The 72,089-nt window shown below is 38.6% G+C and overlaps 4 protein-coding genes across 7 annotated transcripts; 3 read left to right on the top strand and 1 right to left on the bottom strand.

Annotated features, from left to right (window-relative positions):
• Nucleotides 1-346: 346 nt before the first annotated feature.
• On the bottom strand, nucleotides 347-13,779 carry NUDT17_1 (Nucleoside diphosphate-linked moiety X motif 17). Of its 3 annotated transcripts, XM_012940313.3 has the most exons (8): nucleotides 13,628-13,779; nucleotides 12,254-12,346; nucleotides 12,005-12,218; nucleotides 11,849-11,968; nucleotides 10,917-11,132; nucleotides 9,583-9,791; nucleotides 6,089-6,328; nucleotides 4,697-5,052 (listed from the first exon to the last, which is right to left on the bottom strand). In XM_012940313.3, the coding sequence occupies exons 3-8, from the start codon at nucleotides 12,053-12,055 to the stop codon at nucleotides 4,848-4,850; spliced, it is 1,041 nt and encodes a 346-aa protein (XP_012795767.2). In that variant the 5' UTR covers nucleotides 12,056-12,218; nucleotides 12,254-12,346; nucleotides 13,628-13,779; the 3' UTR covers nucleotides 4,697-4,847. The 3 variants fall into 3 exon arrangements, with proteins under 3 accessions (XP_051072213.1, XP_012795767.2, XP_051072214.1); XM_051212075.1 differs by lacking the exon at nucleotides 10,917-11,132; XM_051212074.1 differs by lacking the exons at nucleotides 11,849-11,968; nucleotides 12,005-12,218 and having other exon boundaries at nucleotides 347-5,052.
• A 28,875-nt stretch (nucleotides 13,780-42,654) lies between these two features.
• MS3_00010465 (uncharacterized protein) lies at nucleotides 42,655-43,156 on the top strand. The gene has a single exon (XM_012940312.2). The coding sequence runs from the start codon at nucleotides 42,668-42,670 to the stop codon at nucleotides 43,076-43,078; it is 411 nt and encodes a 136-aa protein (XP_012795766.2). The 5' UTR covers nucleotides 42,655-42,667; the 3' UTR covers nucleotides 43,079-43,156.
• A 5,993-nt stretch (nucleotides 43,157-49,149) lies between these two features.
• Nucleotides 49,150-49,846, top strand: MS3_00004177 (uncharacterized protein; the record flags this gene model as incomplete). The annotated part of the gene is made up of 1 exon (XM_012940311.3): nucleotides 49,150-49,846. The coding sequence occupies one exon, from the start codon at nucleotides 49,150-49,152 to the stop codon at nucleotides 49,669-49,671; it is 522 nt and encodes a 173-aa protein (XP_012795765.1). The 3' UTR covers nucleotides 49,672-49,846.
• A 12,717-nt stretch (nucleotides 49,847-62,563) lies between these two features.
• MS3_00004178 (uncharacterized protein) lies at nucleotides 62,564-68,280 on the top strand. Of its 2 annotated transcripts, XM_012940310.3 has the most exons (3): nucleotides 62,564-62,681; nucleotides 64,521-64,670; nucleotides 67,296-68,280. In XM_012940310.3, exons 1-3 carry the CDS (start codon nucleotides 62,606-62,608, stop codon nucleotides 67,511-67,513), a joined length of 444 nt encoding a protein of 147 aa, XP_012795764.3. In that variant the 5' UTR covers nucleotides 62,564-62,605; the 3' UTR covers nucleotides 67,514-68,280. The 2 variants fall into 2 exon arrangements, with proteins under 2 accessions (XP_012795764.3, XP_051072215.1); XM_051212078.1 differs by having other exon boundaries at nucleotides 62,564-64,670.
• Nucleotides 68,281-72,089: the final 3,809 nt, after the last annotated feature.

Here is a 72,089-nt window from a genome sequence, read left to right on the forward strand (position 1 = left end):
AAAACACTAAGGTTCGAAGATGTTATTCAAGGAGTATAAACCAGTGAAATAAATTTGGGAAGAGAAAGAAAAAGAGACAAGGAGGAATCAGGAGGTTAGAATTTGGGAGAACACAAAGAGTGTATGCACCTGCGCCATTGCAAACGATTTTGAGCCATGTCATTCAGGATCTCTAACCATCGGTTGCTATCATCTCGCGGTCCCAAACCAGGTAGTCTACACCTAGCGACATGGCTCAGACCACTTGTCAGTGACTTCATGGACTTGTGCCATGTTTTGGTCTGGCCACCCCTTGCTTTCTTCCAACCTACTCCTGTACCAGAAAACATCGCACGTCGGGGCAGTCGGTCGTTGGACATACGTAATACGTGTCCCAGCCATCTCAACTGATGAACTTTCACTACGTCATCAATGGATTTGCCATCCTTACCTAGTACCCGTTTCCTAACAACTGCGTTACTTACTCGATGGTCACAGGATATATATGAGCGACAGTCTTCTATCGAGCCCCTCCATCGGTGGCTGATAGCGATGTGATCTATTTGGGTTCAACGTTGGGACGAATTAGGGGTCGCCATGTTAAAAGATGTTTTTGCTTATGCTTAAAGTTAGTATTTGCAAGGAACAGACGGTTATCTGAGCATAGCTGCAACAGACGGTCGCCATTATCTGTTCTTTGAGCCACGACGCTATAAGATCCACCTAGGTGTCTTTCCCTTTCGCTTAGTTTACCTACTTGAGCATTAAAGTCACCAGCCACCATTACTACATCAGAGCGCCTAGCTTTTAGGAGGAGGTCGGAGGGCTTTCTGTAAAACTCATCTTTTACATCATCTGCGTTGCAGTCAGTGGGAGAATAGGCAGAGACGACGAAGAGGCAACGACGAGTGTCCCTATCTTTCCGAGTCCTTACTGTTCCGTTTAGTCGGACAGCGCACAGACGACTGTCTACTGGGATCCAGTCTAAGAGAGCTAGTTCTGCCCTAAGACTCAATGCTATACCTACGCCAGCGAGTCCACGAAAAGCAGCATCTGGGCTTCCGGATGCACGAAGTGTGAATCGAGTTGGTTCTTTGTTTTGACATGGTGATGTCAAATGAATGACGCTACTCGGATCCTGTATGCGCGTTTCGGAGACGCAGCACACATTGATGGTGCGAGATTCTAAAGTCTTAGCTAAGGAAGCTTGTTGTCCTATTTGGCACAGTGTTCGGACGTTATAAGCTCCAACATGAAGTTTAGAGTGTGGAATAACGTCCCGCGTACTCGAATCGTTTGCCCTAGCGGTGCGAGGTGATAAAGAGACGTGGGAAGGGTTAGTCATGGAGATAAGAGAGGTATTAGGAGATGTAGGAAGGATTTGAATGTGACCAACTTGGTCTCGTGTGCTGTTACGGGTATGAGGGCTGATATCACTTCCCGACTGCCCACACCGTGGAAGGGTATTTCTTGAGGAACCTGAAAAAGAAGTCGGATTAGTGTTGGTCTTAACGACCTGGGAGCGTGACCGCAGAGCCCAAGGGACAACTGCTTGAGGCCGGTCGCGCACGGCCTTTTGTGGAAGGTTTTTGACGTGTTAGCTCCGTTCTTCAAAGAGCCTTACCACCGGAGACGGAAATCCGTGAGGTAAGGTGAGGTGTGACGTTTTTAGGGTCGACCTTTTCTAACCCCTTCCTTCCTTGTGGGAAGGCAGCATCGTTGCAGATGCTGGTTGTTTGAGGGGAACACCTTACTGCTGTCACACCTCTGTACAGTCAGCAGTACGGCTTCGCCCTCAGACCTTGAGTTGCTGCTTTTAGTCTTACCGCTCTCCAATCGACCTGCCTGACATGGTAGAACCTACAGGAACATACGTTCCAGCCAATATAGCTCGGTTGGGTCATCACGATAGGCAAGCCCGACCACCGTAAGATCCACCTAAGTGTTTTTTGGTTTGGTTTATTTTACCTACTTGAGCATCAAAATCACATGTCACTATTGCTGCATCAGAGCGTTTAGTTTTTTGAATGATGTTGAATAGCTTCTTATAAAATTCATCTTTAACTTCATCTGAGCTGCAAGCAGTGGGAGCATAGGGAGAAACGACGAAAAGGTAACAGCGTGTGTGTCTATCTTTTCGAGTGCTTAGGGCCCCGTTTATTTGCACGGAGCACAGGATACTGTCTATTGGAATCCAGTCTAATAGAGTATGTTCTGCTTTTGAACTTAACGCTATACCTACACTAGCAAAGCCACAGGAAGTAGCAATAGGATCTCCAGATGCTCGAAGGGTAGGTAGTTCGGGTTTTTTATATTGACAAGATGAGGCCAAATGAATGACTGTGGTTAGATCCTGTAAGCGCGTTTCAGAGATGAAACATACATCGATGGCGCAGTGTTCAAGAATCCTAGCTAAGGAAGCCTATTATCTTATCTGACACAAGGTTCGAACATTAAATGTTCCAACATGTAATAATAAATGTGTTTTGGTTATGTCCCAATGAGCATAAAAATTGTACTTCTGATGTTTCGTGACTCGGTGTAGGCCATTTCTTCAGAGTAAACAAATGACCCAAATTAAATTAACACAAGCTCAAATAGTGAAAAAGAAACATACTATTTAAACTTCTGTTCATTTAATTTTGCTTGCTATATCTAGATGCTTATATTCTTGATATACCGCGTATAACATGAACACTAGAACGCTAGAACCATCCCAAGTCGCAATGAGAAGACAGAAGACTAGTGAAAGGGAAGTTATTCCAGACAGTGTCAAGTTAGAGTACAAACTGTCAAGTATTTATAGTTTTTAGTAAAAACGAAATCATTATTATAGCTATCCAATCCACACACAAGAGGTTATTAGCATTGTCCAATCGAGAAGCTACATGTAGAGATTCTAGAATATTACTCCAAAAGATGATTGGATGGAACATCTTCAGCTCTTTCTGAGCTTCTTACGGCTTCCTCGAGTTCACCCGTGGACCGCCTTCACACCCCTCCTTTTAAGTCTGTTGTGTAAGACTTTTTTCCCGGATCCACCTGAAACTTGGTTGCCGCATTTCTCTTGCAGTCCACCACTCTAAAAGGTTGCACAGCTTTGCCCTTACGTCGTTTATCTCTTCTATATTCGCGCTCCTGAGGGCTTTTCCGAGATGAATCCACGGGCAATTGAAATGGGAGTCATCTTTGTGGGACAAATATGTTCTGCCGTCTCTTTGGATTTGATTTGTGTCTTGTACATTTTCCGACATTTTCCCGGACTCGGTACAGTATATTTCCGATCCAACGTTCTATGATACCTGGTTCCCACTTCCTATTATCTTGATACGATTTGACAAGTACCCTTTCACCCACCTGGAAGCTATGAGTGACCGTACGATACTTATTCGTGGGTTTATTTGTCGTTCTGCGCGGCAATATACTGCTAAAGACTGTCCAGATTTTCCTTCCGAACATACACTCAGCTGGTGACTTTGCTTCTGGTACTGCTGGACTAGGGGTAACTCTGTAAGACACTAGGAACTTACTGATCACTTGTTCTGGGATACCCTTACCTCCCGCTTTGACCAGAGCTCTTTTTATCGTATCCTCGAATCTTTCTGCTTGGCCATTCGACTGAGGATGGTACGGAGGAGATTGTAGATGCGATATGCCATTTTCCCTGGCAAAAGCGTCTAAAAGCGGATGACATGAACTGAATGCCGTTGTCAGTCACCAAGATCTCCGGAACCCCAAAACAGGCAAACAACCCTGAGAATCTTCAAATTGTACTCTCTGGTGTCGTTTTCAGCATGTCATATACTACTGACCATTTTGTGAAAGCATTGACAACAACCAAGTAATTTCTGCCTTGTATTGGTCCGGCGAAATCAGCGTGTATTGTTTGCCAAGGCCCGTCCGGTTTCGGCCACTCGTGGACTGTCCTCACAGCCTGTTTATTTACTCTGAAGAAGTGGCTTACACTAAGTCACGGAACGTTAGAAATACAATTTTTATGCTCATTGGGATATAACAAAAATACATTTATTATTAACTCTACGCAATGCTCAATTTATTTGAAACAATCAAGTTCAACCTTGGTATTGATGCCGATAAGCTCCAACATGTACTTTAGAGTGTAGTGGAAAAGATGTACAAGGAAGGTTAACCATGAGGATGGAATACTTAATAAGAGGTGAGGGATTCGAGATGATCTCGGGCGCTGATAGAGATATGAAGGCGGTTGTTACTTCCCGGCTGCCCACACTGTGTAAGGATATTTCTTCTTAAGGGACCTGAACAAAAGCTGAATTAGTGGTGGTCTGAGCGACCTGAGAGCGTGATTGTAGAGCTCAAGGGACAACTGCTTAAAGCCGGTCACACACGGCCTCTTTGTGTGAGGGTTTTGATGAGTTAGCTCTGAACTTACCGCCAAGGACGGAAATCCGTGGCGTAAGGTGAGGTGTGACATTTTCAGGGTCAACCTTTTCTGATCTCTTCCTTCCGTTGTGAGAAGGCAGCATCGCTGCAGATGCCGAGAAACACCTTACGGATGTCGCACCTCTCCACAGTTGGCAGTACGACTTTGCCCTCGGACCTTCAGTTGCTGTCTTAACGTTCTTCAAGCTGACATGGTAGGGCCTAAAGGAACGTTTGTTCCAGCCGAGGTAGCTCGGTTGAGTCATCACGATAGGCGATCCCAACCACCACGTCAAGGTAGCAGCTACGGTCGGAATTTTTTAGTTCAAAAAGGGATATATTTAAACATTTACTAAGGTTCCAGACAAGGAATATCGTACAATAATTTGTACCAACCTTCTCAGCGAAGAATGAAAAAAATGAAGGTATACAAGTATTAGTTAGAAAATTAATTGACGAAAACAATTTCAAACGGTACTTCTGGCACTGGTTGATGAAAGCCAATGACTAATAGCATACAATGTCCCCAGTGTTACAGGACTAGGTCCATTACCAACTTCGGATTCGGGTCTGGTATTGTGTGAAACAGTTGGATTGCGACTTGATGTTAGTCCACAGATAAGTTGATTCACGGGTACCGATTGCCAATCAAGAGAGTTTACACCCCAATACCTAAAAATGTAGAAAATCCAGAAAACTTTTTATTCAAAAATGGACGTTTTACTGCCTTGATAAAATATTTCACAATTTATGTGAAAGAAAAATAGAGAGCAGTGGTAAAAGACAGTTGCTTACCAGCAGTGGTCAATTTCCAATTACTGTGACAATACACCTGTTGTTTGATGACTGAAACCCATGGTCATCGTTATTGGAGTACACTCTTTAAGCTCACACAAATGTGAAACAGAAAATTATAAAGTATGGTATAATGTTTGAGTTCGGTTAACTTCTTAATCAAGAAGAATGAAAAAACTTCAGCAATTTTTAGCAAGGTTCGTTTCTGAGAGATGAGGATGCTAAATCCATCCAAAACCCCGCTCCTTTATCCGGGACTGAGACCGGCAGTAACCCTAGAATGGCACCAAGAGGGTGGCATTTCTGTAATTATAGAAACATCTGGAACTTAAAACAACAGTCAGCCAACACAAAAATCAGAACCTTCAATACGAACGTCAAGATAGTTCTATTGTACAGAGTTGAAACTTGGAGAACTACAATCATCATCAGAAAGGTACAGGTGTTTATAAACAGCCGTCTACGAAAGATACTCCATATCCGTTAGTCAGACACCATCAACAACAACATAATATGGCAAAAAACAAAATCCAGCTAAAGAGGAAATAGGATACACATTGCGCAAATCATCAAACTGCGCCACAAAGCCTGCTCTAACTTGGAATCCTCAAGGCAAAAGGAATTGCGAAAGACCAAAGAACACATTGTGTCGAGAGCCGAAGACAGACACTAAAAGAACGGACATCACTTGGGAACAATTAAGAAAGAGAGCCCAGGGCGGAACAGGTTGGAGATGTCTGGTTGGGGGCCTATATTCCACAAGGGGTAACAAGCGTAAGTAAATAGTGATAAAAACTATACTAAAGTGTTCAGCGATTTTCCCCTAAATGATGAAAGACAATTTTTCAGAAAATACTTTTATACAATCAACAAAAACATCTTAATGAAAACAAATAAAAATCATTCAATTTACCAAACTTCTGTTTGATCATTATCAATCTGGAAAGTGGATGGCATCGTTGATAACTCGGGATAAAGATATTCCGAATTACTGATTGTGGACTGATTTTGAAAATGTTTTTCAAATGCCTTCCAATCATCACTTAATTTATTGAGAACAGGTCTCGGGAGCCAAACGGCTGCACATACTTCATTTACTTCAAGGTTAAACTGTGGTAAGTATGAGTGAATATCATCTGAATCTAAAACAGATCTATAAAAAATCAAAAGACAGTATTTAGAAAAAGAATGGAGTTTATGACTACTTATTATGCTTAATACCAAACTGAATATAAGGCCAAGGTATTATGGAGTAAATAAACTGAAAATTTTAAGGAGTGAAATTTTACTCGTCATTTTTGACCTAGAAGATATACAGTACGAAACTATTGAGCGAAATCTGTACTTTCTCCAGTTCGCGGAGAAACTACCTTACGAAAGAATCATAATTGAAAAGAAATGACTACGACTGGAGTTTATGTTAATTTTCACGACCGTAGCTGCTACCTTGACGCGGTGGTCGCGCTTGCCTATCGTGATGACCCAACCGAGCTATATTGGCTGGAACGTATGTTCCTGTTGGTTCTACCATGTCAGGCAGGTCGATTGGAGAGCGGTAAGACTAAAAGCAGCAACTCAAGGTCTGAGGGCGAAGCCGTACTGCTGACTGTACAGAGGTGTGACAGCAGTAAGGTGTTCCCCTCAAACAACCAGCATCTGCAACGATGCTGCCTTCCCACAAGGAAGGAAGGGGTTAGAAAAGGTCGACCCTAAAAACGTCACACCTCACCTTACCTCACGGATTTCCGTCTCCGGTGGTAAGGCTCTTTGAAGAACGGAGCTAACACGTCAAAAACCTTCCACAAAAGGCCGTGCGCGACCGGCCTCAAGCAGTTGTCCCTTGGGCTCTGCGGTCACGCTCCCAGGTCGTTAAGACCAACACTAATCCGACTTCTTTTTCAGGTTCCTCAAGAAATACCCTTCCACGGTGTGGGCAGTCGGGAAGTGATATCAGCCCTCATACCCGTAACAGCACACGAGACCAAGTTGGTCACATTCAAATCCTTCCTACATCTCCTAATACCTCTCTTATCTCCATGACTAACCCTTCCCACGTCTCTTTATCACCTCGCACCGCTAGGGCAAACGATTCGAGTACGCGGGACGTTATTCCACACTCTAAACTTCATGTTGGAGCTTATAACGTCCGAACACTGTGCCAAATAGGACAACAAGCTTCCTTAGCTAAGACTTTAGAATCTCGCACCATCAATGTGTGCTGCGTCTCCGAAACGCGCATACAGGATCCGAGTAGCGTCATTCATTTGACATCACCATGTCAAAACAAAGAACCAACTCGATTCACACTTCGTGCATCCGGAAGCCCAGATGCTGCTTTTCGTGGACTCGCTGGCGTAGGTATAGCATTGAGTCTTAGGGCAGAACTAGCTCTCTTAGACTGGATCCCAGTAGACAGTCGTCTGTGCGCTGTCCGACTAAACGGAACAGTAAGGACTCGGAAAGATAGGGACACTCGTCGTTGCCTCTTCGTCGTCTCTGCCTATTCTCCCACTGACTGCAACGCAGATGATGTAAAAGATGAGTTTTACAGAAAGCCCTCCGACCTCCTCCTAAAAGCTAGGCGCTCTGATGTAGTAATGGTGGCTGGTGACTTTAATGCTCAAGTAGGTAAACTAAGCGAAAGGGAAAGACACCTAGGTGGATCTTATAGCGTCGTGGCTCAAAGAACAGATAATGGCGACCGTCTGTTGCAGCTATGCTCAGATAACCGTCTGTTCCTTGCAAATACTAACTTTAAGCATAAGCAAAAACATCTTTTAACATGGCGACCCCCTAATTCGTCCCAACGTTGAACCCAAATAGATCACATCGCTATCAGCCACCGATGGAGGGGCTCGATAGAAGACTGTCGCTCATATATATCCTGTGACCATCGAGTAAGTAACGCAGTTGTTAGGAAACGGGTACTAGGTAAGGATGGCAAATCCATTGATGACGTAGTGAAAGTTCATCAGTTGAGATGGCTGGGACACGTATTACGTATGTCCAACGACCGACTGCCCCGACGTGCGATGTTTTCTGGTACAGGAGTAGGTTGGAAGAAAGCAAGGGGTGGCCAGACCAAAACATGGCACAAGTCCATGAAGTCACTGACAAGTGGTCTGAGCCATGTCGCTAGGTGTAGACTACCTGGTTTGGGACCGCGAGATGATAGCAACCGATGGTTAGAGATCCTGAATGACATGGCTCAAAATCGTTTGCAATGGCGCAGGTGCATACACTCTTTGTGTTCTCCCAAATTCTAACCTCCTGATTCCTCCTTGTCTCTTTTTCTTTCTCTTCCCAAATTTATTTCACTGGTTTATACTCCTTGAATAACATCTTCGAACCTTAGTGTTTTCGACTACTGCTTATACTCTTACTACCTCTACCACTACGGGATTTGAATCGACAACTGCATCTCTGTGCTAATGTGGTGTGGCGACTCGAACTGATGTACGTACGTACGAAGTTGTACGTTGTTACTGACTGACTGACTTATGTTAATTTTACATTGATCGTGGCTTTTAGTAAAAAACAATCAAGAATACTCCTAATGTAATTGTTAAATAACTCACTGGATAAAAAAAAAACTAGCAAAACAGGCCCGCCAATAATTAAAATTAACGTTAAACATTGAAAATAGGAAGCCATGAAATTTTAGGTCCTATAGGATAACAAATTGACTAACTACCTAAATTGTTGTCGATAAGCGATAAAAAATTCTAAAATTTGATTATCTTCAGTCAGCAAAATTTGTTTGGTCTTAAAATGAAGCCGCAATTAAAATATCAATAAATCAACATTCAAGGATAACAGGAAATATCAAGGCAAATTATTTGGGTGAGGGTGCTGCGCGTCCCAAGGATATTGATTGCCGTGGATGACAGGTTTTTACTTATAAAAAGTCAAGTTCCCCAATTTACACGATTTACCACATTGGATAAATATTTCAATCATCTTAGGTTTGCAAGCAGCAGTTGTTCATCTGATTGTCAACAATTATATGGAGTGAAACGTCAATTTAAAAGATCTTCACAGCACTCCATCATAATGATCAACACTGTATGTAGTCTACTACTCGCGCATTCGATTTATAACAGACCTTTGTGACCAATAACAAAAATGATCCCTTAGATCATTAATATGAGTTATTTTTCGAAGGTTAGTGCTCAGAATTTGGAATTTCGACTAGTATATATCAGAAATTTGACGTCATTTGTTGCTGACAGAGATCGAAAATCTCTAGACCTATGTCAATTATCCAGAATTTTCATGGTATTCCAACACTGTGTAAAAAGGGAAGTATGCACTTTAAAGTTACCTAAAATTTAAAATCACAGTAGGAAAAAACATACGCACGTATCTGAATAGTAAACAAAAAAAGCTGAAAATTATAATTCTTACGTTGAAGAACGAAACCAATTAACAGAGTAATATATAACCATATGATGAGATTTAGGAAAGATAGTAGACTTTCCGATTCCTGTATCTAAACGAGAAGGATAGGAAGCTTCCCATGCACAGAGTGGTTTAATAGTACATTCATTCATTACATTTTCTTTCCCATACGAATGTAATCCTAACTCTTCTGTGAGTTCACGAAATGCGGTGTCCTGTGATTAGTAACACAAATAAAGGATTACGCCATAATTATATCACTATACAATCATCAGCAGCACAGATAACTGGTATTTTTATTCTATCTAAAAATATTTTAGAATACTGTAGATGAGTGATCATTTATACCGACAGGTTATTCGTGGGAATGTTATGTCGTAAAATAGTTCATATTATTTCTTACATTACTCTACTTTCCATAGGTCAACACCAATAAACTCTAGGAAACTAAATATTTGTTGATCAATGAAAGAACTGTATCATCTATCCTGAAGTCACGTATATATTTTAACATTTTTCACTTAAGTGTTTGCACATTTGGTACAAACCAAATGTTAGATAGTCCTGAACAGAGCACTGAAAAGCCTCGTTATTGAAGAATATTTGAGGATCTACTAAATAAACTCCCAGTATTGATTAGAAATGTTTCACATATGCCCATTCAGAAATCCTGTATAATCAGTGTACACACGTTTTGGGATAAAGTGGAAGTTCAAATATTCTGACATAATTTTTGGCATACTTTGATGAGTTTTTAAAGTGAGAAATTCGGTTGAAGTGAGAGGTAACCGCTAAGATGAACTGTAAATTTTTTTTACATCTGCCCAAGTTACCACAGACTGCAATGGGGACGCGAAAGAATGGGTAGGTTCCTTCGATAGATATTATAACGCTACTTAGGAATCTAAATATGTAGGTCAGATATGTAGATACAGAAAACAACTAAATAGACATTCGCAAGTTCAAAAGTGGATGCTTCTAAAAGCAGGGTTGAAGTAAATTATAAATTATTTTCTAATAGCGGTAACACTCCACACAGAGGATGAGAAACAGATAACCAAGAATTCTTCAGGTTACTGAGTCTAAATAAAGAATGATATAATCTCCCGTACGATGTGGACGTACAAATAATATTGGATACAGTCGTGCAGATCCCAACCTCTAATTGGATACTTTTTCCATAATAAACTACTTTTTGTGACTAGTAGAATAAATAAATTGAGATATCTAGAAACCTTGTTTTTTTAAGTACTGCACTGAAACATTAGTACACAGAATTTTATCGAGGCAAAAATATGGTCGTTTCCTAATAAGGACAAAAATCGATTAAAGAAACACACCTGAATAGGTTCTTTAGCTTCACAATGACCTCCAGGTGGAACCCAGACACCTGGATAAGATCGCATATGCCACGGTCTGCGAGTGAGAAACAGACCATCTAGTCCAGACAAATGCAGAAGGCAGCAGCACGCCACAGGAATCCATTTGGGACAAGATTTCCCATATGAGTCTAGGAAGCGTCGGTTAGACATAGCAAAAGGACAAACACGTGGACGCTACAAAAAAATAAAACCCTCTAATCCCATAAAAGGATGTAATTCCCAGAGGATGTAACTTAAATAAATTTGTGATGTTTTGTACACAGATAAAAACTCGATTAATAAATGGACAAAGATATTATGTACTTAGTACAAAATTATACGATTCGCTCACAGAACTATTTTGACATAAATCTCGCGGTTTTGTAAGAAAGTTATTAATTGATTTTATTCAGTATGAATATTTTAGACGTATGAATACTCAGAATTCATAGCTAACGAAACCCTCAGATCAACATAATATTTGCAAAAGCTGATAAAGAAGCCATATAATGCTTGAGACATTCAAAACATAAAATCCCGATAACCATTTCAGCACCATAAAGTGACTGATAACTTCAGTAATAAACTATAATCTACACAAAATCTAGCTACTACATGGCTTTTCGTGTGCATAAAACAGTTTATATGTTGGAGACACCTGAACGTCTTGATTCATCCTTTTCGTTGTAACCAGTCGTGACTGCAACTATTCATCATGATAGCTCCTGGATATTTGTGCTACTGCACATATGTTTACAAAATCCAGCTAAAGATTGTTATCGGCACACTTGCTTAAACTTATTTCTGGGAAGCGATGCAGGAATAAATCTGAGCGGTTTGAAAAAATATCTTGATAATAAATCTCATATACCATATTAAAAGAAAACGTCAATAACGTAAAGTAAACTAACACACAAAGGTATGTCTATCCATTCGAATCCCAAACAATCAGTACCAACAACTAGATTACACGAGTCCTGTCTAATTTTTATGGGTGTTTCATCTTCAAAACCAAGGGCATCCACCACCGACTAGGAATATTAAGGAAATCGATATGTCTCAAATACCTCTTGAAATTCTAACCGTCTTTGTAGCTTTGACGAATAAACGTAAACCATACTACTAAGTTGCCTTTCTTGTGCTGAGACGATTTGGATAAAAAGGATCTTCAAAATACCTCGTTTAATTAAATTCGTAAGTGCTTCGTGAGTAAACACATATGTTTCTACACATATCAAGACAGTTCGAGATATGGTGAAAAAAAGCAGCACAACGCAAAAACTAGAAGTAAAATCATATAAAACATTATAACTTACTAAGACAAATTAGAGGGTTGTCAAGTCCTTGGAATCCGCGTCCTGGTAGCACGAGACCGCTTCTAGTTACGTAAAGACACCTCTGTTATGTTCCTTTTGAAAACAAATGGCAGAAGCAAATAAGTCAATAAGTAGTCAATGAGTAACAACTAGAGTAATCCTCCTTAATACATAGGTACTAAAGCAAACGTCTCTCGATGAAGGACTCAGTAGAAGGTACTATTACCATTACCTTTAGGAGTTCTACAACTTACCAATCCTGACCACGAAGTGTGAATGGATTTCGTGCGAACTAACGCACGTTATCCTGAGTGAATGTTCTTTGAAATGTAATCTAATAACTATTACCTATTAAAATGAAAATTACGAACAATATGATGCACAAAGATAATGTCTCCATGAATTCTCCTACGCAACACATGTCACAAATCTAAAGCTCCCAGGTAAGTTGGGTTCGAGTTATTTTCTAGTTCAAGTACCCCTCCATTACTCTTATTTGAAAACCTTCCAGGAAAGCGACATCTTCAAGGTAGGCGGGACATGATGCAGAAGTACGTTCATGTAAAGTTAAGTCACCACCGAAAACTATAATAATCAAGGAGTCAAGCCGCCTAATATCCTGGAAAAAAACCGATTGAGTATGCCTTATTGGTTGGAGAATGCTAATGGGAATGGACCTTAGAGCTGAAAATAACTCTACATGATGATCTACTTCGGGTAGTACAGTGTGATACTGGATGTATCAACAGCCTTCACCACTAGTACTCTGCATTTATTGGTACTAACGTCTTTGTTGGTCCAGTCGAATGGCCTATAAATTCAAGATGTCAGAAAGTCCTGGTATCTCTCCTCGAATCATTTGTTAACAGCCGAGTTTGAGTCAGAGGTATTAGGTAGGTAAAAATAGCCGACTTCAACGGGAGAAGTCGACATTCCCCATATAAATTGGAAATCAGATAGCTGATGCCAGTCCGTGTGACAACCCTGAATCTAGTGCCTACCCTTGACATTCAGATTTAAAACCTGATCCTAATTCTTCACACCAATCTATAATTCTCCTTTAACTCTAGTAAGCAGGCGAACATCCTTAGGGTCGCTAAATTTAGCGACGCTCAAAGATCGCTCATAAATTTAACTTATTATAGTCTCAATTGGCAACACCAATGGTCTGACATACAGGAAAACGGTAGAACCCTGAATTATTAGGAGTTCTGACACAAGTAATGAATTTTTTAGGGCTAAATATTTATAATTTAGGCTGGGAATCATAGTACTTCAAACCAGTAAGCACCGACACAGGCCTAAATCGCTTAAAACCTAACAACAAAATTCTAAAACTCGGACTCTCAACTCTTAAACTACCGACAGCCATACCATTCAATTATCCCAAACTATGAAATACAAAGGAAATTATGACACCGCGTATCAAGTGCGCGCTAATATTTCAGTCTTCAATAATAAGGATAGGAGGTCTATCGACCTATGTTAATCCTTGCAGTTTTTAACTCTGTGGAGGTTCAATCTCGTTTTGAATGTATCAACAGAAGGTACTGACATTACATGTTCCGGTGGAGAACATAGAACAACATCGTTTTAGAAAGGGTCTATCTTGTACAACGAACCTAATTATAGCAAGACAATATTAGATCACCCCGTATTCTACGGTAAGATAACGAAATAAGTCAAGGTGTATCGGTCTGTCTTCACAAGATAGGCCAGAGAAACCGTTTACAAGTTTATTCTCTCGTCGTCGGACTCGTTTCAGCATATCCACCTCATACTTGAAACAAGGACTCGCTACTTCAAATGGTTCAAATGGTTGTGGACGGAATAGAAGAAAATTTCGCTTAACAGGCTTCCGTGTCTAGTAGCAGGAACCACCAAATCCTCTAGGCAAGTTATAAATGTAGTCTGCGACATGTCGCAGATGGACTACTTTACACTTTGAAGTGTGTAGTGTCAGTCATTATTTTAAGCCCATATACCGTATTCTAGTTTTTGGACAAACCATTCTATTCATTCTACCAGAGTCATATTTTGACCTTGTCAATTATTAGCTTATTAGTCTTGACTGTTTTTATATGAGCGTATATATGTGTGCCCTTCTTATCCCATTAATCATGTCTGTAGCTTTATTTTGTTTGACCATAAATATTGAGTAACGCTTGACTAAAATGGAGTTGGCTTCCTAGCCATCTTCCATGCGTGTCATTTTGCTCTGCTCCGTTTCATTCGCTTCATATACAAAATATATGTATTCTCAAGTCAATTCTCGTTATTCGACTTATTTAATTCTGTTATTGGATAACGTGATTTAAGTCGACGATTATATACGAGAATAGGTGATAACAAACATTTATACGATCATGGAGTTTGACCAATGGGCCACTAAAATGGTGAGCCCTTCAACGAACATCGTCCGATTTAAATGAGGACAAAATCAAATTACGGGCCACCAAAAGTGTTAAAGGTAAGTCCGTTATCGTCTGCCCAACTTTAAAGTCGAGTCAGATCCTCCTGAAGTGCCTGTATATCGTCTTGGTTGCGTACCCCTCTCCAAAGTTTTACGTCGTCGGCAAAAAGCAATAAGTCTGTGTAAGATCCATTTTGAATGTTTTGTGTGTTTGTGAAAATCCCTCCATGTATATACTTGCACTTTGTTCCTATTGATCCCCTTAGTTGTACATTGTTGTCTTCTGATCACATTTGAATTGTTAATATTTGTATTTTATTACAGTTTTATTTTTGTTACGCCTTCACTAAGTTTTCGTGTTTCTTCCCGAACTGCATCAGTGTTGTTTTACTTGACACTTGTTCTTAGCAGTAGCCATATTGATTTGCTCCTCCTTTTGTGTGTGTTCTATCCAGTCAGGATAGAATAACGTTCATTTGTTGTGACTGGTAATTTTCCCTCATCTTTTATCAACTTCTTTATTTATTGTAATTTAGATTTGATTGATTGAACAATTATTGGTTGAATAGCCGGGTGGTAATATTTGTTTAGGTAACGATTTACATATAAATTTATGATGAATTATAGAACCGCTATTAACCCGATTACTTGTTCTGATTTTGACGGGCAAAGGCGCGTGTCTAACGTACCTGGAAGGCTATTCAGAAGTCCAAACCGTAGTTTGGATTTTACAGTCTGACAATACCTGTTGAGGAAAATCATTTATCTAAACCAAGAAGAGAATACGTCCTAGTACTGAGCCCTGGCGGACCCCACTAGGACATTCCATAGCCTGAGATAAAGTGAAATTAACCCTAACCTTAAAATGTCGATTTTTCAGGTATGAAGTGAGCCAATCGATTAGAGGTGGCCTGATACCCAATCGTATGAGCTTATTGACAAGACATGTATGGTTAACCTTATCAAAAGCTTTTGAGAAATCTAGGTAGATGATATCAACCTTCCCTTTGTGATCAAGGATACTTGTCCATCTGTCCACCGCAGTCAGCAGGTTGGTGATACAAGAGTAACCCTTCCTGAAACCATGCTGTTGGGGTGAGAAGAGATTTAAGGACAGTAAATAGTCATTTACACCATCGCATATCAGGGACTCCATGATTTTTGAGGGTATGGAGAGAAGAGCCACCGGTCGGTAACTTGAGGGTTCGCTGCGTCGACCTCCTTTGGAAATCGGTGTGATGTGAGCCAACTTCCAATTTTCCGGTAGTTTTCCTCGACTTAGCGAGTGTGAGAACATCACGCTAAGCGGCGCTGCCAAGATTGAGGCTGCTTCCCTCAGTATGGAGGAATGGACCATGTCCGGGCCAGGAGAAGTGTCTAATCTTAACTGCTGCAGTTTCCGGGACACCAAGTCAGCGCTTAGGTTCACTTTGGAAAGTCCTGTGGAATTGCAAACGAAACTGTCATCAGTAAAGTTAATGTCGGTCGGTTGAAATGTCTGGGAGTAATGTCCAGCCAGAAGGTTAGCGGCGTCACCATCGTTGTTGGTCGGGCCGTTAAGACTTACCAGTTGGGAAACTCCAATTTTGGCTTGACGAAGAGAGGCTGAAAAACGGAATAAGCTTTTAGGATTAGAGGCAAATCTGTCCATAAGCTTTGTCTGGTACTGAAGCCTATCTTCTCTTATAGCCTTCGTGCATATGTTCCTGATATGCTTATATTGCCTGTACGCTCCGTCGTTGTCAGTTCGTCTGTATTCCGCCCAACAGTGCCTTTTGCGGCTTAGCAGGCGAAGGGTACAGTTCTTGATTATTTTAGGTGGCTTGCAGCTTTTGGGAACCGTTTGAGGAACTGAATGGTTTGTAGCACATAAGAGCGTGTGCAGTAAGAAGTCCCAATGACCGTCCACATCGAGTTGGGGGTGAACATCCCAAACCACCTGTTGTAGATTGCCGTGTAGAGCTGGCACATTCAACCGTTTAAAATTCCAACGCAAGTTATTGGTAGGGTATCTTAGCTTAGTTTTGCTGACAAAATTGAAGGCTATGACGGCATGATCGCTTTTTCCCAGGGGAGCCAATATTGAGAGGTTGTCAACTAGAAATGCTTCGTTTGTGAATACACAGTCTAAGCGCGATGGTGTCTGACTGTTTCTCCAAGGAGTTGCCGACCTCACATTTTCGTACAATCCCAAGTCATCGATGAGGTTGAAGAACCGAGCTTCAATTGAGTTGTCGCCTCCAGTATACGTGTGTTCCACGAAGTTGACTCTAGGGAGATTAAAGTCCCCTAGAATCAGGATGTGTGTGAAACCGAGATGAGTACAGCGGGATAGCCCTTCCAGCATACAACTATCGTACTCGGTGTCGGCAGTTGACTTCCTGTAAATGACTCCGACTAGACACCTCGAAGTACTTGACAATCTTACAGAGCACCATATAGATTCCTCAAGATTGTTAAACTCGAGGTTATGAACTTGATGCACCTCCAAGCAAGAGCTTATGTATATGGCTACTCCGCCCCCATATCCTGATTTTCTGTCATTGCGGAACAAAGACATCCCAGGTAATGCTAACTCATGGTCCGAGAACTGAGAAGATACCCAGGTTTCAGATATTCCTATCAGATGGGCCTTACTAGCATTGCTAAGATCACGTAGTTCATCCAGTTTGTTTGGTAGACTCGCGGTGTTCATATATAAGCAGTTTATGCTTTCAATTTGGAACGCGTGAGCTTCGTCCTGTTTGTCTGTATGAGCCTTACGTGAATAGACAGGTAGCCCACCTATATGAGGTTTCCCGAGGTGGTAGGCCCTGTCCTTTACACGTTTTTTATCGTCTCATATTCCAAATGCGGTCTTACAAAAGTAACATATAAAAACCTAAATATTTCATCATGTAAATACTGGAAAGTCCTATGAAAAGACCATAATATTCTATAGCCTTTCGCAGCAGCAGTCTTACAGTGACTAGTGGTTTTGAGATCACTACTTAATATGACTCCTAAATCTTTATAGCTTCTTACTTTGGGTAGAACGAATCCACATATTGTATAGTGATACAATTCGTCATAGTTATTTAATTGCATTACCACACTCTTATTAGGATTTACTTGTAGTGACCACCTGTCCAACCATGCCACCAATGAGCTAAGATCATTCTGTAATACCATCCTATCCGATATACTGTGTATGGGTCTCCAAATTTTTATGTCATCAGCGAATAATAGAGCGGATGATTTTGGTACAGTTGGTAATTCATTTACATAAAGTAAAAAGAGAAGAGGCCAGAGGATTGTGTCATGGAGAACTCGATTTTTTACAGGTCCTCATGATGAGAGAGCTCCATTTACCATTACCCTCTGTCACATGTCATGGAGAATGTTACTTATCCAATCTACGACTGTATAATGGGTTGCAAAACGTTCCAGTTTGAATTTAAGACCAGAGTGGGAGACCTTATCGAACGCCTTACTTAGATTTATGAAGATCACATCCACAGGAATATTTCGACCTTCTGCCGCAGCCTGATGAGAGGAATTGTCGAACTTGATAGGCCTCTCCTAAAACCATGTTGTTCCATGGAGAAAAGATTATGCCCTTCCACACTGTTTATAACAGCTATCTGAGTAATCTTTTCCATCAGTTTTACAACTGCCCTAGCTAGACTAACGGGTCGACAGTTACTAAGTCTCTACTACCCACCTTATATGTCGGATTTATTATGGCTTTTTTCGAGTCTCTGGGCAGTCTGGACTGCCTCAGAAACCTATCAAACATTATGGCTACTGGTTCAGCAACTAAATCAGATTGAGCCTTCATAATCCTAGGATGAATATCATCAGGACGACTGGAATTAGTCTTAGGATAATACCTTTCGCAACGAATTTGGGTTCGTCAACAAGCCGCCACAATCACAGTCAATCGTTCTCCTAACTAATTGTTTTTCACAGGACTGTCTAGTTATACGTATTAACGCTGAACAAGCATTCCTAGTCTTTCAATAACTGGATCTGTACTGTTCTAGGCCAGTAGAGATTAACATATTCCAATACTTTTTCCTACGTCTAAAATGTTTCTTGAATTGATTAGTTATCCTTGGAGGACAGTTATTCGGTCTACGTGGCACTAGGCACGATATAAACGAGGGACGTAGCTGAACTAAACTTGCCTTTGAATACAGGCTATGCTTCTTCAAATGATGATCTAGTATCTACTGACCAGTCTGTTTTAGCAGCGCATTCCTGAATGGCTGATACGTCAGCTTTCCATACATTTGGGCGGGGTATAACCTGATCGTATAACACGTCCCTAGTTCTAAACATGAATGACAAAACAGCGTGATCGCTATTTACTAACAGTGGAAGAATATTTAGGTCAACAATATCCTCAATCTCATGAGTGATTACCAAGTCCAACAAAGGAAAACCTTGGTTTGCACCGAAATGTGTGGGTTTGGATACATTCTGTACTAATGCATGCTCCATTACCGTTATCAGGAGCCCGCTACCAAAGGGGTTTATTGATCCTGTAGTGACCTACTTTTATCAAGAGAACGCGATCGGTGTTATAGAAACAATTATTATTATAACTCATTGTACCAGGGATTGTTTTACCGTACTTGTTTGTTTAACTATACCAAAACACATACATTCTTCCGTGGATTGTGACCTTGCGCGAATTCGGTTACGCTCAGTAAACACACTCGTAACCTGGCACGATCTCGGTATTCTTTCGATACCACGAGGTCGCCAACAAATACATCTCGACTACAGCCATCAATTGCCCTCGGATATTTGGCCTACGGAAGATCTTATTGGTTAACTGGCACATAGTCTTCCTATAGTGGTGATTACGGTCAAGCGCGACTCGACGCCATACCACAATCCTATCCTCAGCCCAACTAATATCAGGTGCATTAAAGTATCCTAATATCAAACATCTGTTTTTGCACTCCATAGCTGCATGTGCTCTAAAATAAAGTTATCAGCTAAGCAGATTGGGCTGCAATATATGACAACGAGTATAAGTGTACTACATCCGATGGCCAACTCACAGCTAATGACTTCACAAGTTCCACTATCATGGGATTCGCAAACAAAGGAGCGGATATTTATATCATTGACCGTATACAGAAGGATACCACCTCCGTTCCTGCATCTTTGTCTATCAATTTTTAGGTAGGGGCATCAGGATAATTCTGTAGTAATGTCAAAGCCATGATCTAACCAAGTTTCTGTCATTGCGACAATGTGTGGCCTTAATTTGTCCATTAATACTCCTAGTTCATAGAATTTATTCCTTCAACGACTCGTTGTCTTCATTTGGATTTATCGCACAAGGTCGTCGGCCAAGTATAATTTAACTTTTGGGTTGTTAATAAATAAGTGTCTGCAAAAAATATCCTTTAGAAGGATAAAAACTGACTACGGTTTTAAGGAATGATAAGAATCAAGTGAAGCCTATACTCGAACTCATCAGACCATAGTTTCATGTTTGCTTAAACCCCTCTCTTTTTCCTAGGCAACCTAGTGTTTGAAATCATTTTACAGTACTTTTTGATTTCTGCAAGAAACAATCATTCGACTCCACACGTAATTGAAAACTACCTCTTTCCTCAGTTTTTAGCAAAACCCAGGTGTACCTCGAAGTACGACCAGTTAACAAGAATAACGGTGTGGTGGGAACGAAAATATTCCAGGGCAATATTTTAGTGTCTTAAATTTTTTGGGTTTCCTTGTAACCTCAAGTCAAAAGACAAATGGCAAAACATGTTATCAGTTTTTGCAATTCTTATTCCAAATAAAACGAGTCCATTTTGCAATGGATCACTAGACTGAACTATCGAATATGTCCCCAAACAGTTAGTATCGTTTCTGCTTACAGTAGTGATGATAGGGATGCATGTGGGATGATCAATGCTATTGTGTGGGTACTCGTTTTTCTGAACAGTTCAGATGTCCCACAATGTTTTTATAGAATCGAAAGGATCAGTCATATATATCACTGAAATAGTCGACAGATTTTATAGATTATGGGTAGCACTACCGTGATCAAGACTTTTGTAATAAGCTGTGGGTACGTCAACAAGCCAATATTATGCTGCGCGAACTTTATTGGTGGCTCTACTTTCTGAATCTAGTAAAATTTATGCGAAACCACACAGAAGGAATATATCTGGATGGATTTATAGGGACCGAGACGACCAGATTAGAATGCCTGTAATACAATTAAAGATGCCACAAGTATTCGGAGTTTGACAACGTCTTTATACGTAACACCCTTATGATCAAAATATATCAACCCAGTTAAATTAGAAGTCAGAAATAAAGGTTTTCGAATATATGTTTCAGGGGCTATCAATATTTCAAGAAGCGTTTGGTCTAAGCTGGCTAAGAGTTGCAGGGTATGTTTAGGATGGCGTTCCCACCTGTGATTTGGTGTGTATGAGTGACCGAGCGACCTCAGCTAGGTGTGTCCAGTAAAACTAACGAGGTCAGCATCGGCGTCAAAGACATACAGAATTGTTTATTTTGGGGATTTATTTGCCACTACACAGTACATTTGTAGAGTTTGTTGACGTCGAGTGCCTTACATTTGGACAGGAAGTGTGTTTGTCTAACTTACGTCGAAATCGCACCTCGTGGTTAGTACTTATTCTGGACTACACTATGGTGTCCAACCAATATGACTTCTTTGTTGAATGTGTAGAATGAATAAAATCTCACAAAAGTATTTTTATACTTTAGACTGATCATGTCAGAGAAATACAGAGTATGGTCACACTACCATACGAGCAAATCATTAGCGTGTATTCATTATTCTGTGTTAGTTTTCCCTGGTTCCAGTGATATTTAGCATATAATTTAACGTTCACTGATCAATCCTTTAGCTTTTAAGTGGATAGTTTGATTAATGATCTAGCTAGGTCTCAATGACATTTTAGGATCACTCACTATCTAGTTCGAAGAAGCGCGTTATAGATCGCAAGAGTGCATCCTGGTTACATAACATTTGTCATTCTGTATTGAACCTGCTCTATGTTCATTGCTTCCAAGAAAATCTGTAGTGGCATTGGGTCCTCATCACAAAATCTTCAGTGCTTAACACGAGACACTTGGGAAAATAGATGTTCAACATTTGACGCGGAGAAAAACCCAACGATGGAGAATGCGGGAACAATAAATAGAGTGAATTCGAATTGATCGGTCGGCTTGGCCCGGCCTTGCAGACGTAGTTACTCTTAAGTGTTGTAACATAATATTTTATTCTTATTAAATATATTGTTTTATCTCTAGCGTAATTTTGTTCTCAACCATATATTGGTGATTGTTACAACGTGATGAGCTGGTGTAGACAATGATGTGACTTGCACGTAAGATCTTATAGATTAGACAGTAACATCATGAAAAATCTTCAATTTTAGGATTAAGTCTATTATTAGAGTAGTACTAATGTAGAAGTGGACTAAAATTCTACAAATCTAATAAGATTTATGTCTTAGTTCCAATAACATTTCGGTCCCTCCATTTGGAATTCTTTCGAGTTCTTTATATTTTTTTCGGTTAGACGGCATGGTGAGTTTTTATTGTGGCTCCACTTAAGTAGCTAGGACATCCAGAACATTTTAAAAACCATCTGACCTAGAGCCTTTCAGAAATACTATTTGGTAGTCTGTACACTTGCAAATAAACCTGATGGTTTGATAGTGTTAAGTAATTGTGAGCGATACATTCTTATCTCATATTTGGCTTACGTAAGCGATAAAACTCAGGTTAAAACAGCACTTTTGTTTGATAGGATCGAACTAATATGACAAAGCATCACATAATTGCCCCCAAATAACTAGCAAGTCGACCCACCAGTCGTGCCTTAAGTTATTCGTACATACGAACCAAAATAATCATTATTCTAAGATGAATGTTATGAACAAATGTCGCACTCCATAAATCTATCCTGCTGTTTGTCTCAGAAATTTGTTGTGATGGTAGCATCAATGAAAGTGATTTCAAGACCATCGAGTGTTATCTAAGCATATCAGGTTATCTCACTTTAACACATACTCGCTAGTTTTAATAAGCGCTTATGTGTTCCACATTTTTCAGTCGTTGCATATTCAGCACGAGAATAAGCAAGCAGTGTGGGAGCTACACAAATCAGTGTACGATCTTTATTAATTTATGGTTTCATAGATATTCATTTTGGTAAAGTTTTTGTCGTTCGATCTGGTTAGCAAGTATTGTTAGGGATTGGTGTTACGATTAAAACAAAGTTTGTGATCAGTCGACCTTGTGTTAAACGTTCGCACCGGCGTTACGCAATTCCTCAACCCCGGTATCTAAAAATAACCTATTCATGAGACCACCAGCAACAAACCACACAGATATCATTCTAAGTTTCAGTTGTTGACCTTCACTAAACTTACTTCGGAAGTCGTTAATTGATATGGTTTCCTTCGGTACTAGTTCAACGGTTTGTTTCTGTTTTTTAAACTTAGTTCACGTACCTGATGGTGACTATTTGTGTTTTGAATAGTGGCTGAAGCCTGTCATTTGAACGGAACTTCAACTTGTGAACGGTTGATTTTTTTGTTTGCCCCCTATACTCGACGATGTTTGGGTAAGCCTTGGCATGCGGATGGATGACTGTGGGTTCACTGAACAACACCAATAACAGTAGTATCATCAAACTGTCCACTGCCTTATCCGGCAAATGTGATGGTGATGTTGTGGAAAATGCACTTAATTGTGATGGGGAATCAGAATTTAATTTACTCGATCAAATGACAAAGAGACCCTGTTGGTCATTGGGGAATTCGATATGTGGTTATCGGACAAATGAATGACAGACCAAACACAATTTATTTTGCTGATGATTCACTGCACCGAATACATTGCTAGTGTAATTCATCACTGAAAATCTTTGTTTCACATAGTTGCCTATCGGGTGACTGAAGTGATGCTTTGTTAAATATTCGGAAAGCAGTCTACTGCAACGTGTGGAACATTTGCAGTTATGGAGGGCATTAGTATGTAGATTTACAATGGCACGCAAAGGAAGCAGATAAAAATCAGTTTAGCTGAAGATCGTCACGGCTGACCAAGTATTTTGGGTACTACAGACTAGGCGAGACTTGGAGCACACCAATCAATGGGTACATTTACTGAGCTAGTCTACAGCAAAATGGGATGCGATAACCTTGAGATGAGTTTGATAGTTTGACCGTTCTACAAGAGTTGGACTATGCAGTAAAGAAACAACTGTATTTCAGCTGCTCGAAATATGTCCGTGAGTGTGTTGTGGCACTGGGCCCTAAACACACAATCCTCAAAGCTGAACACGAAACAACTGGAGAAACAGACGTTCAACATTTAACGCGGAGAACAACCCAACGATGGAAAAGGCTTACTTACTTAAGCCTGTTACTCCCAATGGAGCATAGGCCGCCGACCGGCATTCTCCAACCCACTCTGTCCTGAGCCTTCCTTCCCAGTTCTGTTCAATTGTTGTTCATTCTTCTTATGTCTGTCTCCATTTCTCGGCATAATGTGTTCTTTGGTCTTCCTCTTATCCTTTGGCCTTGAGGATTCCATGTGAGGGCTTGTCTTATGACGCACTTGGGTGCTTTCCTCAATGTGTGTCCTATCCACTTCCAGCGCTTCTTTCTAATTTCTTCCTCCGCTGGGATCTGGTTTGTTCTCTCCTACAGTTGGTTGTTGCTAATAGTGTCCGACCAACGGATCCGAAGTATTTTGCGTAGACAACTGTTAAGAAACACTTTTATCTTCTGAATGATGGCTTTCGCAGTTCTCCAGGTTTCCGCCACATACGGTAGAACTGTCTTGACATTTGTATTGAAAATCCTGACCTTGGTGTTGGTTGACAGTTGTTTCGAATTCCAGATGTCCTTCAGTTGTAGATGTGCCTCTCTTGCTTTGCCAGTCCTCGCCTTCACATTTGCATTAGATCCACCGTGTTCATCAATCATGCTGCCCAAATATGTAAAGGTTTTCACATCTTCCAAATCTTCGCCATCAATTGTCACTGGATTGGTGCATGCTGTGTTGTATCGGAGAATCTTGCTTTTCCGTTTGTGTATGTTGAGACCTACTGCTGCTGAGGCTGCTGCTACACTGGTCGTCTTCTCCTGCATTTGCTGTTGCGTTTGGGATAGGAGTGTCAGATCATCTGCGAAGTCTAGATCGTCCAGCTGCATCCTAGCTGTCCACTGTATACCGTGTTTCTCCTCAAATGTTGACATCATCATGATCCAGTCGATCACTAGAAGAAAGAGAAAGGGTGAAAGTAAGCAACCTCGCCTGACACCGGTCTTTACTTCGAATGAGTTTGTCAACTGTCCTCCATGCACGATTTTGCAGTTTAATCCATCACAGCAATTCCGTATGATATCAAATATCTTCTGAGGCATGCCGTAGTGTCTTTGTTGTGTCATACAGTTGTCTCATGTTTCCTTCTCTTGAAGCCTTTTCCGCCGTCATTGCTAAATCTTCCACATATTTACGTTCGTCGGTTCTGATGCTCCTCTTCACTTGCTTGTTCACTTCTGTGTATTCAGCTTGTGCCTTGGCTTTTTCTGCTCTTGTTCGGCTGGTATTGATTGCTGCTTTCTTGTTCCTCCTTTCTTGAATTTTATCCAGTGTATCAACAGTGATCCATCCCTTGTGATGGTGCTTCTTGTGACCCAGAACCTCGTGGCATGTTGAAGTGATTGCTTCTTTGATCCCCTTCCAGTTGCTCCCCATAGTAGTTCCTTCTCCATTGAGTAGATCATGAAAGGCCTGCAACTTGTTGCTGAGGTCTATCTTGAATTTGTTGAGTTTGTCAGTATCCCGAAAAAAAACGTATTTAACTTTCGTGATGTTGTCCGCCCTATTGTCCGGTGCTTCTTGAGTTTCATTTTATATCTTGGCAAAAAGCAGATGACGATCTGATGCTATATCAGCTCCCCTCTTGGTTCCCGCATCCTCCTGAACTTTTTGTTGATGCAGATATGGTCGATTTGGTTCTGTGTAGTGTGATCCGTGTGGTTTTGTGAACGTGTCTATGTGGGAATATAGTGCCACCTATGACCAGTTTATTGAAGGTACATAGGTTTGCAAATCTCTCACCATTTTCGTTCCTTTCTTCCAGTCCGTGTCGTCCCATGATGTCTTCATATCCGGTGTTGTCCATTCCAACCTTGGCATTTAAATCTCCCATCAGAATGGTCAAGTCCTTTGTTGGGCACTTCTCGACGATTGACTACAGCCTACCTTAGAATTGATCTTTAGCGTCTTCATTGTAATCGTTGGTAGGTGCATAGCATTGGATGATGTTCATTGAAATGCCCTCTTTCTTTGTTTTGAAGGAAGCTGTGATGATCCTTGGTCCATGAGATTCCCATCCTATTAGTGCATTTTGTGCTTGTTTGGACAGCATCAATGCAACTCCTTGTGTATGTGGTGCATTTTCTTCTTCATGGCCGGAGTATAATAGAAGCTCCCCTGAAGCTAGTCGGTGTTGTCCAACTTGCGTCCAATGTGTTTCACTGATCCCAAGCACCCCTAGGTTGTATCTCTTCATTTCTGCAGCAATTTGGAAAACTCTGCCAGTCTCCCACATTGTACGAGCATTCCATGTACCTAAATAAATGATTGTTCTGGTTGTCAGAAGGGGCATCGGCCTCGTGACTTTCGAAGGAAATCGGCTTTCATCATGTGGCATCATAACTCTTCTAAATGAAGACCCCCTGACTCCCAGGGTAAAGTTTGAATGGTTTGAATAATTTTTTTCCGGTTGGCGTTCTTTAGCGAGTTAGTTTCCTACAGAATGGGGTCGCTAACCTCATGCCCAACCCTCCTCCTTCATCCGGGCTTGGGACAGGCATTAACCCATGGAGGGACTCCAGACAGAGTTGATGAAGAAGAGAGGAAGAATTAATTCATCAAGTGGCATGGCTCGGCCCTAGAGGCGTGGTCATACTTATTTAACATCACTTTTATTCATGTTAAATATAATGTTCTATCTCCAGCCTTAAGGTATTCTCTATCATATGCTGGTGATTATTACGATACGATGAGTCGGTGTAAACAACGATGTTACTTTCATGTACGATCTTATAGATTAGGCAGTTACATCACGACAAATCTACGATTTTAGGATTACGTCTATTATTAGATCAGTACTAATAACTAGGCAGACCATAATTCTACAAGTGTAATGATTTCAGGTTGCTCGACAGCAATAATCATATACAAATGAGGATTGGTGATGGAAATCCTAATAAAAATCACCTCAACTATTTGAGAAGTGAAACAGGTATAAGCGGAGTATTTATACGCGTTATTACAGTGAGATTTCAGGGTTCTACACAGCACGAAGAAGCACATGCACTGATGGTTAGGAAATCTGGTTGAGCATCAGTCGGTAGTGAGAACCATAAAAATTAAAGAAGACTTTATGATAATTAGAGGTATTCAAATTGCTGTGCTAACTGAGAAATCCCGAAATAGTGCAAGTTAAGCCAGATTGGACCAGATGGTAATAAATAATATAATACAATATAACATGATATATTTCTGCAAGGGCAGGTACACGCCATTTTTACAGGCATAATCTTCAAATTACAACTTTTATTGGTTCACAGTATGCATGTTAGATAAATATGGTCAGTAAAAGTGAATATCAGTTCATTCCTTTAAAATACTTTCCAAATTGGCATCGCGTCCACGGTACACACCAGACCCATTCTCGGCATAATTGTGTCAGGATTTTGGTCGTGCTGCGTGTTTGTGCAATGTAACTTTTTAAGTTCATAGTTGTTATAAATTAAACTTGTAGAGAGCTTGGTGTGAGCTATGCCCTTGGGAAAACACGTACGTCCAGTTTGTTCCAGATGTCATAAGTTCCATAGCTGTGCCCTCAGAGCAAGATTCTGAAGGAAAGAGAAACCTGGGAGCAAGAAGGCACTTGGATATGAACGATAAACAATACCTGACATTTTGTAGTGGAACAGACAGAGGTATAATAAATTATTAGATTAAATTCATACTAGCTCTTGTTGCTAGAGTGAAATGTTTTCATAGGCTCCAGATGAGAGAATGCAGTATTAAATAACAATGACCTGTGATATTTCCCGAGGTGGAGTGAGTTCAAATGAAAGAAGGAAAGTTAGGGTTGGAATTAAGAAGACTGTCTATTAGAACAGAAAGTGCATATAGAGAGTAAAGTGTTAAGAAAACTGATAGCTACACCTTTTGTTTTCTGATTTTTCTCATCCGATGCCTGCCACATAGTTTTAATGTAAAAGTCCGAGTTAGCATGTTATAGGTTGTCTTAGTAGAATAGCTAATCCAGCATATTATTGGAAACATGAGTCTGAGTGGTGAGCGTAGGAAGACAATCTATATCACAGATTGATTGACTCGTTCTCAAACATAAAGAGCCTGATACAAACAAAGTGTTCTGCCTCACAAACATGGGTGGATTGAAGTCATCGCCCTCATCATCGATGCTTGCTGGCCAGTAACTCTACCTTCCCTCCTTTTGTGATGTCAGGCTCATTTAAGCTTATTTTTTAGATATATACCATACCTCACACAATGCTCTGTTCCACATCCTGTTGGAAAGTACCATTTGTATAAGTACCATTTTACAAGCTTATCGAGCAGTTGCAAATTATGGTGAAGATGCCACAGGTATTTGGAGTTTGAAAACGCTTTAACCAGTAACACCTTCTACTGTTAATCGTACCCACCAAGTGAAATCAGAAGACAGGAGCGAGAATGTTGGAAGATATATCTGATAAGCTATCAATATATCGAGGATCGACTGATTTACTCTTTCTAGCGATTGCAGGGGTTGTTGAGCACGGCGTTGCCATTCATGGCCTGGTGCGGATGCATGACCGAGCGCCTCCAACTAGGTGAGTCCATCAAAACTAATGCGGTCAGCATCTGATGTCGAAAACTTACAGAGCTATTTATTTTGGGGGTTTATTTACCGCCACAATGGAGTGTGGGTAAGGCATCGATGCAATGCTTTATTTGACTATAGTATGAGGAATAGGTTCCCAATCATAGTTTAGGTCTTAAGAAGGGTATATTGTAGGATAGTTGTATTATATATGAAATTTGTAATAAACGCGCAATCAAGTACAAAGGAATCATCAGTTAATCTGTCCGACTGTGTGTTAGGTGTGTATTATGCATGATCTAGAGTGTACTCATTAGTGTTAGAATTAAAAACCGGGGTTGGAACAGACTCGCCTAACTCCTTGTAACGTATTCGGTTGTTGTGACTGGCTCGCGCATAAACCGCAGATTTATTGGCCTGCTTTAACAAACCTTCCGAAAACTGTGATAAGGGAGTTCTTTTACGAGAATACTTTTATTTAAGTAATTTCATCAATGTTTCTTCTATGTACGGTCCAGTAATTATGTACTGAGAAGCTTTATCTGCTCTCCTATTCCGGTCTTTTAAGTGTGCTGCAGTAGCAGAACTGACGTTTGTTTTCAAGGTTTTTAAATGTTCGCATTTACATGAGAATAAGGGGACTTTAGAGTCGTGCGTGATTTTCCGCATTTCTACATCGTAGTTAACAGGTTTCCAAGCACTCCGTAAGAACCATTTTTAGTGGTCAATAGGGGAAGCTGTCTCTGAAATATTCTTCAATTTTCTAGACTTGGTATAGACAGTCAACAAACAGTGATGAGAAATTCACAGTTTATAATTGAAGATTTATCGTCTCTGATTAACAAATCACAACATTCAAGAATAGTTAGTTTATGACGAGTAGTAAACGAAAATTTTGGTAGACTTAACTATAGCATCGGGATTTAATGACTTCGACTTCCAACCGAAACGATGGACTTGATACTACCAGTGACAGGAACAAAATAGTGAAAGGCACCACTGGATAGATGTTATCGTTTATGAATATGAGGTGATCACCACCCAGTGATTCGATTCACTGGGAGTTTTAGGTAAGGATAGTATAAGACTATTAAAATCACCCAAATCAATAGGATCCCAGTCACAACGCCTAGTATAACTTGCGGCAGAGGAACAGTACTGTTCCACCAAAGCATTTACCCCTTTATTTCCCCTTTCTTCGCCTTTATTTCCCCTTTTTGGGTTGCTTGGGGTAGTTTTACAAACTGACTGAATGTGTCCCATTATGCCGGTATGCGTGGCCACGCATAAAGCATTTAGCATGACGAAAAGTACATGAGCTAGGTAAGTGGCATGTACCTCAGGATAAGCATATGCCAAATATTTTCTCACCTCAGTAATCTGCCTTGCAAATCTTTGGCGAATTGTTATCCATGTTTTCACGAGAACGAGGAGTACAATTAATTGAACGCCTACTTGTATGACCTTGAGCACGCACCGGATTAGGATAACTAAATGTAGATCAACAACGTAGATGATCTATGCTGAATGATTGGGGGCCTATTTCAGTTACGCAGGAATGGATTTGTGGTGTGAGCTGCTTATATCCACATAAGTAGTATATAACAATGGTCAGATATAGAATGTAATTCAGTGGAAGATCGAGAGCGGAAGAACGGGAAAGGAGAGTAATCGGTATGAAAAGGCATGAACAATGAAATCTGAGACGATGGATTGCCATATGCAAAAGAAACAGCCAAGTTCAAGATAATTGACTGATATTTTGCAAATTAACTATTTACTGTATGGTTCTCAAATTTCAGTGAGATGTCCTTTAGTTTTGTGCTCAAATACATTCGGCTGTCTCCACTAATGTTCTTGTTTACTGCAGTATGACCAAAAGCTAACTTCGAAGTCACACCTCGCAGTCAGCACCTAACTTGGTTTACCCCTTCGACGTATCAAGGTACTATGGTTGCTTTGACGGCTGTATAACACAAAGGACGTTATTATGGAAACATATTAGCAAGAACGAGTATAAAGATGATTTTGAAACCACCACTGCATGGGCCAGCCCATGGCATAAAATTAGCTGATGCGTGCTGGTTGTCCTTAACCTTGACAGATCGATGATCTGTTCGATATTCGGTATCCCAACTACCGGATGATTTGGCCAAGGCTCAGTGACATTTCACTGGCTCTACAATGTAGTAGAATTCTTGATATCCTGGAAGTCGATTTCATGCACTGCTTCATAATTAATATATATAGTTCCAACATTTCGAATGGAGCACTTTGGCATCGGCTTACGCTCTTTTTTCATATTAATATGTTAACCCTTTCAATCAACCTATCACACAACTGCACATGGAGTTCATCACTTCAATTTCACTTGGCAGCTTGTTTCTGGAATTCAAGGATAACGTCTCTAACCATTTGATTATTCTACAAATTATTTTATGATGGTTTGCTGCTTCACAGTGTTCGAAGTTAGTATACTTTACACGACTTAATATTAACTCTTTGGGAGTTGCATAGGGAATTGAAATAGGTTTGTTTGGGAATGCCAACGTTTTAATAGTCTGTAGGCACACTTTCCGATGAATGTGAGGAAATGTGCCATAATTTTATCATCTCCCTAACATCTTTCCTGGCCATACTCCAGATTGCAAACCTTTTCATATAATTTTTGAAAACTTCATAATTTGTATTTATATCCAACTGTTCCATCGTAGGCTCCATCACGACGTCAACATGATGATTAGAAGATTTCACACTGATGTGCTAACTAGGAATCCCAAAGACAGTTCAATTTAAGGCATTTGGAACTAGATGGGCACAAATGAACAGGTTATATTTTGAATCCGTAATCTGCGGGTAATCAAGTTCAAAGGGATGGTTAGTCCTTAAAGATACTACAGTATGATAATAATTTATTCAAAAATAGCAGTCCATTACATGGGGCATGCCAATTTAGCGGCAAGATAATAGACCATAAAGAGTTCAATGACTAACATCTGAGAGAAAATATTTCAGTCAAAAAATTAATACGTCGACAGGAGAGTATTAAGTTGAACAGTGATAAATAAATTAGGGTGGGCATAAAACAGAGGTAATGATATCAGTATCACTTTAGCTACTGATGATTTCATTCAGAAACATCGTAAATTCTCAGCTAAACTTGCCGTGAAAGCGAATCAGACACAGCTAGAAATCTACAAAATAGGTGGAAGTAACTCAGATGTAGAAATTGATTTTTTTTACCATCAAATTCAGCTACAGTGCTAAACTTCACAAAATATGCATATAATGCTGTTATCAAGTAATGGATTTGATAATTTAAGTCAGGTTCTCTGATCATGCATGGACAGATTTCACATTTTCTTAGTGAAAAATGTGATCGCCTGCCTGCGATTTCACATTTATACTGACTAAAATTTCTTATATCTCCTTCAAACATGAAATATATTCTAAAAGGCCAAGGTTTACTCAATTAAACAAGACCAGGTTCTTCGATATAGCGTAAAAAGCTTCTTTGATTCACTCGTGTATCACGATTATATCAAAATACAAAAATTGTGATTAATTTATGCAATCTTAATTGAAAACGAAATCCAGTCAGAAACAAAAATATTTCAGTATAACGGCACCCAGTATACATCTGTAGCGGTAAATAAATCCCCAAAATAAATAGCTCTGTAAGTTTTCGACATTGGATGCTGACCAGATTAGTTTTAGCGGACTCATCTAGCTGAAGGCTCTCGGTCATGCATCCGCACCAGATCACGTATGGTAACGCCGTGCTCAACATCAACCACAATCGCTAGCCATATTAGATCAGAGAATTCCGATATATTGGTCATCGCCAAATATACTCTTCCGATCTCCTCGACTCTGTCTTTTGATTTCTCTGGGTGGGAACGAAATACATTAGAAGGTGTTACTGGTAGAAGCGTTGTCAAACACTGAATACCTGTGACATCATCATTGGTGAGACCGATGTGATCTGGTACACCTTGTTGCAACTGTGAGTCTGTTCCTTTTTGGGATTTTTATATATCATTGCCTTATTTTTTTATTTTTTTGAACATTGTGATTTTTTTTCGTAATTTTTCTTGGATATATATATTTTTTCCCATCGTTCATTATCGTACTTCATATTTCATCATGACTGAACAGACACCTAAAGTACTCAAGCTTAGGACCTTGTCCCCACCTTCGTTTCAACTGATGCCTTTCTGTCCCGACAACATCGAAGCCTGGTTTTGCTACGCAGAAGCCGACTTCTCCGAGCATGGCGTGATCGACACACGTGCACAATTCCTCGCAGTAGTCAAGGCACTACCGCGCGAATTCAACAGGTACGTAACGCCTAGTATGTTTACTAGTGATGTTTCCGATCCTTACGAAATATTAAAACGCTCGATTCTTAAACGAGGAGACCTAACCGATCGACAAAGGTTAGATCAACTCTTCAATAACATCGACCTGCAACACGGTTCTGCGACGGACATGTTGCAACGGATGAGAGAGGTGATAGGCCCAAGAACTTTCGACGAAGGTCTATTCAAACAACTCTCCTTGTCAAAACTTCCCCAACAGGTGCAAGCAGTTCTGGTCTCGTTCCAGAACAACGCCTTAGACGAGCTAGCTGCATCTGCCGACCGCATTCTAGAAATTACGAAACCTTCTACTACCGAGGTATTTTCAGTCAAAGAAAAACCTCAAACGACTCAGAATGACATAACCGAGTTATGTCATACACTCACGCGTTATCTTAATCTTCGTACCGACCGTAAGAGATCGCGCACTCCACGTAGAAACATTTCACGTAAGCGATCTGTCTCTAGACCACGAGAGACAGATAACCCCGACTGGTGCTGGTATCATAACCAGTATGGAAAGTTTTCCAGAAATTGCAGAAAACCCTGCAATTTTCCCAACACGAAACCGAGTGACTCGAAAAACAACTCGGGAAACTTCCAAGCCGGCACGCGTTAACGGCAACCGTAGCCGGCGAACATAGCCGTCTGTTATACGTCACAGATGTGACAACGAGAGTTCGCTACCTCGTCGACGCTGGTGCAGAAGTTAGCGTTCTCCCAGCAAATCCTAACGACCGACTACACGAATCGGCTCTAAACTTACAGGCGGCAAACGGAAAACCGATCGCTACGTATGGCAAAAGGTACGTTTACCTTAACGTGGGTTTACGCAAACCCATCCACTGGATTTTCGTTGTTGCAGATGTTTCTATGCCAATCATTGGTATGGACCTTCTACTACATCACAATCCCATCATCGATACGCGCAAACGGAGGCTAGTAGACGGAAACACTAATTTATCCGTTTGCGTAGCTTCTTTTACTGGTTGCAGAGTATCCCCAGTCACAGTTAAACATATGATAGACCCACTCTATCAACCACTACTCGATAAGTACCCTGGGATACAACAAACTCAACCGAGATTACCGTGTGTAACCAGCAATGCTACACATCACATCACGACTACAGGACCACCTGTATTTTCTAAAGCACGACGACTAGCTCCCGAAAAGCTGAGGTTAGCGAAAAACGAGTTCGACCATATGATAGACTTAGGAATCATACGACCGTCAAGTAGCCCATATGCATCTCCGTTGCACATGGTCCCTAAAAATGACAGCAACGATTGGCGTCCAACTGGCGACTATCGGCGATTGAATGCAAAAACCATTCCCGATCGTTACCCGTTGCCTCACATTCACGATTTGACAGCTACCTTGAAAGGTACAACTGTCTTTTCGAAAGTCGACTTGGTTAAAGCGTATAACCGAATCCCCATGACCACGGACGACATACCGAAAACAGCTATCATAACTCCCTTCGGACTCTATGAATTTTTGCGAATGCCTCTCGGTCTAAGAAATGCTGCTCAACCATTCCAAAGATTCATAGACGACGTTTTTCGAGGTCTCAACTTCGTACACGCGTATGTTGACGACTGTCTAATCGCAAGTCCGGACAGAGAATCACATCTGAAGCATCTGGATCTTGTTTACGAACGATTACAAAAACATAGCATTACTGTAAACGTTCAGAAATGCCAAATCGGAACCGACTCATTAAACTTCCTAGGACACACTATAGATGCTCAAGGCATTCGACCCCTTAGGACCAAAGTGGCGGCAATTCTGGATTACCCAGAACCGACCACCGTCAAGCAATTACGCACGTTTAACGGCCTCGTAAGTTTCTATAGACGTTTCATACCAAAATGCGCATTACTTATGAAACCTCTGACCGACCAACTTCGTGGAAATGCGAAATCCATTAATTTGGACGACACCGCACGAAAAACATTCTCCACAGTTAGGGAACTGATTGCTAAAGCAACAATGCTCGCACATCAGGACACTCAAGCACCCATTAGTATCGCTGTAGACGCATCGGACTCGGCAACCGGTGGCGTCTTACAACAATGGGTTAACAACTCCTGGCAACCCTTGGCATTTTTCTCTAGAAAATTGCTAGACACCGAATCGAGGTACAGCACATTCGGTAGGGAACTCCTAGCTATGTATTGTGCTGTACGGCATTTCCAACACTACATCGAAGGCCGTGAATTCACTCTTTTCACGGACCATAAACCCCTCACTTTCTCGTTAAGCCCTCCTTCAGACAAGTACTCTCCCCGTGAGTCTCGACAAATGGACTACATTTCGCAGTTTACTTCAGATATTCAACACATCTCTGGAGCAAACAATGTAGTCGCAGACGCTTTGTCTCGCATAACTTCCTTGAACAGTTTCCAAGGAATCGACCTTCTTAAACTCGCCCAGCTTCAAAAAAAAGACACTGATATTCAGCACGAGTTCTCGTCTACAACCCTCAAGTTACGTACCAAACAGATGGGAACAGGTAAAGAAACCTTACTTTGTGACACATCTACAGGTAGGGATCGCCCAATCGTTCCGAAACATTATCGACGCAATGTCTTCAATACATTCCACAAACTTTCTCATCCAGGCGTCCGTGCAACCATCAAGCTTATAGCAGAAAGGTTTTGCTGGCCTGGCATGAATAAAGACGTGAGGGAGTGGGCACGCTCCTGTGTAAGCTGCCAAAAATCTAAGGTTATCAGACACAATAAATGTCCCTTAGGCTCATTTAAAACTCCCGATGCTCGTTTCGACCATGTTCATTTGGATTTGGTAGGACCTTTACCAGATTCAAATGGATACTCTTACCTCTTAACCTGCGTAGACCGTTTCACTCGATGGCCAGAAGCAGTACCTATTAAGGACATCACTGCTGAAACAGTGACCTGCAACTTCGTCGAACGATGGGTAGCAAACTTCGGTTGCCCTTCAACCATCACTACAGACCGCGGACGTCAGTTTGAATCTGAACTTTTCCGTCGTCTGACCACACTTTTAGGAATCACTCGCTTCCGAACGACCGCCTACCATCCACAAGCAAACGGGTTGGTAGAACGTTTTCACCGACGACTAAAAGCTTCACTATCAGCTGCAAGCGTTTCACAGTGGACCAACGCTCTTCCACTTGTCTTATTAGGTATTCGCAATGCAGTGAAAGCTGACATTGGATACACTGCGGCTCAACTCGTCTATGGAACGACACTTCGACTTCCAGGAGAATTCGTGGATCCTTCATCCTCTTCAATGAGCATGGATCTAACCTCCTACACGAACAGGCTTACAAACGCAATCCGTTCAGTTAAACCTGCTTCCACTCGACCTCAATCAACTGATGTTTCCGTTCAACCTGACTTACGATATAGTACACACGTTTTCGTTCGTCGAGACTCGCATCGACGACCATTCGAATCAGCATATGAAGGACCCTTCAAAGTTCTTCAACGTGAATCTAAGTACTATATAGTCGATAAGAACGGAACCAACGATAGCATCAGCATCGATCGCTTAAAAGCAGCGTATTTAGAAGGAAATCCTATTCACGTCGACTTCCCTTCGGTACAATCGCACAACGCGACTCCTACACTCATAATTCCTCAACCGACAACCAACACTAGCGATGATACTCCGAATGTATCTGAAAATAAACCTAAAACGACGCGTTCTGGAAGAAGAGTAAGATTTCCAGAACATTTAAACGACTACTGCACGTAAGGCACTACTCGACATTATATATTATCTCGACCTTTCTTTTTAACGATATGTAATTTTTTTTAAAAAAAGACAATTTTATTATGCCTATATATTTATATTTTTATTAAAAAAAAAACAAAACATAAAAAACATTTTTTTAACGCTATTACGTGTGCTTGAGTATATTTTCCATTTTTTCGCCGACATTGTGTTTTTACGCACATACGAGTGTATTTCGACATGCACTTACACTTTCTTTTTTCTTTTCCAGGACGGCTGGAAAAGAACGATGCAGTTTACGAAGAGTCGAAGTTTTCGTTGCAACCTTTTCTTTTTTTACTATGTTTTACCTCGGTCCCATATAGTAAGGAAAAACGACCAGACGCTGCTAAACTTAGTAAGCTATCAGAAGAGTGTTTACCAACGACAAACTCGTTGGGTTTAAACTTCTGGCTGGCCACGTCTTAGGGTCGTCACTGCCCCACTAGGGGGGGAATGATCTGTAGCGGTAAATAAATCCCCAATATAAATAGCTCTGTAAGTTTTCGACATTGGATGCTGACCAGATTAGTTTTAGCGGACTCATCTAGCTGAAGGCGCTCGGTCAGGCATCCGCACCAGATCACGTGTGGTAACACTGTGCTCAACATCAACCGCAATCGCTAGCCATATTAGATCAGAGAATTCCGATATATTGGTCATCGCCAAATATACTCTTCCAATCTCCTCGACTCTGTCTTTTGATTTCTCTTGGTGGGTACGAATTATATTAGGTGTTACTGATAAAAGCGTTGTCAAACACTGAATACCTGTGACATCATCACATCCAAGGGCTACTCTACCGAAAAATCATCTACTTTATGGCAAACAATAGGTTGAAAATATAACTGTTAAGTACCTGAGAGTTAATAGAAACATTCGCAGCAAAGTTGGATCAAATTGCTATCTGTGAGGATCCAGAGATTGACAAAACATTCCCAGTAGACAATCAAAGGACGGCAGTAATAAATATTTCGACACTATAATCTTAAATTACGTCGAACAAAACATTAGACTTAATGTCCTGGGATAATGCATCGAGAAAATATAAAGAAATTGGCAAACCTTGATCAATGTCAAATAAAAAATGTTGGTGAAATTTGAAAGAGAAGTATAAAAACATGGTTTTACCAGTCTTCGATAAAGGCTGAAATAGATGACAAGTGCGTCGCCTGTTACCCGTTGTGGAGGAACAAAATCCACTCAGCATCATTCTCTATCCAACTCTGTCCTGAACAATCCTTTCCAGTTCTTTCCAATTGTTATTCATTCTTTTCATATTTGCGTCCAATTTCGAAAAATACTTAGTTGTTTGAGATGATCTCTTAACTAATCAACTTGAGTTGTTACAGCAACACCAAAAAACTGGAAGAAGAGTTGATGAACGTTGAAAATGCCTACGAGACAACTTCTATCAAAAGAAATTTATTAACAAATACAAAATACCTAAAGAAAACAAGACGGGAGTGACTACAAGCAATGAAGAACTAACATCTGTAAATCCGAATTTCAAAGGTGACGTCATAACCACATTTTCACCAACTGGGCCTAAAAATTTACGTGTACTTGCAAAAGCAGTCTCATTAACCGAATATGATTCAGAGCACATCTTAGCTTTTTAACATGTTCCGAAAAGCCTTAGAGCAAGAGAAAGAACAACTTTAAATGGTGCAACTACTAAACGTCACGTGGATGCAGGGTATCAAGTTGATATCTTGCAATCTTTCAGGCTAACTGATAATCACCCAAGCTCCAGTCTTCTGAAGTTTACTGAAGCCGTTGCTATCAGGCGTCAAAAACCTGATTTATGTGTTTAAAAGGAGATGGTTATTATCTTTCCTCACCTTGATGACAAATATTCCTTAGTTACATAATACAAATGTTGAACTCTTTCTCTTACTCAATCACATCACCACATTTCTTTATTTTGACTGTCTTCTAGATCAGTAATCCTATTTTATTAACTGGGCCTTACTCATCTTATCCTTATCAGCGTTTACTCATCAGGTGATCGCTTGTTTTTGACCCTTTAGACTCTTGGTATACTAAATGTTGTGGGGTGTTTTTTTTACAAAAGCTTAATATTTACAATAGTTATTCAGCCTATTAAACTAATCTACATCCCAGCCACACTGTCCAGACGTATCTTTAAAATTTATTTAAACGAAATGAGTTCATGTTATTCTGATAAAATCTTTGTTCTTGTTCTCCTCAAGATGAAAAAGGAAACTATATGTACGAGACCTAGAATTCATTAATTACAAACAAACATAAGAATATCAACACTCAAGATTATAAAAACTTATTTTCAAGCACCATGTTTCGTGATGCACGCCAGCTGACACGCCAAATCAAACTAATGTAAATGCTACGGGATTTACTTTTATAAGTTACTCAATTATGTTTTAAGTTATGGGGCACATGTGATATAGAAACACGGGATATATTTTCATACATTACAATATTAGTGTCAGTAAGACTCAAACGTTCAATATAGGAGTTGGTGCTTTCTATGGAGGTTGCGGTGCAGCAAAAAATTTGTGGTCGTGAGTGAATGCAAATAAAGCCGAGAGCTGCTCATAATCAGAAGTAGTGCGGTAAATACACAGCCAGTTGGTTAAATACTCCAACTTTAACGTATTATTATGTGCTTTTTGATAGTGATACCATTTAAATTTCGGAGACATAGATAACGAAACCATATGTTCCGCATATGTTATCGGTGATATACCGCGAGAGTACCGAAAGAGAGGGAAGAAGGGAAAGGCGAGGAGCAGAAAAGATTGTGTACATTACCAGTGGAATTCGGTCGTTTGTGATGGAGTAATTAAGATATGACTCCTTTGACTTGTCTCCTTCCACTAGGTCGATTTCTAAGCAGTTATATTTCATCAAATTAACGTAAACAGGGCAAAATATGGCGTTTAATGAAAGATTGTATAGATGGAGATGATTAAAGAGTTGGAAGGATTGTGTATTTTTAAAATTTATTAAGGAAAACATAGTGTTCGCATACCAACTGGCTTTTTTTCTTTGAAATTATTATGACTCAGTTTTATTGTTCTGGCTTTTCGGAGTCATGAGTAGACTTCTATCTAGTGTTATTTTCCATTTTTGCTCGTAACAAGGTTTTCCAGTATGAAGTGAAACCTATGCAAGATTAAAAATATGGATCAAAGAAGTATATGGCACGTGAAATTAGCGTTAGTATCACAGGTTAGTTACATAGTCATAGAGGGCGGTGGATCAACAAAACGTTCTGCTCTGCATACATAGGTGCCATATTGTGCCAAGTGTATATCATCTCGGGATGGATAATAAACAAACGGAAACTAGCTTTTCACATAGCAAGGTCCGTAATCTATATTTTGTGCCTACTTAGGTAGTTTGACTGATGTTCTTAATCCCAAAGAGTTGACTAGAATGGTCAGAATCGCAGACCTACTTAGTCTTACTTTGAGATTTCGTTATATTGACTCCTTACGCTTATTCACTCTAGAGTAATATTCAGGTTTTCCTGTGCATTTCGTTTGACTTAAAACAATTTCTTAGAAATGTGGGTATACTTATAAGTGAAAAATAAATGAACACTAATAGAAGCGGGTAATGACTGTACAGCAATTGATCCAGAATTTTTGCTTTTAATGTTATTATTCATGAGGCAACAATGAACCTAAACGAATGTTCATGTTCTGTCAAAAATAAGCAATTATGAACATTACCACAAAGCATTAACGTGATGACTCAACTTTGGCGTTCTTGTCACTCATGCTACTTGCCTGAAACACAGGCTAGTTTGTCAGATATTAGACTTGGTGGCTAGTAAGTGTGGAGTTTCGAGTCTTGACGTAGCGACAAACCACGTAATACGAATGTACGTTGGACCTATGAAAACCATTTTGAAGACCTGGTACTTCGAATTAACACATGTAGGGAAACCTCGATACGTGAATCACCTCAACTGCTTTAAACGTAGTTCACTTTTAGACGTACCAGTGACTCATCGAGACTTCGTGTCAGTTTATGATAATTTCTTAACACTACACATCATCCTTTCGACCTAACAATCAAGGGGTAATATTGGTGAAATTGTTGAAGTTACTAAAAGTACTCCTTCGAAAAAGTGACCAACAAATATTCAACAACTAAAGTGCTGCTTTCTCATGGCTTTCGTTGTCTGACGCATTTGATTTCGATTTATGTACATATTGCTTGTTTGCAAAACAACTTGATCATCATCAACTCTTGCTTTTGAATTTCAATGGTGATTGACTCAGAAGCACTTTAGAAGAGAGATAAGATCGATCGAATATAGACGTGCTATCAGTTTGAATAGATTTCAAACATTGGTATACTTTTAGTAATAAAGATTTCCAGGTTCAGAACTGGAAGGTAACTGAATAAAACAAGTGAGATGGCTCAGAATTGGGGGTAATGGTCCATCCACACTCACCCCTTATGCCCACCCAGATCATGTGCTTCAATATCATTTGATAATTTTTCCCCTAATCCGCATGTTCCCTTCGGAATATATTCTAAATTTTTGGTCCCTTAATATAACCAGTGCTAGCATCGCTTCAGTTCACTTGCTAATCATCTTGCCGAAATTTTTTCATAGTTCTGGTGCAGTATGGCAGTGAAGATGGCACAGGTATTCAGTGTTTGACAACGCTTTCATCAGTAACACCTAATATAATTCGTACCCACCAAGAGAAATCAAAAGACAGAGTCGAGGTAATCGGAAGAGTATATTTGGCGATGACCAATATATCGGAATTCTCTGATCTAATATGGCTAGCGACTGCGGTTGATGTTGAGCACAGTGTTACCACACGTGATCTGGTGCGGATGCCTGACCGAGCGCCTTCAGCTAGATGAGTCCGCTAAAACTAATCTGGTCAGCATCCAATGTCGAAAACTTACAGAGCTATTTATATTGGGGATTTATTTACCGCTACAGCAGCTCGGACCAGTTAACATTTATTTCAGATCCCACGCCAATTGTGTCTGACTGGTTATCAGTTTATTAGGGCATTAGGAATCAAATATTTTCACGGTGCTACACCGACTTACAAAAAACTGGAAATATCTACTCAAAGGGTCGCACAATTACCGACAATTATCTTGACTACTTTCGGCGTGGTCATGTATACTTGCTCAGTTCTCAATTTCTTGCATATAGCTCCACAACGAAAGATGAGCCATCTCTATATACGACACTCACCAACAAACATCTACAGGGTATTTTGAAGTTTCTAGAAACCTTTGTCCAAGATATGTCAGCCTCGAAGCAATGCAGTAGTTCGAAGCCCTCGTAGTTCATATGTGACTTGTAAAGGGTTCACTGCTTACTATTAATCCTTTGAATCATTTACATTGGTGAAACCATTCTATTAAGTTGCCTCAGTACTCAAAAACCGCCTGCTCTTCATCAAAATGACTAACAAAAACCACAGAAATTGAATAATACATATCAGAAAATTTTCGAGCACACAGATAACAGTGGAAAGCAGATGAATTTTCCATAGACGAAGTCTGGTTTTAGAAAAAAAATTGCTATAGTTCTATGCAAAGAGAAAACATCAGTGAATCCCCCGATGCGATATGACACATTCAGAAGACATGAAACGTAAATTTCCAATCGTTTTGATGAGTTTTGTTTTAAACTGTTGTCAACCAAGATTGCGTTTATGTTCATTAAAACAAAAAATAATTTCTCCTTATTCCTAAATGTATGAAGCGCCTAATTAACTTAAAAATCAACAATACTATGATTTTTAACGCAAAAAGTTTGTTTCATTTAGTATTTGAGGCAGGTATCTCATATATTTCTTCGACCAATTGGCGTTCGTTTAAGTTGGTTCATGGCCTTATAAAAAAAAAAGAGGTCGTCCAATCAGAATTCTGACCATGCTGGTATATAATGCCTGCGGTCATCCCCACTACTGTTGTTCACAGTTATGGCACGAACGAAACAGACAGCTCGCAAGAGTACGGGTGGGAAGGCTCCGCGAAAGCAGTTGGCTACCAAGGCGGCACGTAAAAGTGCGCCAGCGACTGGCGGTGTTAAGAAACCTCATCGTTATCGGCCTGGAACAGTTGCTCTACGTGAGATTCGTCGTTATCAAAAATCAACCGAACTACTGATACGCAAACTGCCTTTTCAGCGATTGGTGCGCGAGATTGCCCAAGACTTCAAGACTGACCTTCGTTTCCAAAGCTCTGCAGTTTCTGCTCTTCAAGAAGCTAGCGAAGCTTACCTTGTTGGACTTTTCGAAGACACTAACTTGTGCGCCATCCATGCCAAACGTGTAACTATTATGCCAAAGGACATCCAGTTGGCTCGTCGAATTCGAGGTGAACGCGCATAAGTCGACCTTTGATATGATTGCTCTGTGAACGCCAAACGGCCCTTTTTAGGGCCACACAACATGATTTTGAGTTCTGTCTACCGGTATTCAATAAATTAGGGAACCAAGAGGGGTTATTCATTGGGTTTATCGCTAAGTACGAAATGACCTAGATATGTCGCGAACTTGTAGGATGTACGGCTACGAACTCAATACGTTAGCAAATTCACGAGCCACAGGCACGATGTAAGTCACTTTGTATGGGTCAGCATTGCATTCACTCATGTCGGTGATTGGCTGTTCGCCCAGTTCACCTTCCCATGTGTCTAATTTGGCACAAATTGGTGTCCTCGGTTTGTTTCCCGACGAGTTTCTATGGTAAATGTGTTCATGCTAGCACTAAGCAACAGTGACCCTTCGAATGCAAAATGTTTTAGAACACACCTGAACTAGGGATAGGAAGTGAAGTAGTCACCACTTGTAAGGGTAAGAGAAGGACTAATATACTGCGCCACTGCCATAACCAGTGGTTGGAGACTCGGTAACATGGGTGGTGTAGGTGTATACACTCTTTGTCTTCCCTTAGATTGTGAGATTAAAATTGCTTTATACCTCTATTTCTACGAACTAATTCTTTCTTTCTGTATTATATCGTCATATGAAATCTTTTGTTACTACCATTGAAGTAACTGCTTTCATGACTTTCTTGTTCATCTTGTGCTAGTGCGGTGTGGTAACTTGGACAGATGCATGTATGTGCCTGATCCTACGTTGTAGCTGAATGAATGACTACGTTGAAGCGCATTTATGATAATCGAGTTTTATACTTAGAAAAAGTCGAGCTCCACGATTTACCATATTGGATAAATATTTCAATCATCTTAGGTTTGCAAGCAACAGTTGTTCATCTGATTGTCAACAATTATATGGAGTGAAACTTCTATTTCAGCGATCTTTACAGCACTCTGTCATAATGATCGACACTGTATGTCTACTCGCACATTCGATTTTTAACAGGCATTTGTGAAGTTTGACGTCATTTGTTGCTACCAGGGATCGAAAATCTCTAGGCCTATGTTAATTATCCAGAATTTGTCTGATATTCCAACACTGTGTAAGCCCAATCAATCAACCAACAAAGGGAAAAATGCGTTGGAAAATAAAAGGGAAATGCGCCAAAACAACTGCTTTTTCGCCTGTCCAGGGGAAATAATCCAAATTATCCTCTTTTTGTCGCCGAACTATGTACTTTTCGCCTAAATATAAGCCGAATAGTCACCTAAATATATGCTGAATTGTGGACTTTCCGCATATCACGCACTTTATAAATAATACCACCACAGTGAATTATGGAAACTAAGCACGTGCGCGATCATAAAAGCAAGGAATTAGCAAGAATTATGCCGCAAATAAACCCTACTGTATTACTCTGGGTTGACATCGTTGTTGTAGAAGCAACAATGAGCCTAATGAAGTTAGAGCTCCACCCGTCGTCAGCCATATCTTAGGGTTTCTCGCAGAATGGATGTACACCATCTCCAGCAAACAGCGTCAACCTACTGGGATGATCACTAATAGGGTTTCTAGCAAGCATCGTAAGTATCGAAGACCAAATGTAAATAGCGTGAATTGAATTGACGCTCTTTTTTTCCGCAACCGTAAAAACGAAAGCGAAGCTGCACTAGATGGTGTGACTGAAAATAAAACCTCCCTATAAGGCTTTACTTATCGACATGCTTCAAGTGGGACATACGTCCTACCCACCGGGGGCCGTTTGTAGGCCGCCTACAGTTCCCTACCAAGCATCGAAGTCAAGAGCGTCCCGACTGAGCTTTGACCAAATGTGTTTAGTACGTCCATCTCGAATGTTATACATTCAAGGAGACCAATTACGCTCCAATACAAATAGAACCAAACTAATGCCAAAGCATTTCATGATCGCAAGGTAACTGAATTCAAAAATAACAAGACCACTCTTTAAATATCACTTTGACTTAGTATTACAGCACATTAAGGATCCCACCATATATGACTACTCATGAAGCTCCTCGTCCCTCTTGCACTTAATCTTCACGCGCGGTGATGACGCCTGTCAAATGACCTCTAAATAGATATGGTCTGATTTTGATGTATAGAATACTAAGAAATTATTGATCTAATTTATCCTCTTTTTCTAACCACTAGATCGGGACATCCCAGATTACATAGCAGGCGCATATAAAAACCAAGAACGAACAAAATGCCCATGGCATATGTCTTCACACTGGGTCATCAATTCGTGGAACCTGTTGCCCGAAGCAGCGGTGTCTGCACCTTCAACTGACTCATTCAAGAGAAGACTAGACACTCAGAGAAGCATACTAGAAAAGGAATAATATAGGCCGTAGGCCTTTTATTCTTACTAAACAAATCTGAATCCGTCTTAACCCCCACATCTCACATTACCGTATTATGACGAAAAAAAACACTCAAAAGAGTCAATGTCTTTACTCTTTATTACGGTTAACACATAATGAAAGACTTTCGTGAAACAAGATTCATACGCCACCATATCGGGTGGTCTTTGCAGCATCGTCAGTCATTCACCATACTATTGCATGTTGTCACATATTTCCAAGATGGGATCTTGTCTCTACTGAACTTGTAGCCATTTATTGTGTGAAATTTCCCCGCCAATCACGACTGTTGAAAGTGTCCACCTAAATTTAAGATTGATTAGAAATTACATATTTGAGGATAACATTTGTGCAACGAAATTAACCATTAAAAGCTAATTTGGATAATACCAAAATATTCTGGTGAATGCATGCATTTCGGGGCACAGTAGGTTTTTAATATTATAATAAGTACAGACAATCATTGAAATTCATAATACATGAAAGCAAGCTTTGTGATCCCACCAAATGGCAACAACTTTAAGTTTTATGTTAGGACTAAGTAGGTGTTTAAGAGATGCCTAGAAGTGTTTAGGATGCTATAGGTCATTAGAAGATCACCTCTAAGACGTCCGTACTCTAATGAGTAAAAGTTTATTGACTGGAGGTTGTGAATCTTCATCGACTGAGATGGTCGGGATAGTGTTACGTAGGCCTGAACACCGATTACCACGTCGTGTAATGATAACGGGTGTTCGGGATGGTTGGAAGAAAGTTAGCGGCGGCCAAACCAAAACGTGGCATCAGTGCTTGAAGTCACTGACTTCTAGTCTGAGCCATGTTGGTAGATGCAGACTACTTGGTTGGGGTCCGCGTGACTACCGTAACCAATGGTTGGAGACTCTGGGTAACATGGCTGAGAATCGATCACAATGGTGTAGGTGTATACACTCTTTGTCTTCCCTTAGACAGTGAGATTTAAATTGCTGTATACCTCTATTTCTACGAACTAATTCTTTCTTCCTGTACTGTATCCTTATTGCAATCTTTCCTTTATATATTACCACCTCTGAATTAACTACTTTAATGAATCCGGTGTCCATTTTGTGTTATTGAGGTATGGCAACTTGGACCAATGCATATATGTGCCTGGTCCTACGTTGTAGCTGACTGACTGACTGAGAAGATCACCTTTAAGACGTCCGTACTCTAATGAGTAAAAGTTTATTGACTGGAGTTCTTTATGAAACTTGAATAATGTTAGTAAACACGACAAAACATGAACAACGTCAGTGATTGAAATTTTATAATCTCAAGGTTTTGTTCAGAAGCCTGGTCTTTGAAAATTTTTTTTGGAAAAGCCAGGTCCACACTACTGAGGAAGACGTAGAAGTTCAATCCAATCAGTAACAACGTAGAACTTCGTACGTACGTACATCAGTTCGAGTTGCCACACCACATTAGCACAGAGATACAGTTGTCGATTCAAATCCCGTAGTGGTAGAGGTAATAAGAGTATAAGCAGTAATCGGGAAGATTAGGGTTTGGAGATGTTATTTAAAGAGTATAATCCAGTGAAATAAATTTGGAAAGAGGAAAAAAGGGACATGAAGAATTCAGAAGATTAGAGTTTGGGAGAACACAGAGAGTGGATGCACCTGCGCCATTCCAAACGATTTTGAGCCATGTCATTCAGGGTCTCTAACCATCGGTTGCTATCATCTCGCGGTCCCCAACCAGGTAGTCTACACCTACCAACATGACAGTTCACTTGTCAAGACGTAGAAGTTAGTCACCATTAACTGCTGGAATATTTAAAAATACAATCCCCTATTTAAGGTTTCCTATATAATCGGAGCTTAAATATTCTGACTATTAGTTCTTACAATACAAATGGCCCCCAAATGCCCTGGTATGGCCGAGAGTGGGATGGGCCCTCCCTCCCTCACACACGGCCACGCGTATACAGCCACTGCCAAGGAAGTCCTACTCACTGCCTTCTCGTTGCGGGGATGTTGTTTACGATAATGAGAGGACGAAAAGCGAATGTCCAGAACTTTAACCGGATCTCAAACCAATGGTGCACATGGGCTCCAGTATCCTGAGGGAACAAATGGCGTATGAACCAATCGTTGATCACCGGATACCATGGGACTGCATCTCCTCATGATGCTCCACTGCTTTGTGGATCAGACCTTTAGGTTAAAGGCTCGGGGTGTGGCCACCTAAGAAAGCCACCTGCTTCGGTCAGGGCACCTGGGCAGTATCACAGCCGACACACAACTATGGTGTGCGCATACATACTTGGCGCCCTCTTGTACCAATATTTATGTGTTCAAATAAATAAATACAATAAAAATGACTCGAAAAAGATGAATCCCCGAAATAAACGGCATGGAACTAAAAATCGATTGGAGGCATACATTATTTAAAGAAACTGCACTACGAGAAATAGTTCTGGTGTTAAAATTTAAGACGATTATCTGTAAGACAATTAAAAGCATACCATCGTTTCTGTAATTGATAAGAACTCATTCATATCAAAAGAATTTGAAAAATACATTCGCGTACGTAGTAACATCATCCATATACTCAGTAAAATCGTTTCTTGTAGGATGTCTTTTTAAGTAAAAAACAACGTTTCAGATTCGAATATTTAACACATGGCACAACTGTTCCATTTATTTTACTGCGTATGGTTTTGTGTTCAAAGCCAAAAAAGTTTGATACAATTGTAGGTCGGAGTATCCCAATTATTAAGTAACCTTCACGGTTGACTAGCGACTGTCACTCAAATGAGACGTTAAATATAATTCTTATGAATCGATTTTGTAGATCGACAAAGCATTATCTTAATTTTGACAATGTTTTGCTAGAACTGCTATTATGAAATCTCTTCAATACAACACTCACAATAATCATCACAAGAAAACACTGGTTCATTTAAAAAACGAAATTGGCAACAGAGGATACTTGTCGAACACACTGGAAAAAAAAACTATCTGACGAAGCCCTAACATAAACCGAGTTTGTAACCTACAATCTTTCCTTCCGTAGACTAAGAATCTCGTCACATTCAACAAGTATACTTGAAAAATATCTAATAGCATAGACTGTCAGGTCCTTCGATTCACAGGGACCAACGCTACAGTTTCGCCTTACATAAAACGTCACCACCAGAGCTTCTAACCCAGCTAAAGCCTACTATAACAACCCAAGCCAGGCAAAATAGTTTAGGAATTAATAGGTCAGTGGATGCTGATGGGCCAAGAGAGCTTGAAGCTCGTTACCAAAGTACATGACAAGAAAAATTTGATGCTTTATCCTTAGCCACCAACATATAAGCACGACACTTCAAGTTGAAAATGATAAAACAAACGCGAGAATGGAAAAGACAGAAGTCCCTCGAAGTCAAAGTGTCCTGAGAAAAAGCCCTAATCAACAGTACTCCTGTTTTCATGAAGAATACCTTATCTGAGGCGAAAATGACAATAGTTTAAGCAACCACATACTCGACACAACGACCTTGTACCAACGATCAACAAAACGATAATCATATGAGCTATTTTGTGATTGGACAATGTTCACACTGGCTTCTAATTGGATAATATGAAAATCATGTAACGTCGTGGTCAAGAAATTATTATAGGGCTCAACTGAGAAGCTAGAACGTCCGTTCTCGTCTCCGTGTGGCAATTTTGGAAAGGAGGTATAGTCATGAGCGCTTCAGTGCCCGTCCCAGTGAAGAAGCCGAAGTCGTCGAAACCTAAAATGCCGGCCAGCCACCCGCCGGTAGTCAACATGATCACGGCAGCAATTTTGGCGGTTAAGGATCGTAAGGGCAGCTCACTCGCTACCATCAAAAAATACATAGCCGCGAATTACAAGTTCGATGTTGAAAAGCAGGCAGCCCATATTCGCCGTGCTATAGTACATGGTGTTGAAAAAGGTGCTTTTATACGAGTTGGGAATAAGGGGAAGGGCGCGTCTGGCAGCTTCAAAGTAGCTGAAAAGAAAATTGTTGATGCCAAACCCAAAGTTGCTAAACCGAAAACCAAAGCTCCTTCCGCTGTTAAACCAAAATCAACTCCAAAGAAGCCTAAAGAAAAGAAGGTCACTAAACCGAAAGTCAAGACACCTAAGAAGCCAAAAGCTGCTGTAACAAAGAAGCCAGCAGCTAAAAAGCCAAAGACTCCTAAGAAGACTGTGGCTAAGAAGGTTGCTCCAAAGAAGAAGTAAAGTGGTTTGATGGTGCCTATATAGGTGCTGCTACTACGGAGAACGTGACAACGGCCCTTTTTAGGGCCAATCACCATTTGGTTTGCAACTTCCTTAGTTTATTTATCAGTACCGCAGAAGGTGTGACGTGGTATGTAATTGTCAGATGTACGGGCAATATATATATTGCTTGTGACTATGGTGTTAGTGCGTAGTTGGTTACTATGACCTAAGTCTTTATTCAACAGCCATACTTAAGCAAGGATTTATCCGTGTGGAAAGGGACTTCCTAACATTATTTACCTGAGTGCGATAAGTGCGGTTCTCTTGTGTATACAAGTGTAGGTACAGCACTAAGGACGAGGGTAGGATGAGCGATATTACAATGTGTTGCCGTTAGCAGTCGTCCATGAACTGTTCGGCTAAGCGGGACCGTAAGAACTCGAACTGACTGCAGGACGGGTACAGTGTAGGACGAATTCTACTGGTAGGTGCTCAAGAAGTTTGCTTAAACCATAAGGAAGACATTTGGGTGGGTATTTCGATACTCCATCTCATCGAACAGGAAATGATGGTCGTCGGCTAAACGACTCCGTAAGAACGATAAGGACACATCGCCTTTACATCCCTTCTGTCTACGCTCCCAATGACTGCATTCCGGATAAAGTGAAAGATGACTTTTACGGAAGGCTTTCCAAACTTCAGAAAGCTGAACGTTCAGATATTGTACTCGTAGGAGGTGACTTGAATGCCCACGTAGGTCGCTTAATCCAAACAGAAAGACATTTAGTTTGGCATATTAGTATTCCGGCACAACGAACAGATAATGGTGATCGTCCACTGCGACTATGTTCAGGCAACCGTTTAGTTTTAGCATAAAGAGACAGCGCCAAAAGTAGGTACCAGAAACAAATGAGGTCGCACATAGGCATTTCCGCGCACGATACTGACGCGGATGTTTGGAAAAATAAACGAACGGCAGTGTAAAAAGCAATGACATATTTTAGTGCTTTGAACCAAATGGTCACCAAAAGCCAGTGGCTTCCTTTGTTGATATAGCTTTTTGACAAAGTTCTGCACAACCGGCTTTTAAATGAGCTAAGAAATGTCGTAATAGGAGGCGATCTAATGACCCAGATAAAAGACTCCCTAGTTGGGCGCCAACATAGTGTGTGGATGAAGTTATTTGGCTGGGAATCTGTGCTTGGTTAAGTGCCCCAGGATACAATTTTGTAAATGACCTTCCTCGTCTCCTATCATCATCGGTCTTGCTGTGTGCTGACGATATCAAGATATGAAGAACGATGTGATGTAATGGTGATAGCTTAGAACTCCCAAATGACCTGAAGAAATTAACTCGTTGGTCTCGGTTGCCGATAAATACTTCAAAATGAGTCGTGATGCATATCGGTCATCAAGGTACAGATATATATACAATGAATAACCCTGGGCTACCTGTTGCCCAGAGACATAATGACTTAGGAGTCATCGTTAGCCAAGACTACTGCACACTGCCGTGCTATAGCCGCCAAAGGTTTTAGAGCATAATGGTCAATACGTAAGGCTTTTAGTCCTGTCGACTCTAAAACGTTTTGACTTTGTATACAGTGTTCGTACGTCATAAACAAGCGGCTAGCCCAGCTTAAAAAGACTGAGCTTTTGACAATGGTTCAGAGGACCGCAACTAAGCTAAACCCCGGAATAGCGAAGCTTCCGTATGATGCTCAGTAGGCCAAGCTAGACATTCCCGTTGACGTATCGTAGAACTAGGGGCCACTTGATTGCAGTTTTCAAGTTGCTTAGTGATGAATTTGCACCTGACATGCCCTCATTTTTCTTGTCTTCTAAAACAGAATTTACGAGGACACTCCATAAAAGTTCACAAGCCGAAGACAGATTACTTGTCAGCTGGCTATCGATTTTCCCATCGAATCAACAACGAGTGAGATTCATTACCTCAGCACGTGGTTTAGGCACCCTCCGTCGACACAAAAGAAAGCTGGATCAACTGAGAGACCACTATTGCCAGGACTAACACTGGCCATCAAGCCTCCTGTCTTTCCCAAATGGTCACCAAAAAACCAGTGGCTTCTATATCTGTTGATAATATCCAGAGATTTCTGAGGTTGGTGTTCCAGTTTTAACGGTTAGGTTGACTAATATTTTAGCCAATATCTGGGAAGTGGACGTAATCTCATCTGGCTGGTCTCAATCACTGATCGTCCCAATATATATATGAAGGGGTCAAAATCATCCTGTGACAAACATAAAGGAATTAGTTTAACCAATATAATATCTAAAATACTAGCCTCAATGATTATCAGACGCCTAACAAATATCCGTGAGCTGTAAACAAGAGAAAATCAGGCTGGCTTTAGACCTGATCGCCCCTGCATCGACCACATATTCACCGTTCGTCAGACAGGCAGGCTTATTGGCGTCCAAAAATGATAGTTTTTTTAAACTTAGAAGCTTCATTTGACTCTGTAGATCGAGAGGTTATGTGACAGTGTCTATCATTGAAAGGTGTAACTCAGAAGCACCTAGATCTTGTGAATGCTCTTTGCTCGAACACTAGCAACCCAGTCAGAGCATATAGTGAACTTTCACCTGATTTCGCAACCTCAAGTGGTGTCCGACAAGACTGCCCACTTTTTCCATATTTGTTCAACTTCATCATAGACATACTGATGGAAACAACGAACGTGTCGACTGAGTTTCGGGTATCGATTTCTTACCAGGAGGTCAAATTATCGAATTAGAATTCGCAGATGATATAGTCTTGTTTGATAAAGATGCTAATAAAGTGTACTGCGCAACAATGTCAGGATGTTTGGGATGCGTCTCTACCCCTCTAAATGTAAATTGTTGCTTTCGGACTGGCCTGCGTCAACACTTGAACTAAGGATAGGAAGTGAACTAGTTGACATCACTTATTTTGGGAGTTTCATCAGCCCTAATGAGTCGGTGTCTGACGAAATCTCAGCACGGATTCCAAAAGCTCGTCTGGATTTTGCCAACTTACTCGACCTGTGGCGAAGGCAAGATATCCACCTATCAATTAAGGCAAGAGTATACTGCGCAGCATTTCGTTCTGTTTTACTTTGCGGTCACGAAACACGGCTATTAAGGGTAGAAGACACTCGTAAGTTACTGGTATCTGGTCACAGATGTTGCTCGCATCTGCTGAGATCACCGGGTAAGTAATAGTGAGTTTAAACGAAGGGTACTTTGGAATGCTGGTATATCAGTTGATGAGGTTGTGAATCTGCATAGATTGAAACAGTTGGGCCACGTGTCACGTATGCCTGAACACCGATTACCACGTCGTGTAATGCTGACTAGTGTTGGGGATGGTTGGAAGAAAGATAGGGGTGGCTGAATCAAAATGTGGCATCAGTCTGTAAAGTCACTAACTCCTAGTCTGCGCCATGTTGGTAGATGCAGACTACTTGGTTGGGTTCTGCGCCACTATCGTAACCAGTGGTTGGAGACTCTGGATAACATGGCTGAGAATCGATCACAATGGTGTAGGTGTATACACTCTTTGTCTTCCCTTAGACTGTGAGATTAAAATTGCTTTATACCTCTATTTCTACGAACTAATTCTTTCTTTCTGTATTATATCGTCATATGAAATCTTTTGTTACTACCATTGAAGTAACTGCTTTCATGACTTTCTTGTTCATCTTGTTGTGCAACTTGGACAGACGCATGTATGTGCCTGATCCTAAGTTGTAGCTGACTAAAGGACTACGTTGAATCTGACTGAGGGTCGAAGTATTATTCCTTCTCTTTATGCTGTGGGTTGTTTGGAAAATCATGAATATTCCAAATGAGTCGTAACCCTCGGAATTCATAATCGAAATAGGCATCCCAATATGGGGGAAATTTTATCCGTTTTTCGAGAAGCCGCTATGGAAATTTTTGAGGAAATGGCACAAGATGCCCAAAATTTTGGGAAGAACCCCAAAATAGGGAGATTGGGTTTAATTTGAGAAAAAAAATCGATTTATTGCTTTTCATTAAGGTCTGCTCGATTAATCTTATGAACTTAATTTATTGGTAGGCAAACGTACTAAACTGTGTCAGCTCTTCTTAGTAGCATCATCTACTGTACCACATATCAACATGACATCTTTACTGTCAGTCAGTACTTCGCATTTTTATCAATGGTGACCTGGATCAGTGTCTTTGTTACGTCTTTATTGGCTATGAACTATCAAAAAATGTTGCTTCGAAATGTGTCACATCCTCCGGATCCACCAAACCGGTTAAAGCGCAGGACATTCGCTTCTAGTCCTTTCCATTTCGTGAACAACGCCCCCGCCACGAGAATTCACTGATTAGGACTTCCCTGGCAGTGGTTGTATGCACGTAGCCATGTAAGAGCATTTCGAGAGGGAGTGTTGACCCTTCCTGTCAGTAGAGGACTTGAATGTAAGTCTGAGGTATGTGTATCCAATTTTTCTCTCAAAAATGGTACGTGACAGTTTCATGAAAATTTATTTCAAGTTTATGATTGCGGGTCATGGACTTCATATGAATATTCAAACATAACTTCAGATTTAGATACCATATTTAAATTAACGGTATAAGCTTTCTCAATACCGATGGAAAAGAATTTATTCATATAAGATGTATGTGGAATTAAGTGTATGGTAAGTTGTTTTAAAGAAAACTAAGCAAATATATTGTTAATTCCTGACTAGTTTGTCAACAAGTGACATGAATATGTTAATTAAAATTATTTTGCACTGATAATCTTTCAGTTTCATGTGTTTGTTGTCATATTCAATATCCAGTTTTCGGTTAATCGGGTCATAATGAAGTGAAGAATAAGTCATAAAGGACGCCTTTCGATGAGAATAAACACAGTACTGTTCCTTAGCTTTCCAAGAACATATTATAGTAAGTGTAACTTAATCAACTGGTGAAAAGACCATTCCTATTGAGAATGCCACAGGTATAAAAGAAACACATGGGTCAGCAATGGGTGATTACTTCATTCTAATATGTTAACGAGTGATATAAATTTGTAATGGCAAATAGTGTAAGTGTTGATATTTCCAGACTGATCTGTAATCAATGAACTTTAAGTTTAGAAATAACAACTACAAAAATTTAGATCTATAGAGTGCGTTTTAAAGCGCACGATTTTGTTCTCATGTAGTGAAATAAAATAACAGATTGTGTTTATGAGTTTCACTTATTAGTATTCTCACTATTATAAATCTTTTTGAGGTAATTTTCGTTACAAAATGACATTAGAAGGAGAATTATTCAAACTTTTGTGGCACTAAATCTGAGTTGATTTGCATCGAATGAATGATTGCTGTCGAAATATACATGTCGTCAATCCTTGTATTTAATTATCGAGTTAACTTCCGCTAGTGAATAACGGAATTAAATAATTCAGATACGAGAATGGATTTCGAATACGTGTATTTCATAAAATCGTTGATCCAGATAAACGATTGGATTAACGAAGCGAAATTATGTGCATTTGAGAAGGCGTGTGAGCCAACTCCATTTAACCAAGTGTGAATCACTATATATAGTCAGCAAAAATAAGTTACAGACATGTGACGAGTAAGATAGGAAATGTACACACATACGCTCACATAAAAACAGTCAAAGTTAATATGTGACAAGGTCCAAATCTGGCTTTAGGAGAATGATGAGATTAGTCTATTCAGAAACTAGAATAGCCTATGTATGCAGCAGTGTATTTGTGGGTGATAATCAATGGGTCATGCTGTGTGTTCACAAACTGGAACGGAAGGTCAAAGGTTATGTCATTTTGAACGACAATTTTACAGGCGATAATGGTAATTATACAAAATGTAAGAATTGATGGAAAATGCAAAAAGTACCAAGACTAATTACAAAAACGTCTACTTTAATTATCCCCCACGAAACTACGGATTAATCAAGGATTGATTCAATCTAGTTCGGAACTTCGTGTCCGCTCATACTCACTACCACGCTTAGTTAGAGTCGGTGGTCTATGATTTCAATTTCATTCATTTTGTAGCATAAAGGAATTCTCATTTAATGTCACCGGTGTGTTATTACCTCTCGATACGTTAAGACTTAAGGGATTACTGCTTAATATATGAACTTGCTTAAATACATTTGAAAGTTGGTCATTAGTGAGGTGGATTCGTTGTGATACTGTGCTTGGATGGGATTTTCATTTTAAAAAATCTTATCGTTATTATTATAATCCATTCCCTCATTTTGTCTGTAGTCACATATTCATTTCTAGATCTGAATTTTTATTAAGAATACTGAGTCATTTGACCTTTATAAGCATTCATGACCCTAACAAATTGATGCACAGATATCTTTGCTCTGTTTTACACATGTAAAATAAGACCATACTACACGGTTGATGACTCATACTGTTAATGAGCTCTAAACTGTTTCTTTGTTCTTTGTGGTTTGACCGATAGTTGACAACTGATAAACTAACTGACCCAAGTTTTAGACAAGATAATAACAATATACACCAATGTACACTAAATGGTTCAGAGCATGTTCATATGAGCAACAACATAGATTGTAAAAAAAGAAAGACTATTCATTCGTCCAGATTATCAGTTAATATTCAGTTACATGAACATTTTTTGGCCACACCAACGACTAAGAAAAATATTTTGTGTACATCATAGTCATCAAGAGGAAAAATTAGAAAAATTTCAGTTGACTACAGACTCGACGATAATCATAAATTTCAAATAACATGTGTGTTGCTGACTAGAATTAAAAGGAGAATTCAGGGAAAAAAATTTTCTTTTTAACAAAATCACTTACTTAGGCCGTATATTCTCATCTATATTTGTTTTTGATAAACATATTGGTCTTTGGAAAGATAGGACAGATTACACCACTAAGTGATCCGAAATTTTAAAAATAAAAAGAAGGTTGCATTGTGTTATAAATTTGACATTATGTGAATTGTCTGATCGTTGTTTGATCACTGTAACTTGACGTTATGTTTGTTCTGGAAGTACTATTTGTTTGGTTAGCATTAAAATTAGTAAGGAACTAATAGTTTAGTGTTTTATTTACAAATAAGCTAGTCACAACTCACGATGATCTAAGTTGAACTATGGTATGGTATACGATCTCTAAAATACGAGCCGGTAATCAAAAGAATAACAATCTGAATTATACTGTTTTTCACATTCTTTCTTCATTTTTGTCACAGTTTGTTGAAGTAAGTTTAAAATAAGTTGCATCAAAAATATAAAAGGACATGCAAAGAAATTGGATTGATCCATAGGACGGTATTCATTTCTTTTCGAAAACCAGTTAGGTTCTCAACTGACATAGACCTTACCTTTTCCGAACCCAAGCTGTTTCCGTTATAACCAAGGTACATGTGGTAATAGTTTGTTTAACTTGACAGTATTTTACAGTTTAGTATTAATGTTCTATTAACAAAGAAAGAAGGTGTTTTTCCTATTCGTTTATTTAGTATACAGTTTCTGAAATTACTTAAGTTAGTGGGCACAACACAACTTCATGGATAGAATTCAATCAACACGGGAACCACGTAGTTATTTAGTAACTAGTCGATATTCTAAAATTACTATTTTGAACAAATCCCTATGTGATTGAAAAGATGAAATAAATTTCAACTTAGTTTTAAACATGTCGATCTTAATAACTAATCTCTGCCTGAAGACTTGACAACTTCAACTAGTTGCAATAGTACAACATAGTACTGAGAAGTTTGAATTTAGATTCTTGGGTCAATACTTATTTACTGAGTCAAAAGCAATCAACTTTGAAAAGTTCTGAGTTTTTAAATACAGATTGTACGCTGGAATTCAGTCAGATCTTTCCGATTAATTCATTCACTAGTGCTTCCCAGCCAACTGATATTTAACTGCAATACAAAGGTGAGCTCTTACATTTGATTACCTCAGTATGCGTTTATGGGATGCTTGTTCCAGATGGGGTAGAGAAATGAGATGTTCTAAGCGTATTACGTTCAACGGAGTTTATCTAAAAAACTATACGTGATTAAAAATACACATTAGTGATTTTATGGGAGATCGATAATAAAGAATCTTGTGAACATGTTTTTGTCTATTTTACATTGTTGAAGCATTCCCCATAAACACTGAAATACCAACCAGGTGAGCTAAAGAAACTTACTACATTTTTTCTCTTGCTACCGTCGTAGCCCGTAGTTTCGCTAAGCTATTGCCTGTATTTTACCTTTCTTAAACTCTTCCTTTTAACTTGTCGTATCGTTTACAAATTTATCATGTTATTTTATCCAGCCGGCTCATGTTAATTGATTCTAACTAATTGGTATGGTGTTCATAATCCACTTTTTAACAATTTCGTGTTGAGTCTATTTGTTATGTCTGCTTGTTATTATGTTTGATCAGTTGTTATTGGCGAATATTACAGTTTAAGGTTATTTGTCTGAATCGTCCAGTTGTTGACGTTACGAACTACAACTGATCAATCTTGATAATGCAATGAGAAGACGAAGTTTATCAGAATTATGTGATAAATTTGTGCAATAAATTTCGAACAATTTGATCACACATATGCTTGTTAAGACATTTTTTATATGAAAATTAAAAGGTCAACTAGACAGCTTAAAGGTAAGAAATAATGATAATAAAGTACACAAGAACGATGTGATTACCACTCTGGATAGTAAATCAGTATTACCAGGATAGGTATTGCACCAATATACCACATAATTCTGATAAACTTCGTTTTCTCATTGCATTATCGGAATTTGTCAGAGGGACTCCCTACAACTGACCAGTCTCTTTTAACATATTATGATCCTGAACAGATCACCTCGATCTTTTCATAAAGTTACAAGTACTTAAGTAAATATGGATAGCAGGAAGCAGTGGAATCTAGGAGACATATTTCATTCTGTTTAATTCCCGTCAGCTGAATGTATCTGCATCCCAATGTTCACGCTAGGAGTTTAATCCGGTGCCTTTCGCTTCGCACATTTACAGATAAATAATAAAAATCATCCGCGTTTTATAAGTTAGTGGCTATTTTGACTTAGTATCTCAATAGATAGCAAATCCTGTGTTTTAAGTGGAAGTTACTGGATTTAAGTTATGAGCATCAACACTTATATACAGATAGATATGACTGACGACCATAATGTCTAATCCTAAGAGTTTTTGTTATTACGTTGTCGACATTTAGAGCTGAGTTTTGATCTGTGTTTCTTAGCATAGACTCATTGAATTTTGTTCTGAATATCAACAACGGGATAACATAAACCTTTGTGATTAATGAAAGTAGACTGTTCAAGTATGTTGGTCGAAAGGATAGAACAAAGTTATTTAAATATATTGAGTTATTGATGTAGATTCACTTGTAGTGACCTACTTTTATCAAGAGAACGCAATTGGTTTAATGGGAACAATTATTATTATAACCAATTGTACCAGTTATTGTTTTACTGTGCTTGTTTGTTTAACTGTACTAAAGACGTCCATTATTCCCTCATTATTCTTCCGTTTACTGTGGCCTTGTACGCTCGCACGTTTGCCCATTGATTCCGCTTGTATTTCCTTTGGCACGATCTCGGTATACTTTCGATACCACTAGATCGCCAAAGAATAAATCTTGTTACAACCTTCATTCGCCTTCTGATTTTCTGGTACGCGCTCTTCTTGTAGTGGTGTTCATAGTCAAACGCAACTCGATGCTACACTACACACTAACAAGTTTCATCAGTCTGCAAATGGGGACTTACTGTGACCGCGAATCCGTTTTGATCGAATGACCACTACAACTAAAGTAGAAAGCTGTCAAAGGCAGTTACATTCTGTCTTCCTAACATTGTCGAAACACTTACTATACGTTCAGAAAAACCAGAATTATGTATACAAAAGAAACTTGCAAAACCTCTTCTTCTATCGAAGTCTTAATCTCCTGCAGTTTTTTCTTCTCTAACAGTCATCTACTTTCCTTCTATCTTATTCTCCATAGACCTTTTACACCCATCTAATTTGGTTCCATTTCCATGATCCTTCTAATTACAGTTCTTCTCAACCTCAACATGTTTTATCACTCTGGGCCTTCCATTTTAAATCATGATTTCTTTATTTATCTTCATGATGAATATTCAAGCTCCCAACATCATTATTAGTTTCCTTGTTAAAAAAAACGTTTTTGTACTTTCACTTATTTTATCTCATTGTTACCATGTCTAGGGGAATTTTATTATCACAGTTATTGAAATTATTATCATTTTGAAAAATAAGTATATGTTTGCGATTTTATGGCTTTGAAAATAAATTAACTGAAAAGAGAACTTTTCTCTGTACTAATCTTTCTTATTTTTATATCTAAGTGGGTATATTACGTCTACTTAAATGCTTTCTCACACAAAACATATTTGCTTTAAAGAAACCTCATCAAGGGGAAACTCGAGATCACAAAATAATTAGATGTGAGTTGTCAATGAACTTAAAAGATGTCAGGCTACGTTCGAAAATCGCATGGTACGGTCAAAAGGTAAAATGGGACTAATCAATTTTGTTTTACTTGTTATTAAAGTTTTCACACACATATGTGAGACCTTAACTAGTTTAGAGGGTGTTAACCCTCAAGTTAGGGTAGAGTTTAATGAGATCAAATACGATTTAATAAAAAGAGTTGTTTGATTGTAGAACTTTTTAAATAAACAATGTTATCTCTTTTAGCAACCAAACATAACAGTGCTCACCATACGTCATCCATGGACAACCAATAATTCTGAATTCAAAGAGGAGGCGAACTGATAGTATGCAATATTTTATCTTTTGATTTTTTAGGAAATAATTGCCTAACGGAAACATGTTCTCGAAAGACGGCATACATCCGCCATACAGAAGCAGCAGATGAATCATTTTTGAAGTAAAGATACACATATGTAGTAATTTCCTTAACCTATATTAATTTATCTCGTGTGATTCTAATGAGTGCTGGAATATACCACATATATAACCGAGATTTATTCAACAGAGTCATAGACTGACTGAAATAACGTAGATATTAGAGCATATTGCAATGGGATGCATTTAAATATTTATCAGGCAAGACACTTTATTTCCTTGTTTCAGTCCAACAATCCGTTCATGGACAATAGGCAAACAACTGTTCGACCAAACAGGATAAGATCTAGCCAGTGAGAATCAACTACGCATACTACACAACATTTGGACCAGAAGAATAGTTTTTTCTCCAATGACATAGAAATTATTATTTTGGTGGTCGTATAGTGGGAAATCATAATCGTATACTTCTGATTTTACCATTCATCAGATTCATCTTTTAGAGAACTTGATTATTAAGAGTTTACATAAAATTACCGCAGGATTTTTCCATATTTTACATCCTTCTGTGATAACAGGCAGTATGTTTGTTGAATAAATTATTCCTTTCTCATAACAAAAGTAGTTAACACGCATTGATTAACCGTGTACAGATTTATACATATAGAAAACACACCACTTACTAGTGATAAGTAGCACGAAATTCGGGAACAGAGTGACCCGACTATGTTCGTGCCAAAACTGAAATGGGGGAATGGTTCGAACTCATGACCTGTCAGTTGAAAGTGGAACTTCTTAAACAGTCAACCACCGCACTACTGACCTAGTAGGTATTACCCGTGTGTAGGTCTGAAAGCCACATGTTTACAGTGTTACATCAATCACGACCTACTGAGTTTTCATATTTCATTTTCTATTGACATTGAGGTTCTTTGTTTTTCTTATTCCCATTCGGCTCTTACCATGTTGCAACTAACTAAAGCAAGTATACTCATATATGAAGTCCACTTAGTAGTTCGGTTTTTGATGCTCTTTCACGGTCTGATTGATAATTAGTGGCCATTTGTGTTGACATTTCCCATCAAGAAGTATCTAGAATCGAAAAAAACAACTCTTCTTTGCTTAGTATTGAGACCCGAATGGTTTTACAGTCCAAAGTGGATGGCTTACCACATGGATTTTCAATATTCTTTAGATCATTAGTTTGTGCAAGACTACCTAACTAGCTTACCACGGTGTGTACTATTTAAAATCAATCAACTACTACGTTATCCATCATGTAATGACGAATTAAAGTTGTATTTATTGTTCGGAATATCGTAAAACACGGGTAATAATAACAACAATTAAGTGGCTCGTTCAGAAAATTCAAGTTCAATATTGTGAAGTAGGATCTCAGACATCTTTATACAACAGGATAGTCGTCCAACTGATGCCAGTTTGCAAAAAATGTCTTTAGGATGAACTAACGTCTACAGACCACTCAACCAAACATTATAATATCGATCACTTCGGGGATTTATTAATTACTGTTGATAAATGTGATCGTCATTTGTTAAAATAAATCATACCATGGAGGACTTTTGTTATGTATCGGATTTCATTTCATTACAACCATGCATTCTAGGCATATTTAAATATTAATATGATTTGGATACTGTCATAATGGTTCATTTTCACCCTTATTTCGATGATTCAGTTCATCATTCTAACTGAAGTGATATTGTTTCTTCAATCGTTGGTTCTATCTTCTGATACGACCGTCTGCTGTTGTAACTGCATTCACAATATTTAGCCCCAAATGGATATATTTATTTAAATTTTGGGGTTTTACCAACATGATTCGCTAACAAAAACGCTTTGACGCTAATTGCCGTGGTGCGATTAAATCCCGGCCTACGTATTTCAGGTCTAATTAGATTTTTGGGCTGACATTCAAGGTCACTTATTATTCCCTTGGACCTGATTCGTTAATAAGTAGGAGTGTGGTAAAACTCATCCCATTGACAAATCATCAGTTTGGTCAGTTTTACAAGATCGTACAACCTTTGGGAATAAGTTTTTTTGACGTAGTCTTGCCCTGAATACAGGATTTCATTTGGCTACAAGCAGCAATTAATGCTGTGGAAATGACTCACTATTTCGTCAGCCATCTGCCATTGGGAGTAATAGTTGTATTCTTATGTGTTTTACAACAGGAATCAGGTTAGTATTTTATTTCCTAGATGTAGTTTTACGAGTGAAAATAAACATCGCTTTATTGCAAATACACCAATAAGTTTTGTAATAAGTTCCAGCTGTAGTGATCATGGCTTAATAACAAACTGATTTAAGTGTACTGCTTTCTTTCAGTCGTAACGGACTTCCATATTTTCTTAGATTAAATTTTTCAGAATGAAGGGTTATGGCCGCGATATAACAAATAACTCAGATAAAACCCATTCATGTCAATATACTACTAATTTCCGGAGATTCCCACATTACATTTTTAGCTTTGTACCTTTAATTGTCGTGAAATTACATCATAATGTATTCTCAAAGTAATATACAGTAAATATTTTTTGGACTTCAGTCCCTTCTGTAATTGCTGTACACTTTTTCTGAATGTGAATCCGAAAAATATGATGAATTATAAGGCTAGAAACTTTCGTGAAATAAGCAAATTTCGTTTAGTTAATAAAAATATGACATTATTTTAACATAAACTCCAGGGTTCGACAAATTACAGTTGTTAAGACCTATGGTACTAGAACTACTAGAAAAAGAAAGAGGTATTGACGGAATTGCAGTTAACTGAGGACTTCTCAGAACTTTACTTTGGAATTCATATCCTGTTAGAACCTTAGCACACTCTAGTTAAGACACTATTTTAAATTATTCTTATGTAATCAGTGGATAATCATAGTTCATGTATATTACTGTTGGTTTTCTGCATTATTTTAATTTACTTAAATGGTGTTTTATGAGATGTATGTTTTTCTCAGAAAAGCTGATGTTAAATTGAGATAAGTACCTTCATCAGTAATTTTCGTTTTTTTTGTGAATAACAAACGATTGTTCGTCACTGTTGAAAAGATAGGCGATAAACTGGTTCCTGTGAAAGGTTACGACTTCCATCACGTGCGATTTCAAGTGATTTACTAGCTGAAGATTTGTATAAGTGACTTTCTGAAGACTGCATCTTTCGTATCTCCACACAATATACCCTATTTAATGAAAAGTTCTTGATATCAGGTTGAAGTCGGTTCAAACGTACTGCGCAAAAATCCGTATATGTGAGTGATTTAAATTAAATGTAAAGAGGACTAGTAGACCGTTTTTGTGTGTGAATCTTAAAATCCGAAATGCAAACTTTAGAGTACTTCTATGTAATGGTTTTAGTTAGTTCTTTTTGGGACAGAATCACTTCAGATTCGTAATCATTTACAATTACATTACCAGACATTTTACCAATAAGAGTAAATTTTATAATTCAGTGTTTCAATCTTGATCTATTCCCGTATACTTGTTCTTCAAAAGGTAAGTTTCGGTTTAGAAGTGAGTAACCTAGTAACAACTGATTATCACGGTCTTTTCCCAGACCCCATCTAATCTTAGGTGATTGAATTACCGTCACCTTTTAGGTGGTTAGGTGTCACTATTGTCGATATGGTCACATCCTCCATACAACCAGGTGTTTTCATCTAGGTGGAATGGATAATAATGCTGGGGAATTTATTCGATGATAAGTTTGAGGAAAAGAACTTTTCGAAGATTGAGTGTCATCAATTTTAAACTCCCATACTTCTAGATTAACCTATTATTGTTTTACTCATTTACATAAAAGTGTATTATTACAGGATAAACTCTGTTTTGAGGTCTCATACAACCTATTGGTTTACAGTTTAGATGAAAGTCAGTTGAAAATTTCCTGCTAGACTTAACATTTGTCACTAATTACATGCAATATTATTACAGTACAATTACTTAGTTTCAAGTTATTGACTTATGGTAATTTGTGATATGACATAAAACGTTCAAGGTAATAGATGTTTCCTTTTTCAGTCTATGGTATCCAGTGCGTGGTCTGCAATTCCTATCTTGATGGCCAGTTATGTGAACCTTGGGATCAGTTTACATTCATAACAAACTGTTCAAAGTATCCCGGAATTGATGCGTCCAAACCAATAAGCTGTCGTAAAATCGATCAAGTTGGTAAGTGAACTACTCTATGATAGGAACGTAATATCAGTACTTGTAGTATGTCGGTAGTTGATCTGTAATTTACAGTAGTCATCCAACTGGGGTCAGTTCGTGATAAAAATCTGAGTTTTAGTATTATATTTCTTGGTCATTAAATGCAAGAGGATTGACGAATATGTGATAGGAACATTACTAATTTTCTTTATGTATACTTTCCAACCGTTTTATTGGGCTTCAAAAGTTACCTAAAAGCTTGAGTTTGTTTACAATAAGATTTATTGTAAGCCCATATGACAACAATGAAACAACTTCGAGAATGAAATTCAACATTTGTTATAGTTAGCCCAGTCTTATCTCAGCTGTGATTACATAGTATTTTTTCGAAATTTGAGTTTGGTATTATATCAAGAATCAGCCTTTTTTGTTAAACGTCAGAAGAATCAAATTAATAAACCTTCAACCAGACAGTAAAGGGATTTTTAGTACGTGGTGGAAAATTAACTAGTTAGGAATAATATCCCCGCATGAAGTTTTTGGCTAATCGAAACATTTAAATTTATGCCAAGAAATGTTGATCAATTGATATCTCGTTTGAATATACGGTGTACTGTAGTTATGTGACTTGTGATGTAGATCATTGGGTTTTTGCGGATAGTCAAACAGAAATATTGAAAGTTGAGTACCATGCAGCAGTTGTTTTAGTTCTTTTGTGTTACATTAATGATCCGCAATAAGTTAGACACTATGTAAAATTCGTATGTGGCCGCTTTACATATTTTTGAGTAAAACGAAAGTACAGTTTCATCGTGTTAAAAGTTGCGAATTATTTTGAGATTGTTTGCTAACCAAGAAGTAGTTTAGTTATGATTTATCGTAATTTGCAAACATTTGTCTCGATAATCATATCTTCATTGTCCCCTCCTTTTTAGTACTATTAAAGAAAACTGAGTTTCGCTATTTTTCGTTTAGTTATTTGAAGCGTATTTTACGAACCAGTGAGAATGTTTGAAAATCAACCACTAATTTTTGAGTTTTCAGTAAAGTTACTCCTGTTAAACTAATCATAGTTTGATTTAGATTTCCATAATTTTCACATGAAATCTTGATTGGGTTTCTTAACCGGTTTTTGTACGTAAACATTTTTCTCATTATGAATTACCTGGAATTAAAACTACACTTATTTTCCGCGAAGTTAAAGTTAGTGGAACATCAACTGTGAAACAAAGTTTCGTTACGGTGGGTTTATTTTATTCAGAAACCCGATGACTTGCAAAGGTTCCGTTTTAATGAGGGTGGGGAGAGTTCGCTTTCCCCCTCGACGTGGTTTTGTACATATTGAAGGTAATAGATTGTAGTGGCTTTCGGTCTTTTATTTTATTTATATAATTATTTAGGCTAAGTAAAAATGCAGGTCGGTACTTATGACTACTCGTCTAACTTTCCGGCGTTCTGTTCGGAGTTCTGAGAAGGTAGGGATCTGTGTGACCTATTGATTGTTTGGTGACTACAGTGACGAAGAGGCTTCTTTATATTACCATAAGCAAAACTGCAGGAGTAATTGTGACCAAATACCTCTAACTGTAGGTGGATGGACATGGTTTTGTGGTTTTACTGACGTTACAGTTTTGCTAAGCTGATCTTAAGATTTTCTAGAATCCACACTTCATTGGTTGATTTGAAAAGCTGACTGCTCGAAGAACATTTTTGCAAAACTTGAAATCACAAATTATCGAATAACTATCGTGTTGCTTGAGTACTTATTGATGGTAAAAGACTCTAGTTTTTTTCAGACAGTACTCATGTTTCATGGATTTCATCATTGACGCATTAAATTTCACCTAATGTCTGTTTATAAGAGGTCAGATCAAGAAAACGTTAATTTATTACAGGCTTAATTGTAAGTTAACTTGAAGTGACCAATGTTTCTCCCATTTTATAAAACAAAGTAAATTTGATACATTAACTTTCTACATGTTCACATACTAAGTTATAAAGTAATTTATTTCTACAAATGATAGCAGAAGTTTCTAGTTACACAGATTGAAGTGTATTATTTCTGATAATAATAGTGTTCAAGCACTTCGACTGGATAATATGGTGGTTTATGTTATATTAGCATCACATTTTAACTTTAAAATAGTGAAGATACTTCGGAGATTACTTACGCCTGTGGAGGAGCACTGGCCGCCCACCAGCACTCTCCACTCAACCCTGTCCTGGGCAATCCTTTCTAGTTGCTAATCGTCCTTCTCATGTCTACTTTCTGTAGCTCTTCTAGAGTTACTGCCGGTCCCAAGCCCGGGTAGAAGAGGAGGGTTGGGCATGGGGTCAGCAACCCCATCCTGTAGAAAAAAATCTTGCAAATTCGAAGATTACTACTTAATTTTATGGCTTGATAAAGAATCCATTATATTGGTTCTAATAATGATATTCGGTCGCAAAACAGAATAGAAAGAATTGTCATTTCGTGGATTTTCAGTGCATTTGCTTTCATTTTTTTCTCAAAAAAAATAATACCGGATAAACTAGTGATTGATTTTCTAGGAAAGATGTATTTTGTTTTATTTCTTTGTAATCCATGAACAAATTCTAATTAATTGATCATATTTTTATGTAATATACATATTTTACCTTTAGTGGAACATGAAAGACGTGTAGTACGTCAATGCAGTAATGTTATCGATAATCTGGGTTGTATTGATCGTGTTGGAACCAATGATGTACGGATTCGTTATTGTCATTGCACAGAAGATCTATGCAATTCAATAACTGCAGTTAAACCACAATCATTCTATTATTTATTCTCATTATCTGCCTTAACTTTTAGCTTCATTAGATTATTAATATACACATGAAACTCTTGAATCCTATAGTATTTTTTAAAATAATAATAATTATTATTACTATAATTTATGAGTAGTTTTTCAAGTGCACATATACACAAAGAAAACGTTATTAGATTAAAAAAAAAACATGATAATACCAAAGTTAGTCTCTTTTTTACTATCATTTGTGTTTTACCACCTCTTTTATGTTCTTTTTTTCCTTTTCTATCACAATACCTTCAGATTTGTAAACATTACCATAAAAAGCGTAGATAGTAAAATAAATTAAGACATTTTATGCAAGGAATTGTTCTTCCTTTGAATTTACATTCAATTTTCATTCGTTCTTCTTATCATATAGAAAATTATTATTTATTTCGTAAGATAATTAAGTCAATGGGATGATCATTCTTTTTGAACCCATCTGTGATTATTTTAATCTTAGTATACTTTGATTTAAAAGTAGCTGATAATATAATTCAGCAGTTTTGTTTTCTAAATGGTCAGTCTTTGTTATTAGCCTATTGTCATCTCTTATGTCTATCGTTAATATCATTTTATGTAGAAAGTGAGAAAAAGACTGAATTTCGCTGTTACTAGTGTGTGTTTTGTCATAAATTATTTGATTGCTTTTTTTTCTTTTACATTCTTCTATGTATCTAGAAAACTGTAATCGTTTCACCAATTTCTTATTATTTTCATGTTTTAATTAGAAAACAGTTATATTTCATTTTAATTGTATTATGTGAATTATATGAATTTTAGATAATAAATAAAAATATTGTTTTTAAAATGAACGGGCGTTCACTTCTTGCTTTTAATCAAGCTTTCAATGATTCTGTTGGTTGGGTGAATGGTCACATTCTCACTCTAATATTTTTTTTCGAGGAAATATTAAGAAAATGTTTAGTTATCTCTAACGGTTGTTTTATCAGCTGAGTGATCTAAATTATACAACAATAAATAATTGAGTATTGACAAAGTGAAAAAAACCCAGTTCAGCTGGTGATACATTTCGTCATTGCGTTTATACAAACACGTTGAAAACAATAAGGGAATTTTCCTTTACTTAGCTTGTATCAAAATATTTTGGACTAATTTCGTTTTAATTAAGATTACTATTTATTGGAACAAATAATTACATGGTAAGGTAGTTGTTTTACGAATTAATACTAACTGAATGAAATAGTTGTTCATTTTGAGTCCAAGCGCAGTGTCCACTATCTGTTCATGTTCTAAATCGTTTTGATGTGCCTTGTAGATGTTATTCAGTATATTAATTAAAAATCAGATGAGTATTAGCATGAGAAAACAATAGAATTTAGTTTAATCAGTTTAGGTAATTAGATTTACAGTATGTATTAATTAGTCTACTAACACGTGGTTTATATTCCAACCCCGGCATCAATTTAGAAATGTAAATAGGCAAAAAGGCCGAAAACAGACAATGTTAAACCTGGCTTGAATATGTATGAGTTGAAGTCACAACAGTTTGCATAAGCACAAATAATGAAAAAAATTAACAAGACAAAAAGGAAATCAAGGTAAGCGAGATATTCTCTGTAGTGGGAAGCTAAACATAGAAGTTATAGCTTAAAAGGGATAAATGTCGAGGATGAGCAGTGTGGAATGATGCTAAGGCCGAAATATACAGTGAGAAGAAGATTGACTGTAGTTGCATCGGGTCGATTTTCTCACCTGAAGTTCCTGATGATAGATCACGACCATTATACGGGTCCTAACCAGGAAATCTACGTCCTTTTACATAGCTATAATCAGTGTTTTCATTGGTTGATACTATATCTTTGTTTTGGTGTCCTTAGACTTCTTCCAACTCACTCATATACCAGCGATCATAGCACTTCAAAATGTTTTATCCCTGGGTATTTTTAACACATATTACAATCACCCCATTTGATTAAGCTCAACAACCGAATTGCCATTTTTACTTGATTCCTTGTCTAAGTGGATTACTCACTCGGGCAATCCTCGAAGAGACTTATGATGAAAATCTACGTTGATTATATTTAAGAGCTATAAATTTAAAAATAGTGAACTACTACTCAGTCTCTGTGCTCTTCGGTGGACGGACGAGTATCATGCTTTTGTAACAAGTGGTGTAAGTTGGGGAACATCACACCAGTTTTTGCATCAGTGCTAAGATTTCTTGAGCCACCAAATTATCAAAAGTAATAAGATTTCTGAGATACGTATAGTGGTCAACACGCTGGACTACCTCATTCCGTATACTTAGACTAGATTTTAACTCAGATCATACCAAGAACAACATTTCATATCTTGATAGAAAGAAATGCACCCAAAACATTATTATGTTTTCTCAAGGTGATTGAACGACTCTCCATTTTTGCAGTATTTTTGTCAAACAGAATTGTACCCTTTGGATATTGTTAGCTAACGAGCGAGTGTCCAGGTGAGAAAACGTTGCTAGGAGCATTTCATTAAGGCGACTAAGTAAAAATGAGTAGCAGTGAGGACAAACATCATTTATGGTACTCGACTCTAATTACAGTTTGATTTAGAGCATTGACTTTGCCGAAACTTAGAAATTAAAATCACTGGTTAGGTAGTCCTTGTACACAGTCAATAGACTTCCACTGGCTTTAGGGATCTAGATGAGTGCAAGATTTTCAAAATGAATTGCAGAGAAAAGTATTAAAAATGAAAAGGCCTAGGCTTAGAGGATTTCATAAGTCCAGTCGGTATTCCTTAATGGTATATCTATTTTGAAAATTGAAGAATCAGATATCCAAAGTTTAGCCAAATAATAAACCAAACTCTGAGTGTTTTGTTTCCGAAGTCATTTCAAATTCTGTTTTCTTAAAATCATAGTTCTTAATCTTGAATGCGTAGTAAGATAACACTAATCGGTATTATGGTATCCATGAGGTTAATATTTCTATACTTTTATTGAAATAAAAGTAAAATTTACTACGAGAGTTTTAGACTACAGAAAAATATTAGATCGATAGTAAGTGTACATTTAGACATAAATACATCGTTCTATTTAAAACAACTAGGCGTTTTCTTTTTTACTTTATCTGACCGTAAAATTACGATCAATGAGTAAAATTGATTTTTCCATAAATAAATTCCTCCAATCAGAACGGATTTATGTCAAATCTATGGAAAAAAGGATATTTTGTTTACGAAAAACTAAGATGGATTTATATCAAGGGTTGTGACTTTATTATGGAAATCAACGTCATTGACACAGTCCAACCATTCTATTACTTTATGTTCATTGGTATGGGAATTTAATTTCAACCAACACAGCTTGTAACTAATCAATAAAAAATATAGCAAGAACAATTCTTAAGGTTAGAAGAATATCACTTATCGTGTTGGTTAGAATTGAAGTACATCGCCAGGATCGTAACATATCAAATACTCTCCAAGCTTTTTCAATGAAATAACTAAGACTAAATTTATTAGGGATAGATAAGGTCATAACAATCCTGAACTAATGCCGTCAACCATGTTTTGTTCATAGTTAGGCTGTGGGCAATTTAATGTGTAATCTGTTTAGATTTTTGTAGTTGAAGATTTGTATGTACACTATTGATATTAAGGTCTATTGAATAAATGAAGTCAAAGGGTACTTTTGGTGCACACAGTATATAGGAGTACGTGGAAGTTATCAAAGTGGCGATAAGGGAGTTATAAGTAAATGGATCTCTGGTCTCCAGTGCTATCCCAACTAAGGCCAGTCTGAGATAACACCGTCTACACTGTCTATTTGTTTATTTCTGAATATACTTGAGTCAATTTAGTGTCTCGTTTGTAGCTCAAGTATTAACAAATGCTCATGCAAAAATTTTTAACATTTTAGTTTAGAGAGTCATTATTAGCCGCTTGATCAGATGCAGATAAAACACTTAATGTTTCAGAATCTCGTAAATTTGTGAAAATGAGAGTTTTTGCTCGAAGCTTTTTTTTGTAACAAAAATATTGTGAAGGTAGGTAAACTAGGTAGCCTTGTAAGTACCACTGAAGTTAGCCCATTCAAAAGACTGTTCTCTGTAGAATCAATATTATTCGTGTAGGAAGCCTTCATTAAGTTTACATACATTTTCAGTGTCTCTTTGATGATAAAATTACTGAAAGAAATCTCGTTAGACTTAGTCGATTGTCATATTTAAGTCAAGGAGAGTGACTTGAGTTATGCATCCGTTTCCTCCTCTGTGTTAGAAAACTGACCAAAGGGTAAATATTTCGGAGCTATATGTCTACTTTCTTTACTTTCTAAGAGTTTTCTCCTTTTAAGGATTGGGTGATTAGGGTATCAAATTTTTAAATAGTGTATTAATCAGATTAATTTTGCTGGCACTATCATCAGATAACTTGAGTGATTTTGCGTAAACTGAGACTACAATTGATCGGAAGCAGTTGTATAGAATCTTATGAAAATCTTAAATTCTAATTAATATCTAAGGTGATGTAACTCAGAATAATGTCATTATCCTTAAGGACTCGACCTAATTAATTAGAAACTGCTGCTCATTCTTGCTTGAATTCATTTATAGACTTCAGCACATTTTGAAGAACTGCAGACCAATTATGATCTTTCATGCTGTTAATGAATATT

This window comes from Schistosoma haematobium, chromosome ZW (genome assembly GCF_000699445.3).
Source record: "Schistosoma haematobium chromosome ZW, whole genome shotgun sequence".
NCBI lineage: Eukaryota > Metazoa > Platyhelminthes > Trematoda > Strigeidida > Schistosomatidae > Schistosoma > Schistosoma haematobium.

Coding starts and splice junctions, on each gene's coding strand:
- NUDT17_1 (XM_012940313.3), bottom strand. CDS start 12,055: ATGGTTTACGTTTATTCGTCAAAGCTACAAAGACGGTTAGAATTTCAA. Junction 11,133..11,848: donor GGATAGACATACCTTTGTGT/GTTAGTTTACTT, acceptor ATTTTTTTGTAG/CGTCCACGTGTTTGTCCTTT. Junction 5,053..6,088: donor AATGATCAAACAGAAGTTTG/GTAAATTGAATG, acceptor CTACATTTTTAG/GTATTGGGGTGTAAACTCTC.
- MS3_00010465 (XM_012940312.2), top strand. CDS start 42,668: ATGGCACGAACGAAACAGACAGCTCGCAAGAGTACGGGTGGGAAGGCT.
- MS3_00004178 (XM_012940310.3), top strand. CDS start 62,606: ATGACTCACTATTTCGTCAGCCATCTGCCATTGGGAGTAATAGTTGTA. Junction 62,682..64,520: donor TGTTTTACAACAGGAATCAG/GTTAGTATTTTA, acceptor TTCCTTTTTCAG/TCTATGGTATCCAGTGCGTG. Junction 64,671..67,295: donor TCGTAAAATCGATCAAGTTG/GTAAGTGAACTA, acceptor TTTTACCTTTAG/TGGAACATGAAAGACGTGTA.